This window comes from Pyrus communis, chromosome 8 (assembly GCF_963583255.1).
Source record: "Pyrus communis chromosome 8, drPyrComm1.1, whole genome shotgun sequence".
NCBI classification, from domain to species: Eukaryota; Viridiplantae; Streptophyta; class Magnoliopsida; order Rosales; family Rosaceae; genus Pyrus; species Pyrus communis.
Window position 1 is genome coordinate 13333333 of NC_084810.1, and position 72089 is coordinate 13405421.

Sequence of the window (72089 nt, forward strand, 5' to 3'; positions counted from 1 at the left end):
ATATTTAAATCTTTGTTCGCAACTATTTTCTTCCCTCTTTTTAGTATCATTTTGTTTAGGGTAATGCTCAGGAGAATGAATTTTTAAATCAAATTTTGTAAACCAAATGATGTGGTTGTTAATGATTAGAATATTACTTAAATGTTGATTAACGTGTTTATTTCTTGTTAGTGATACATTATTTAATTTGCAAATGTGGTTTAAAAATTTGATCTCTTTAACATTATCTTTTGTTTATTTGTATGATTTTGACGAGGTTCCATTAAGTAATTGTCCTTTTATAAATCAAATATGTGTGACATAAAATAAAGCTATTCTCCAAGATATTCAGTTGCTGCTGGTTCCTCCTGCTTCCCAGTCCGAGAATCAGGAAGGACAAAGATTCCGTAATCAGTGGAGATCCCTCCCTCCTATGTAAGCCGCCATCAGACCCCTAAATTCAATGTTGGACTCCTCAAATTCTCACTTATGTCGCTTTTACCTTCACACAATCATCATTTTGTCAAAAGAAAATTGAAACATTGATCTCTAAATTTTAGTTGATTTGGAGCCTTGATTTCATTGGAGCTTTGATTTCAAACTACAAAATCGTAAGAGAGTATATTTAAATGAGATGTCAAAAAATTCACATCAGTAATAACGGTAAAAAAAATCATCACTAGTGTTTTTCAACTGAAGTGTCAATTTCTATGTGACATGATATGAAAAGGCAGCAGAGGAAGCTGCTAATGTGGACTTTTCATAAGTAATTCTGTTAGAATTTTCATCTCTTTTATTTTCAATTTTTTTGTAAGAAAAATTATAACAGTATTATTATCTAAATGTGATTGCTCTGCAATGTAACAAATTCATAAACAAATATTACAATTTTTTAAGTGCGCGATTGAACTTTAAGTTAAATCAAATTAAGTGACCAATATTAAATTTCTCTTTTAATAAAATTATTAATTAATATACATCAATTAAAAAGGAGATCTTTCTCTTTTTCACTCGCTGCGGACAACCGACACTTGGATGATGATTTGTCACTATCAGCCTCACTTGCCACCCTCATATAGGCCTGGCAAACGGGTCGTGTCTGTCGTGTTCGTGTCGTTTTTGTGTAATAACTGTTATCTTAATGGGTCGTGTCGTGTCACACCCGTTATCTTAACAGGTCCTTAACAGGTCGGGTCACTCTATCCAACGGGTAAAGTGACCCGACCCGTTATGACCCGCTATGACCTGTTAAGAAAAATGTATTTTTTTTCCTTAAATTTTCACATACCACACATTGCCACATAAATATTACTTCAAAACATTAAAATACATTTGTCGTTTAAGTACTACATCTACACTTGAAAATAAGAGTCTAATAAACAAACATCCATACACTACTAGTCTATTACAAAATATTAAATGTGCAAGGATACGCAAAATGAAAGAGTTTTTGTTTTCAAGGTTGTGAAGCCTTTCTTATAAGTTTAAACCTTGCGAATAAAACTCAAAACTTGCATATTATTCTTTTTACAAAATACTCAATTTTCATCAATCATCATGACATAAGATTTTATAGTATCCACTAGTGTAAATATTTTAAATTGAAGATCGAATTCATTCATTTTATTCATATAGGGTCAAGGAGTGAACTTGTAAAAAATCATCAAAATCGGAGTTAAAATAACTGTTAAATCGTGATTTTTTGTTGATAACCGTTGAAAAGTTTTGTCTCGTTACTTGATCTCTGAATGTTTGTTTTTTACGATTTTTGGTGTATGCGATCTTGAAGCATATACAAACAAGTTTGATGGTTGGATCGTTGAAATTATTTTCGTAGAATGCGTATCTCATCAAAATGATAGATTCACGAACACTTAGAGTGTATTTATACTTTCATTAAGTATAACATAATATTTTGTGGTATCCACAAGGGTAAATATTTTAAATTGAAGATCAAATTCATTCATTGTATTCATATAGGGTCAAGGAGTGTAGCTGTAAAAAATCATCAAAATTAGAGTTAAAATAACCGTTAATTCGTGATTTTTTGTTGATAATCGTCGAAAAGATTTGTCTCATTACTTGATCTCTGAATGTTTGTTTTTTGCAATTTTTGGCGTATGCGATCTTGAAGTATATACAAACATGTTTGACGATTGGATCGTTGAAACTAGTTTCGTAGAATGTGTATCTCATCAAAACAATAGATTCACTAACACTTTAGAATTTATTCATACTTTCATTAAGTATAACATAAGATTTTACGGTACCAACTAGTGTAAATATTTTAATTGAAGATCGAGTTCATTCACTGTATTCATATAGGGTCAAGGAGTGTAGCCGTAAAAAATCATCAAAATCGGAGTTAAAATAACCGTAAAATCGTGATTTTTCATTGATAACCATCAAAAAGTTTTGTCCCTTTACTTGACCTCTAAATGTTTGTTTTTTGTGATTTTTAGTGTATGCGATCTCGAAGCATATACAAACAATTTTGACGGTTAGATCGTTGAAATTAATTTCTTAGGATGCGTATCCCATTAAAACGATAGATTCACTAACACTTAAGAGTTTATTCATACTTTTATTAAGTATAACATAAGATTTTGTAGTATCCACTAGTGTAAATATTTTAAATTGAAGATCGAGTTCATTCATTGTATTCACATAGGGTCAAGGAGTGTGGTTGTAAAAAATCATCAAAATCGGAGTTAAAATAACGTTTAAATCATGATTTTTCAATGATAACTGTCGAAAACTTTTCTCCCGTTACTTGATTTTTGAATGTTTGTTTTTTGTAATTTTTGGTGATTCGATCTCGAAGTATATACAAACATATTTGATGGTTGGATCATTGAAATTAATTTCGTAGAATATGTATCCCATCAAAACGATAGATTCACTAACACTAAGAGTTTATTTATACTTTCATTAATTAAAACATAAGATTTTGTAGTATCCACTAGTGTAAATATTTTAAATTGAAGATCAAGTTCATTCATTGTATTCACATAGGGTGAAGGAGTGTACCTGTAAAAAATCATCAAAATCGGAGTTCAAATAATCGTTAAATCGTGATTTTTTGTTGATAACTGTCGAAAAGTTTTCTCTCGTTACTTGATCTCAGAATGTTTGTTTTTTGCAATTTTGGCGTATGCGATCTCGAAGTATATACAAACCTGTTTGACGGTTGGATCGTTGAAATTAGTTTCGTAAAATGCGTATCCCATCAAAATAATAGATTCACTAACACTTAAGAGTTTACTCATACTTTCATTAAGTATAACATAAGATTTTGTGGTATCCACTAGTGTAAATATTTTAAATTGAAGATCGAGTTGATTCAATGTATTCGTATAGGGTTAAGGAGTGTAGCTGTAAAAAATCATCAAAATCGGAGTTAAAACAACCGTTAAATTGTGATTTTTCATTGATAACTGTCGAAAAATTTTGTCCCGTTACTTGATCTCTGAATGTTTGTTTATTGCAATTTTTAGCATATGAGATCTCAAAGTATATACAAACATGTTTAATAGCTGGATCGTTGAAACTAGTTTCGTAGAATGTATATCCCATAAAAACAATTGATTCACTAACACTTAAGAGTTTGTTTATACTTTCATTAAGTATAACATAAGATTTTGTGGTATCCACTAGTGTAAATATGTTAAATTGAAGATTGAATTCATTCATTGTATTCATATAGGGTCAATGAGTGTAGCTGTAAAAAATCATCAAAATCGGAGTTAAAATAAACGTTAAATTGTGATTTTTCTTTTTATAACCGTCGAAAAGTTTTGTCCTGTTACTCGATCTCAGAATGTTTGTTTTTTGCAATTAGTTTCGAAGTATATACAAACATGTTTGACGGTTAGATCATTGAAACTAGTTTCGTAGAATGCGTACCCCCATCAAGTTCAATGGTGTGTGTGTATATATATTTATTAAGTAGATTTAAATCTGTTTATTTTGTATGTATAATTGACCGGTACACGGAGTAGTACATCACTTGTCATTATAAAAATAGTGGGATATGTGTGATAAAAAGTTAATAACTTAAAAAAATAAAAATTCTCACCACTTCTATTAAAACACATGGTGTACTATTTGTGTTCCTATTACAATGAAAAATTTCTCAAGAAAAAAAGGAGAGAGAGAGAGGTAAATGACGTACACGTGTCAGGAACATAACTGTCGGATCTTATCCTAACAATAACAAGTGTACACTTGATAGACCACGGTGGAAAAACCCACGCTACTAGTAGCAAGCAAAATTGAAAATACCACTAGGTCCCATCTTTCCCTCTGTTTTTTGTTTCCTTTTCAGCTCTTCTTATAATTTTCATTTTTCCCTCCCTTTTTCTTCAAAGGGCAGCATGATGCATATTAATTATTACAGTTTTTAGGGGTATAAAATTTAATTTAAAATTTTAATATATATATATATATATATAATTATAGTCAATATTTGGGGGGTATAATTATTATAGTATATATAATTATTATAATTATTATAGTTAATTTAATATATATATATATATATATATATTTATTATAGTTTTTAGGAGTATAAAATTGTTAAATTAATATATATAATTATTATAGTATTTTTGTAGGGTTATAAAATTATTAAATTAATATTCTGCTTGTCGTGTATCGTGTTATCCACGTGTATACCTGAACTAACCCGTTATCTTAACAGGTGCTCATCAGGTTACCCGATAACGACCTGATTCGTTATTGTGTCGACCCGAACACCTGTTAATTTTGTGTCGTGTCGTGTCGGGTTATCGGGTCGTATCAGGAATTGCTAGGCCTACCCTCATATGAGGCAAAACAATCAGTTCATTGCTTTCAATTCAATTCTCCAATTCAAGTATGGAAATTGAAAATTAAATTACTGACCAAAACCGAGAAGAAAAGACGAGAGGCAGTCATGGTGCTTGTGGTGTGAAGTATACGGTTTTTAAAAATAAAAAAAATAAAAAAATATGGGATTTTTTTTTTTTTTTCTCCAAAGGTAAGAAATTTATTAAATTCGAATAGAGATGTTTACATCAGAAGTAAATGTATTAAACAACTGTTCAGGCTCAAGACCATTCCAACTATAAAAGTCCCATTCCCTTACCACAAACGAAACTACTATACTACCTTGTTACAAGCCCAATGAGCGAAGATAAATTTACTAACCTCAATTGTTGCTTCAAAAGCTAAATCCTGAATATCAAAGAGGACAACATGAGGTTGCATTTTCCCATTAAGCATGTCCACGAGACATTTGGAATCTAACTCAACCTGAACGACCTCAAAGCCCTTCTCAATTCAAGCCATCACCGTTCCTCATATCACTTCTGTCTCCGCCATTAAGCTAGACTCATATAACAAGCCACCTCCGCAACCCGCCCCTGAAAAATGCCTGCAAAATTTTGTGCCACCCATCCAAAATCACCTCGTCATGACTCTTGATCCAAGCTCTATCCAAGTTAACTTTAATTGTACGAAAATGTGGCTGTACCCAACTGGTATGGGATAATAGCCTTTTCTTTTTCTCAACTCTGAATTCTCATCTGGGTGTTTTTTCCCAATTCCCACCCCACTCCCCCCAAAAAAAAATACCTCCCAATTCTTCTCCAATTTTTCTCGGCACCTCAGAATCTGGGTTTTGGCTTTTACAGTCTGTTTTGGAGAATTCTGTAAAATTCCAGTTGGATTTTTGGGCTTTTGTTGTTTTGTTGTTGTAGTGACTGATTGGTTATGGAGAAAAGCTGGATGAGGAGGAGGATATGCATTTTTCTAATTTTGTGTGTTTCCATTGCGACTTATGGAGCAACTTTCCCAGGTGATCTGAAAATTCTGAATGATTTCAGAAAAGGGTTGGAGAATTCAGAGCTTTTGGAATGGCCAGACAATGGAAACGACCCTTGCGGCCCTCCATGGCCTCATATGTACTGCAATGGGGACAGAGTCACATAGATTAAGGTTCAGAAAATGGGACTAAAAGGTCCTTTGCCCTAGAACTTCAACCAGCTATCTAAGCTCAACAACCTTGGCTTCCAAAGGAACAACTTTAATGGGAAATTGCCTACCTTTAGTGGCTTATTAGAACTCGAATTTGCTTACTTGGATAACAATGATTTCGATACAATCCTTTTAGATTTCTTTGATGGTCTTATCAGTCTAAGGGTTATGGCATTGGATCACATTCCGTTGAATGCGTCTACCGGATGGTCTTTGCCTAATGAGTTGGCAAAATCTGTTCAATTGCAAAATCCGTCCTTGATTGAATGTAATTTGGCAGGACCGTTGCCGGAGTTTTTAGGCGCATTGCCGTCCCTCACTGTCCTGCAACTTTTGTTTAATAGATTAACAAGTGTGATTCCGGCTAGTTTTGCAGAGTTTTTGGTGCAGACGTTGTGGTTGAATAATCAAGATGGTAGACTGATTGGTCCTATTGATGTAATTGCATCAATGTCGTCGTTAACACAGGTTTGGCTGCATGGAAACCAGTTCACCAGAACAATTCTGGCAAACATTGATGATCTTTCTTCTCTCAGGGAACTCAACCTTAATGGCAACCAACTTGTTGGTCTGATTCCGCAGTCACTGGCAGACATAAAGCTTGACAAATTGGACCTGGGAAATAACCGACTAATGGGTGCAATACCGAAGTTCAAGTTTGGTAATGTTTCTTATAACTCTAATCCATTTTGTCAAACTGATCCTGGGCTACAATGTGCCCCAGAAGTTACTGCACTTTTGGATTTCCTTAGTGCTTTGAATTATCCATTTAGTCTTGCATCCAAGTGGTCTGATAATAATCCATGTGAGACGTCGTGGTTGGGATTGAGTTGCAATCCACAAACTAAGGTTTCCGTCGTCAATTTGCCTAGACGCAAGCTAATTGCTAATTTGAGTCCTTCACTTGCAAAGTTAGATTCTGTGATTGATGTAAGGCTTCCAGGAAACAACATTAGTGGTAAAGTTCCTACTAACTTTACTGAGTCGAAATCCTTGAGATTATTGGATAATCGAGCCTCCTTTACCAAAATTCCGTGACACTGTGAAGGTTATCACCGAGGGAAATCCTCTTTTAGTTGCTAATCAAACAGTTACCCCTCCTCCATTATTAGAAGCCCGCCTCCACTTAACAAGTCACGACCTCCGTCGAACAGTCCATCAGATACCCCATCATATGGTGGTGGAAAAACACCACTATCCCATAGTCCACCTTCTCCAATTACACACTCAAGTCGTAATCCATCTGGTTCTTCTGTCCAAGTGGATGTTCAACCGCAAAGTTCTAAAAAAATCCAAACCAGTTATTATTGTGGCTGGAATTGTAGTTGTTTCTGTTGCGACCCTTCTGATGATTTGTCTGTCTATTTACTGCTGTAATAAAAAGGAAAAAAAATATCTCGGAGGCTCCTTCTTCAGTTGTGATTCACCCTAGAGACCCATCTGATCCAGAAAATATGTATAAGGTTTCAGTTTCTAGTAATACCACCGGAAGCTTGTCAACTAAAACTTGGACTACTGTCAGTAACTTCAGCAGTGGAACAGATAACTCTCATACGATTGAGGCTGGGAACCTTGTTCTTCGAAAGGTGACTAAAGGTTTTGCACCCGAAAATGAGCTAGACTGTGGCGGATTTGGAACTGTTTACAAGGGTGAACCAGACGATGGGACAAAAATAGCAGTTAAAAGAATGGAAGGTGGGGTAATCAGTAATAAAGCATTGGATGAATTTCAGTCAGAAATTGATGTTCTTTCCAAGGTTCGTCATCAACATCTGGTTTCTTTTTTGGGTTACTCCGTCGAAGGAAATGAAAGGCTTCTTGCCTATGAGTATATGTCTCAAGGCGCTCTTAGCAGGCATCTTTTCCATTGGAAGAGCTTCAATCTGACGCCATTATCTTGGACAAGGAGACTCATAATTCTGTTGGATGTTGCAAGAGTGATGGAATACCTACATAATTTAGCCCGCCAAACCTTCATACACCGAGATCTCAAATCTTCCAATATTCTTCTGGGTGATGACTTTGATGCAAAACATTCAGTTTTGGGGTTGGTGAAACTTACTCCAGATGGGGAGAAGTCTGTTGCAACTAAGCTTCCAGGGACATTTGGATACCTTGCACCTGAATATGCCGCTAAGATTTCTTTTAAATCCCCTATCAAATTTGCTTCTGGAATCGAATTATTTAAGTTCATTGCACAACTGCTGTAAAATCATATACATGTTACGATTATAAATTGATGTTGTCTTGTACTTGTAACACATGTCTACAACTGCTGTAAATTCAAAATTCCTTTTATTTTTTCACCTCGAAGAGAGATAAATCGCTTTTGAATAACACCAAGGTGATAAAATGACCTGCAAATCAAATTCTCGTACTATCTCTTTTGGTTTACCAAAGTATGTTCACTCAGAGATCAGAAAGCAATATGCTGATTAAACTAAACATTTATTTTGTGACTGAAACAAAGTGAAGATAACTAGTTCTATTGGCTGTCGATTTTTTCCATAGGGTTGCGACTTGGTGACTGCATCTTACTTTAGCTAAAAATGCCGGTAGTTTCCTTGAAATGGAGGGACTCTATGTGATATCCTGCAGATGATTGAATATTTTAGTTTTCAAATCGTTATGTACTTTTACATCTAATCTACATAACTTGTCTTACTAAATCATGATCATTGATTTCAGTGATGGGGAAAATCACAACAAAAGCATATGTGTTCAGCTTTGGAGTGGTGTTAATGGAACTTTTAACTGGATTGATGGCGCTTGATGAGAACCGGCCAGATGAAAGCAGGTGCTTGGCCGAGTGGTTTTGGTGAATAAAGTCAAGCAAGGAGAAGCTTGTGGCTGCAATTGACCTAACTCTTGAAGTAAATGAAGAAACTTTTGAGAGCATTTCGATAATAGCTGAACTAGCTGGTCATTGCACAGCGAGGGAACCAAGCCATCGGCCTATATCAACGCTCCCCCGGGAGCTCCCTTCCTGTTGCAACAATTTTCCAGAAAAGTTGATCGTGAAATTCACATGCGTCGGAGATCATATTTTTACCACGTAATTTCAAACCAGTCAATAGATGCAATTTTAAGCATGGACCAAAATCAATTAGTTTTTGTGATTGAAGGCTGAAGCAGTCAAAGACATGAACTAATGCAAACAGACTTGTTATTTGTAATTTTTCGCTTCACTGGTTCTGCTTAGGCTGCAATCTCTATTTTGCTCTTTGGGTACATACTACATGAGTTCTGGATTTGAAGTAGAATGTTGTGTTTTATTGTGTTCGTGTCGTGTCGGCGTCACGTGAAGTTACTCTAAACTCAAAGCCGATTCATTAACTTATCATATCCAAACACATAACCCTGCCATTTGTAGATTTTGATGTGTCGGATTTGAACAACTTTTTGTAATGATTATTTATGATGAAAGATTTACAAAATAAACAGTTCGGATCTTGAATGCAATGCTGACTGAGCTACAAAACGACAAATGTATTTAGAAAAATAAAAGATTTATAATAAAGATAATGTATAGCTGTGGTATAAAAACGTGTGTTTTAAGTGAACACTAACCCTACTAGTTAATACCGGTGTCAACCTATTATGTACGGACTTGACTCACTCTTTAAGACTGACTGAACTCTTAAATTTTCTGCGAAGAAACACATGTTGTCTATTTATTTCGAAAAAAACACGTCAAAGTTGTTTTTTAGGAAGCACTTGTATATTTATTAAAAATTTCAATGTGATGTTAATAGAATTTCTTTTCCTGAAATTACTTCTGACCATAAGTACTTTAAAAAAAAAAAAAATTGGTGAGAATTGACCATAATTATTTTTGGTGAGAATCGAACCTAAAACCTCTCATTTACAAAAAAAAAAATCACTAAATAGTAATACTAAGTGGCAATTGTTTTTAAAATAAAGTTTAGAAAGTGCACAGGTCGCTTTGCAGCACAAAAATCGGCGGTTGTGAAGTTGGTCCCAAATCACAAGAACCTGCTGATTTTATTTAAACAAACATAATTTGAGGGAAAGATTTTCTACAGTGGTCAGGAGCATCAGGTATTCTGAATTTTTTTACTCGTTGTAGTTTTAATTAAAAATATTAAAATTAAGATTTAACGGATAAAAAATTCAGAATATTTTATACTTCATAAAACCTATCCACTTTGAGAAGGAGAGGATTGACATAAAATGCCTCTTGAGTGTTTTGCTAATTAATGCTATTATTCATAAATTTCTCTGTCATAGTTGTATGGTTATCACAACTTATGGACTTAATATTTTCAATAGTTAGGGTCAACAACCAATATTTCTTAACAATTTGTCTATTTCGTTATATAATTCTCCAAATAAAAAAAAATGAAGTACATACGGGATAGTTTTACACTTTTAAAAAGTCCAACTTAATCTCACATGTGTATGTCACATGCTCATTTTATCAGCAAAAATGTCAAAGTTAACCTTGAATTGGAGCAAGTAGTAAACTAGGGTGTTACTTTTTAATTTTTCTTTAATAGTCTGGAGTACTCAGTATTACATGAAATAAACGGTCATGATTGAATTGATGAAATACTATTTTTACTTACTTGTCAATCTAATAGATATAAAGCCGCTTGAAGACTTACCCATTACCTTTCCAAAAACTTCCCTAAGTTTTTAAGTACTAACAATGTGCTGGTTACATATAGTGTTTTAACATTTTTGTATCGTATCATTTTTTTGGGGGTGTGATATCCACACACCCTTTTTTACTTCTCCCACACCTTTTAAGTTTCCGGCCGTCAGATTGAATGAATTGAAGAAGATCAACGGACATAAATTAATAAAGATGTGTGAGAAGTAAAAAAGGGTGTGTGGATAGCACACCCCTTTTTTTGTCATGTAACATTATTCTCAAGACAACATACATGTTAACTTTTCACGCCTAAATGTATTAACTCAAATTAATTTGTAAATTTTATGTGTAGAATTGTGTTTCAACCATACACTAATTTCTCTATATTTCTGACAAGAATCACCACGACATGAGACATTTCAAATAATATCAAGTTGACAAGTTGAACATAAAGCAAGCACCTTATAATATCATGAAACCTAATTATGTGAAACACATTACAAAAAAATGACCAAGTTATTATGCTAAATGATTTTTCAGAAATAAAAGATATATAACAAGTCTATCGTATTTTGCGAATGAACATTAGCCAGCCCCGTTAACTAACGTATTGTTATTGTGTAAACCCACTTTACAGGCCTAACTATATAAGTTTTATGTTTATTCGTGTCATGTTTTTGCGTCGTATATTATTTTTCAAGGTCTGATTAAAATTATAATTTAGACAAGATAACATTTTAGATCTTGCCACATCCCTTGTTTATTAGAGTGAGGCTCTTTAGAATAGCGGTATTTTAAACAATGAGTCTTCCCGCGTACACAGCAACCCCAATCCAACTCCCTCAACTTCCCAAACAACCACCGCCGTTTCTCCCACTTCCAAACCCTTCCCAGTCCACCTCCCCTAATCCGAACCAGTACCGGAAGCACTCCTTCTCGCTTGAAAGGACCAAAACCCCTATAGACCCCACTGTTTCATGGACCTCATCAATATCCCACCGCTGCCGAAATGGTCATTTAGCTGAAGCTCTTGCTCACTTCATCCAAATGAGACGAGCTGGCGTCGAACCCAACCACGTCACATTTGTTACACTTCTCTCTGGCTGCGCCCATTTTCCGGCCAAGGGCGTTCTGTTCGGGCCTTCGCTTCATGCCTATGCCCGGAAGCTCGGATTGGATACAAATAATGTGATGGTGGGCACGGCGGTGATTGATATGTATGCCAAGTGTGGCGGTGTGGATTTTGCTAGGTTGGTTTTTGATGGGCTGGATGTGAAGAATTCAATGTCTTGGAATACTATGATTGATGGGTATATGAAAAATGGGAAGGTTAGGGATGCGGTTGAGCTGTTTGAAAAAATGCCTAAGAGAGATGCGGTTTCTTGGACCGTGTTGATTGGTGGGTTTGTCAAGAAAGGTCAGTTCGAGCAAGCGTTGGAGTGGTTTAGAGAGATGCAGCTCGCGGGAGTTGAACCAGACTATGTGACCATAATTGCTGTAATCGCTGCGTGTGCAGATCTGGGAACGCTTGGTCTAGGTTTGTGGCTAAACTGTTTTGTTATGAAGCGAGACTTTAAAGACAATGTTAGGATAAGTAACTCGTTGGTTGATATGTATTCTCGATGTGGTTGTATTGGTTTTGCTCGTCAAGTCTTCGAGAACATGCCGGAAAGGACATTGGTATCATGGAACTCGATGATTGTGGGATTTGCAGTTAATGGGCACGCAGAGGAAGCTCTTGAGTTCTTCAACCTGATGCAGAAGAAAGGGCTCAAGCCAGACGGGGTCAGCTTCACTGGAGCACTCACCGCCTGCAGCCATGCTGGTTTAGTCGATGAGGGGCTCCATTACTTTGATAACATGAAGGGAGTTCACAGAATAACACCCAGAATCGAGCATTATGGATGCATAGTCGATCTCTATAGCCGTGCAGGGAGGTTGGAAGATGCCTTGGGTGTAATAGAAAACATGCCGATGAAACCAAATGAAGTTGTGTTGGGTTCTTTGTTGGCCGCTTGTAGAACCATTGGGAACATCAGTTTAGCTGAAAGATTGATGAAGTACCTCTCTGAGGTTGATCCTGGTGTTGATTCCAACTATGTGCTCCTAGCGAATATATATGCAGCTGCTGGACGGTGGGATGGTGCAAACAAGGTTAGGAAGAAGATGAAAGACCTCAGAGTACAGAAGACACCGGGATGTAGTTCCGTTGAGGTTGACTGTAACATTCATGAATTCGTGGCCGGTGATAAATCCCATGTTGACACAGACTGTATATATTCAACCCTAGAGCTTCTCTCCTTTGAGCTCACATTATGTGGGTATGTTCCAGAAAACATTGTGAGAGAACCGTACAAGTTTGATTGACACTGTAGTTGTAGATTATTCAAGAATACAATATATTTCTGCGACTGCTTGTGAAGCTCCGAAACCAGTCTTGTCAATATAATTCAAGAAGTGATTTCGTACACCCTCCCACCCCACCCCCCCAAAAAAAAAAAAAAAAAAAAAAGAATTCCCTATGTTTATTCAATCTAACACAAGGGGAAAAAAACAAAAAAATGTGCAAAACGAGAAAATGGGTGTGCGGAAATTATTTTGCTATATAATTCGTTTGTGAGATGTGAACTAAAACTATGACATGGTACTGAAAAAACCAGTACAAACAAGTTAAAAAAAAAAACTTTATGATATTAGCATCGGTGAAATGAGAAGAGAAGAAACACCAAACCAACAACAGAGAACTTCATCGACCCGAAAAGTGATGAATGAAGGTTCTTTCTTCCTTGGGTTGTTTACAGCCTCTAGCAGTTATATCCATTGCCATCAAAATATGTTCTCCCACAAAGTCAAGTTCCATAGCAATGGAAGAGAAAGCATTCCAGTCCGTGCATAGTCTGTTGCATCTGTTCCCACCACAAATTCGAAAGCCACATGTAGAACTCTCAGTAACTAGAAGGCAACCTTCAGATTGAGAAGTATATATAGGCTTTATGAACAAATTTCAATCCCAAAGGCAACCTGAGAAGGGAATTTTTCCCCAAAAGCATCATGAGCAAAGAACTGGTGTAGTTTTGCAAGTACTTCATTGTTAAATGCCTCAAATAGATGCTACACTAGGTCGCCTTCCGCAAAGCATCTCTTCCACTCTCTCAGCCACCTCTACCTTCCCGTGAATCCTACAAGCCCCCAACAATGCACCCCATAATGCCTCATCCGGCTCCACCGCCATCCCCAAAACCAATTCCTCTGCTTCATCCACCCGTCCCACCCTACCCAACAAATCCACCATACAGGTATAATGCTCCAACCCGGGCATCACCCCAAACCTCTGCTTCATCATTTCAAAATACTCCTTTCCCTTCTCCGTCAGCCCTCCATGACTACACGCTGTCAACACCGTAGTGAAAGTCACCCCGTCCGGCCTCTCTCCTGCCTCCACCATCCTATCAAACAACTCAAACACCTCATCAAACACTCCATGCATCCCATAACCCGCCATAATTGCCGACCAAGAAATCTCATTCCTCATTAGCATTCCGTCAAACACTTTATGGGCACCCGCCAAATCACCACACTTGGCATACATACTAATCAACGCATTCGAATTCGCCAAGTCAAAGCCAAACCCATTGACCAAAACAGCTCCATGAACTTGTTTGCCGAGCCTCAACACCGATAACCCGGCACAAGATTTGAGAACCGCAGGCAAGGTATGGCGGTCGAAGGGTTTATTGGCGGCGAGCATTCGGAGAAAAATGGACAGAGACTGAGAGAAGAGGCCTTGGGAAGAGTGGGCTCTGATGAGGGTGTTGAATATGAAGGTTGGTCGGCTAGTGCAGAAGGAGAAGAGAAGGTTGGATTGCTTCAGTTGGGAGGAGGCGGCGTAGGAGCAGAGGAGCTTCGTTCGAATGAAGTCGTGGCGGGAAATGCCGAGTTTTATGGTTTTAGCATGGAGCTGCGTGAGGGTTCGGAGGTTCTTGGACGAACTGCAGCCGTCGAGTAGAGTGGCGTAGAATGGTATGAGGCCGCGAGGTGGAGGAACAGCCATTGCTGCCTGTATAGGGAGCAATTGTTCCTGAAAGCACAATCGTGAAACCCTAACGCGATATCAAATTCGACCGTTCCATTCAAACAAATCATTACTTTACAAAAACGTTCTTTGGAAAAAATCTCAGGGTGGAATACTTTTTTAGGTAACAAAAAAATTTAGGAAGGCCACCTAGTTTTACAATTAGTGGTATTCCTGTTTATTTATAAATGATGTTTTAGGTTCGATTCTTGTCAAATAAAAATTTGAATTACATTATTACTAACCCATTGTAAGTTTAAGGCCACCATCTCCCCCTTAATGTAAACACTGTTGTTCGTTAAAAAAAAAAAAAAAAAAAAAGTTTAGCAAGGGTATGGCAGACTTACTTGAACCTAGACCTTGGTCTAAGCGAAAATAACGATCCTTACAAACTCAACCGATCTTCGTAGGCACAAACGTGTCATAATTTCATTCTCTACTAATTCACGACTACACAAGTTCATTCTCTGCTAAATTAATAATAAGCTCAATTTATAAGATAAGAGCATTTCCAAATGAAATGTCACATTTTAAACATCAAAATGATACGTGATGGTTTATGTGGCAATTTAACATTTTGTACAATTTTTTACTCCACACTATATGTTAAATAATATTATCATTCTATAATTCTTTTTATCTCTTTGTGGGGTTCAATTAGTGAGACAACAAATCAAATACTTGATATACAATAACATTTATTATATATTGCATCACATCTATTAAAAAATCATTTAACAAACTTTACAGTTGCTGTCAAATTTGACAGCAAAAAACTTTGCCTTCAATTGATTCAGCGCCATGTAAGAAACTAAAGGCTCGGTCGGAAAGAGTTTGCTGCCATTTTTTACTGTTGTATGTTTACGTAGGAGTTTTCACATAACCTTTGGAGATGCTCTAATACCTAATAAAAAATTCATTTAAGTCTCAAGTAAGGGATAGGATCAAGGGACAAATATTTTTACAAACATTTTTACACTTCTTTGTAGCATTTAGATTTTATAACATCCAAGGGTTCTTATTTATTCATTAAGTGACTTGGATCCTTATGTGGATTTACAAACTTTTTTTTTTTTTTTTTTTTTTAGATTTTATGTTTTTATTTTTATTTTTAATATTAGTTAAAATCCACATAAGTATCCAAGTCACTTAATGAATAAATAAGAACCCTTGGATGTTATAAAATCTAAAGGCTATAAAGAAGTGTAAAAATATTTGTCCTTTGATCCTATCCCCTCAAGTAATATATAAATTAATAATTTCCTATTACTAAGGGTTCTTTGGAAGTGCTTTTAAAATGGATGAAAGTGCTTTTTGTGAAAATATTTTTAGAACCAATCTTTAGTAAAAATGCAAGTGAATCCTGAAAAAATAAAAATAAAAAAAAATAAAAAACACTTAAAGTGCTTCGTGCAAGAAATACCAGTTATGTGTTTCTTATAGGAAGCACTTTAAGTGCTTTTGGAACCCGGAAATATTTTCTCTAAAAGCGTTTTCAATCATTTTAAAAGCACTTTCAAACGAGCTCTAAGACATTTTTTGTTTAAATAGAGTTTTGGCTTGCAATAGTGTTCCACTTCTGTACTACGTAACATTAAATGCTAAGAGCATTGGAGAAAATGCAAAATACCTTAAAAAATTAATAAGCTATTAATTAAACAATAAATTAATAAATAAATGATTAATTTATCAATTATTTAATATTCCACTAAATTAATAGATTTTCTTGGTCCTAAGACTAATAATTTATGTTTGTTTGGAAGTGTTTTTAATATAGGTAAAAATAGTTTTAGACCACCAAAAGCACTTCTGACATTGTCTAACAAAAAAAGTTAAAAACGATTCTAGGTTGGAAAAAAAAAAAAAAACATTTGAGGTATTTTCTGAAAGAAACACCTATTGTATGCTTCCTTCAACACTCTATGCCAATAAAGTAAGGCCCCTTGCACAACCCCATGTTAACCCTATCAAATCTCCTCTATATCTGGCCTTGGATCTAGAAATGTCCACAGCTTGGAAATTGAATCTCCATCTATGGAAATTCTTTATGCAACAATTAATTTTGGAAGATTCATAATTCGTTTTATGTTTGATTGTTGAAGTCAAACAGTCTTCAGCAACAACAACAACAACAACAAGCCAATGGCTAGTTCTCAAGCCAAGTCCTAAAAAACAAATGGAGGGTTGAGATTAAAACTAGGTTGTATGGTTAAGGTTAGAATGGTACAATGTTTGGTAGAGTTAGTCTTCTTTCTCAATAGAGATAAGATTGATGACTATAATTGGGACCAAAACCCTACTACTATGATATATATATATGATTCCAAGCTGCAATGTTTAGCAGTTGTCACCCTCTTACATTCTCATTCTCTCTGCTCTGAGTTCTAACTGATATTGAAATTCCTTTTTATTCGAACACCCAAAATACAAAATATTAACATGGCCTCATAGCCTAGGTTCGATTAAATCAACAGGGTATTGTGGAAGCTATCTTTTTGGCAAGATTTCGAACATTTGAAACCCCATAAAGTGGTTTAAAAACTGAGAGATGTCTGGATCAAGCAGCAGTGAGCTTAGAGCTCCCATTTTCAATAACGAGAACTATGATTTCTAGAGGATTAGGATGACCACCATTTTCAAGTCACAAGATCTTTGAAAATTGGTTTGAGAAGAGTATGAAATTCCAGATTTAGATGATGAGTCCAAGGATCATGAGGAGCCCTTTATGATTCGGAAAACAATATTGAGGGACAATGTGATGAGAGATAGATGCTAAGGCACTAGGAAAATATAAGGGGCAATTTCAGATGCCATCATTCCTAGAATATCAAATGAATAAACATCCAAAGCCGTATGGGAGATCCTATAAATAGAATATAGAGGTGACAAGAAGGTAACCAAAGTAAAACTTCAATCTCTTAGACATGATTTTGAGTATACACGCATGAGAGAGGTTGAACATCTTAAAGATTATTTTACTAGGTTGTTTGATGTTGTGAACCAAATGGAAACCCTTGGGGAAAGAACTACCTAAGTAGAAACTTGTACATAAATTATTAATTAGTTTGACAAGACCCTATGATTCTATAATGAATATTATAGAGGAAACCAAGGACACTGGCACACTGGATGCACAAGAAATATGGCTTCTTTGAAAGCCTTTGAGCCAAGGTTAGAGAGACATGTTAATGCAGACACAAAGAGGGCTTTTAAGTCACTTAGTGTTAATCCTAGATATGGGAGTTCAATTGGTCAATACAACAATTTCAAGCAACAAAATAAAAAATGGAAAAAGGGAAAATTAAGAGATGGGAAAGAAACCCAAGCTTGCATGTGAGAAATAATAGTGTAGAAGGCAAATAACCACTTCATAAAACCTGTGATAAGGCACACCTTGGTGTTTCTTGGTTAAAGGGGAAAATCAAATGTCACAAGTGTAATAAATTTGGTGTCTGTCAAGTCACTGGTTCTGGTTAGTACTTTTGTTAATTCCCACTAAGTTCAACTTGACACACCCCGACGGAAGTCAAGGTGTGCTGGCCATCATGTGAGGATGACGTAGCCATGTGCACAGTGCGGAAGCAAAAGATAATAATAAAAGTACGAATAAATAAAAACCAAACTACAAAACAAAGTAGTTAACATACAAGTGCAAGTGTGAGGGTGAAAAACAATATTCAAAGCATAGAAAGCCTAGTGCAGTCCAGAGGAATAACGCTAACTAAACACACCTAGAAGTGGTCCTACACTGGTGACAATCTGTCAGATATGCCGTGGATTCCTCGTAAGCCACCAAAAAGCAACCCAAACTAGAACCTGGAGGGGCGTAAAATAGAAAGTGTGAGTGGGCAAAAACAAAGCTTTTCAAAATGATTTCATTATCAAAAGTTTTAACCCCTCGCCGTAAAACCTGTATAGTTTCCTAGAAAATAGAATATACACATATATCAAAAACATGCTCAGAAATATGCCATGCCGAATGGCTCCACATAAAATGTAAGTAACCCAGGCAATGTCAATCAATGCAAGTAACATGTCAGCTGGAGTCACCTAACATGACCTGTACGGCTGAATCTAGAGCTTAAATCCCCAACTCACTAACTATACCTGCACACAAGTCGGAACCACCTAAAGTGGTCTATACGACAGGACTGGGTGTAAATAAATACTCTCAAGTGCTATGATCACGTGAAGACTGGGCGAATAATCGCGGGTCACCTACGAGTCGGAACCACCTAAAGTGGTCTGTACGACAGGACTGTGCACCTAACTTGGATCTAAGATGAGCGTGTGGTGCAGGAGGTGAACATCACGTGAAGGACTGTGCCCTACTCTGGACGGGAGCACTAACACCGGGGGTGCAGGTTATGAGCTCTCTATGCATCTTACATAACCACTAATTCACAATCTTAGACCATAACTTACCTGGCACTTACCTATGCATCCGCAGCACCAATCATAAATATATGCAACTACTAATGCATAATTAAAATAGGCAAAGACTATGCATGGCATTTTAAAACATATAAACATTCCATATCATTTTCTGGGAAAAACCACAAGTATATAGGTATTTACAGAAAACCAAAAGCCCACTCACTGGTATGTGGAAGGGTCGTAACCCCCTTGCCTCGAGTGACTGCACTTGTCCTCAGGATAGGTCTCACCTATATGCGAAACAACTATAAAAACGTCAATTTAAAGCACATAACCAAAACTAGGTAATAACTTCTCATACAATGCTCAAATAGGGTGTGTGAATACACCAACGTGATCTACTTAACCTCACGAACAACCCCATATTTTTAAAATAATTTTCTGACGTCACACGTGCCCTCACGCGCTGGCCAAGGCACAGCTAGACGTGCCGACGACGCGCAGGCACGTGCCTGGCACACGGACGGAATCTCTAACGGCAATAGGGAATATTCTGTCCAAAAGCAAGCATATTCCGTTAAAACTAAGTTGACACCGTTGAGAATATTCCATTAACTTAACGGAATATTCCCTTGTCTTCTCCGGTGAGTTTCGCCGGCCGCCGTCTGCGTTGTTGGAAACTGGAAAATTTTTCAAAACTTCATATCTTCTTCATTTCTCAACCAAATTCCATGAAATTGGTACCAAATTGAAGTTTACAACGAGTAGAACAAAACCTTACCACTTTGACAACCTAAAACCAACGGAATCTCGTCGGAAAAACCCACGATATTCCGGCCAAACCTGCAACTCACGATCTCGACATCCAATTCCTTCCAACTTTCTTCCCCGAGCTTCATGAGGACCTCCTAAACCTCCCTGTGATCTTAAAAACTCCTAAGAACTTCACGATCACGTGTGCATGAACAGTGCATGAAAACTGGGGTTAGGATTCTCGAGGTTTTCAAAGGTTTCAAGTCTCACAAATGGTATGGATGAACTCAGGAGCTTGCAAGGAGTTTGAATCTTACCTTCTAGACGTCGATCCGTGCGTGGAAGATTGGTTTTGAAGTTCGTCCGTACATTTGCAAAGGAAATGGGATGAAGTCCCAGAGAAGAATAAAAAGAGAGAGTCACAGGAGTGTGTGTGTGTCATGTAGAGTTAACCACCAAAAACAACAAAACAACACCCCACAACACCAATTAACGTCCAAGGGCATTTTAGTCTTTTTGCACCTACGATACAAATTATTCCGGACGGGTTGTCACACAACTCCTCTCATCTCAACCGTACAATAGTTCTCAATGCTTTAGATCTTTTTCACAGTATCCTAGGTGTTTACCCCTGTTAACCTTTCTAGGTTTAAATGTACCTTCATCCTCTATTCGAATCCTCTCTCACAGTTTCGATTTCGTGCCACCATGTTGACTCATCAAGCTCTACCCTATAGCTCTAATTCTCCATCTCTAGTTCTTCGCGGAAGGATGCGATCTCAATCCTTGAAATTTGAATTGTCGCTTTCAAAGTACATTCTCAACCCTCATTTCATCCTCAACCCTTTAAGGCAACAAAATCCTCATCTTCCTTTGTTTCCTACCTCCCACTCTGTTTTTCCAGTCTCGTGTGCATATTCTAGAACATTAGTATGATGGTGATTCTTTGCGTTCGATTTCGTCTGACAACTTTAACGGTGGCGTTGAAGAAATTTATGTTTCTGGCTCTTCCTTCCGCTCTGATGCCGCCACTTAGTCTGTAGACTTCTAAAGTTAGTGTCTAGGAAAGTACTAATTATGGGGGGAGTTCAAATTTTTATTAGGAAAACTTGGACCTATTTTGTTTTGTTTGTAATCTAAATTAGTCTTCATCTGTATCAAGGTCTTCCATTTCAGCATATGCACCCCCGACATTTTAAAGATCATCATCAGTACCTATAGAGTTGTTGATGCCTTGCCCCTACTTTGCTAAAAGAGCTTTCACTTGTGATACTAGAATATCATTCTTCTTTTTCAAATCTTTTTTTCTTTTTCCAATTCTTTTGCAACTCTTTATTCTCCTTTTCCAAGTTGACGAAACTAGTTGATAGAAGCTTTATTTGCTCTCACAGTCACACTAATGGATGCATACTTCGTCAAACCCTCCCACAATGGCTAAATGCATACAAGAATTTCTCACTTTGAATTTGACGATAAAATTGAGAATCAAGTACCTTTGTGACAAAGATGTAGTAAAAATGAATTATTTTTTATGCCAGCATTTACCCATGAAAAAAAAAAATGAATTGTGTATATTGAGATCCTTTTTGCCTATAAAATCATGAGTATTCATAATATGAGGTAGAACATAGCATTTAACTCTTTAAGCTTGGTGCTTCTTTATGCTTGAGAGCATTTCTCTTCATTGTATATTAAAAACATATTCTCTGTTTATAGACTCAGTTAACACTCGAGCCCTAACTACTTGTGGCTACAAAAAATTATAATTAGGAAAGATGCTTTGATAAAATGAAATATAATTCAAGTACAAATTGTTGAGATGAAAGTATAAAAGTCGTTGGTATCTTTCCTCACAACCTCCAAAGCCTCACAACTTTTGATATCACTGATTCATGTTTTTGATGATATCACTGATTCATGTTTTTGATAAAAAAAAAAGCCTATCCGAAAATGATGTAAGAATCAAAATTAGCATTACATTTCAACACTTTGGGAATTAATTCAACTAATTTGCCAAAACGAAATGCAATTATCATTTCAATTGAATTGGATTTTCGGGTTATAAGTTTGGAAATTTCCGTAGTTCATTCACTCAAAAGTTTATGTGCATAACCTAAAACAAAATTAAGATGAAATAAGACCTTACTCGACTGCAACCACCAAGTACCTGAAGATGCAAGTATCTGGGTGTTGAGGGAGAGAGTGAGTCAGGGAAGTGAGACAAATCAGAGTGCAATAGGGAAAAAAGTGCATAAAAAAAATTAAGAGTGGGCAAGAGAGGGAGACAAAGAGGAGGTGGTGGTCGCCAATGATGGAAACCATTGGATTCTGCACAGCAGAGGGAGATGAAGGGAGCGAGGTGAAAAGTGCAGATAGACGAAGGGGGGCTTCGTGAAAGTGAGCTTTTTCTTTATGGAAGATGAAAGAAAGTTTCATTTATTTGATTTTTAATTTTTGTCTTTTATGAATAGTTTTTTTATACAATTACTGAAGCATCTTTAGCCTCACGTGTAAGCATCTCACATTACTTTAAAATTCTGTGACGCGTTATTCGTTACCAATAAACTTTGATTTGGGTGGTAAAAATTCCTACCCATTTATGTGTAACAAATGTGAAGGTTATATGTGACGCATATAATCTAAAAAATATTCTAGGTCCCGTGAAAGTTTTTATGTGATGCTTTCTAAAATCTCTTCACTGATTTTCGTAATATATGACGATTTTTTGGGTGCCACCACTAATTCCGCCACATATTCCTTATTTTCTTGTAGTGAAAGGGGGAGATTGTGTTTGGTTTTTCTTGTCAAAAATGTAATATGTACCACACATGCTGAAATTAGTTTAGGACATACTTTGCACAAGGGGTTGTTATTGTTGGAAATATTTACTCAAGGGTTTAGGCCATCATTTCAAAGGATTATTCATGCATATGCATTTCGCATTTAAAATTTCTACTGCCTTTTGATAATTGATGTTGTCTGGTCAAAACTACTTGCTACTTTCTAGCTAGCTGAGCATGCAAATTAAGACTACCCATATGGGCTGACTGACACATTTTTGTAGAAGGACTGCTTTTAGCCCTTGATCTATTCAGATCATTTTCTGGATTGACAAGTATTTCTTATACTTGCTAGCTGAAAACAAACAATCCTTTTGCTTAAAAATAATTGCTAGGGCTTATTTGTTCTTAGGTTTTCTAGTTAAATTTTAAAGAGATAGAGTGCATTCAAAGCTCTTGAGCTTGCCTCTCTTTTATTTATGGAACCCTAGCTGCCAAAATGTTTTTCATGCATTAAACTACTAATCATTGAGAATAGGTTTGCATTGTTTTCATGGTCTAGCTTTAAGTTTCAAGTCTTCATTTAGACCTATTTTTGGGTTCATGTTGGATTCTTCCTTTAACTATTTGACTAGAGAAACTAACTAGTCTTTTGAATCCAGATTTCACATTATCATCACCATCATATCATTTGCATTGAGAGTGTTGGTCTCGGTGCCGCAAGGAGAAGAGTTCAAGGTTGGAGACGCCTTCTAATGAAGATTGAAGACATCTTCATCTTGTGCAAAGTAAGGTTGCACAAAGGTAAAGCTACTTCATAGATTAGATTTAGGAATTGAAGTTGATGTATTAATTTATATGGTATTTGCACTAGTGGATGGTACTCCGTGCAGTCCTTGATTTTTAAATCAAAGGTGGATTTTTTCGATCAAAACCTTTTGTATTTCTTCATGCTTAAACTTATTTACTATCTAGATATGTATATGGTATGTTGTATGAACTACTTAGTTCATGAACTGATATGTAAAGGTGCTTAACTATATGTTGCTGCATTGTGAGATTTAATTGCCTTGTTGTTGACTAGGCTAACATACTGGTCTACTAAGTTTGTTTCTAGAATCTGGGTTTTTGGTTCTGATGATTGTACTTGTTGACTAGTTCCTATGTTTAGTCCACATTGATTATTTTAGATGTTAATATGTGTATTGAACTGGAGTAATATTGATTAGGAAAACTTACAATAAGCAAAGTTTGATTTATTGATTTGTGTTTGATTACTTGACAAATTTGAACTTAGTTGACTGGTGATTTTGACTAGTCAGTCTAGGATACTTTATTTTTTAACTAAAGAATATCGTGCTTGTTACCCAATTCATGTATCATCATTATCATCCTTCTGTGGTCCTAGAAAGTTGCAAATATTTATATATTGTATGAATTGGACTACTTTCCAACCCTTTCCCCCTCGTCTTTGGATCATCAAGGTGGAATACTTGTTTCGTCATACTTCCGAGGATGTGGGGATCATCCTCAAACCATCGAATGTTTGTGTTGATGAATAACAAGAAATTATCTTCAATAACACTTTCTGAGTTATTTGGGTTTGTATCATACCAATGACATGTGGACATCTTAACCTCCAACTTAACCTCCTTACAGTTTGCGTATAACAATTGAACCATACTTATAATTTTGCCGAAGAAAAAACTGTTTGCATTTTTCCCAGGACAAATATTCCACTGTTTTAGTGTACAACTTATCGCATTATTCCACTGTCATGAATCACGTTTCGGCTATTATGGGACCACATGCCAATTCCAGTAGTTCTTCGTTGAACAAAGGCGATTTATCTTCTCTCAACTGTCTCATCTAATTTAATCAAATACCACTATATATGTAAGTTTTCTTCAACAAACAAAAACAAATTAATTTAAAATTAAAAAGACTTACATGTTTGGCAAACTAACTCGGAAACAATTGTCTATCCATTTCAACCCATGATTGGAAGGATATTGGGTCTTCATCAATGCTTGATGTTGTTGTGGAATAACTAGACATTATTGCAATTGTTTAATATGACCTAATGAGCCACCTTCAAGTCGATGTCTTTAAATGGTTCAGACAAAGGTTCTTCGCTGAATGGTCGTCTAGGTTGAGCAAAGACAAATAGTTTTTCGGTTCGCTTATCCCATCAACATTGCTCAGGCGCTTATTAAAGGAAGTTTCAACATTTAGAAGATACATCGTACAAAACCTAAGTGATTTTTATAAAATGACCGCCTCCGCTATGGATTTTTCGGGTTGTGCCCTGTTGCGGACGAACTGCTTGTACTAGATGAGTAGGTAAAAAAAACAACATTATGAGAAATTTTATTTCAATTTCTGGATAAAGAATATTAACAAACATACTAACAAGATTACCTCTCAATTGGATACATCTAACGATTATGCACCGACCAAACAAGCTTTGCCTCATCTGGTAGATGTATTAGAAGGTGAACCATACTCATGCAAAAATGTCCATAGATACATTTGCTCTAGTTGGCATAGGACATATATAATATCCTTGCTCAAGTCATCTACGTTTGACTTTCGCAACGTTTCAGCACATAATTGCTAGAAGAACTAAGACAAATATATTATCGTCTCAGCAACCTTATTGTCCAAGTAAGGTCGAATACCAATGGAAAAGAGCCGTTGTAGTAACACATGACAATCACAACTCTTCAAACCCAACAGCATGCCACTGTCCATTTTAACATGTCTTGATATATTGTCAGCGTGCCTATCTGGAAATTTCACACTTTGCAATCACTTAAGGAACCTTTCTTGCGTTCTGGTTTGAAAGTATAATTGACGGTTTCTTCTTATATTTACCATTGACACATTCCTCTCACAAGTTGAGCCTTATCCCCACTTCTTTCATGCCAATACAATTCTTCATGGTGTCCTTCAATTTTCCCTCGATAGATGGAGTCGTTCCCACCACATTTTCACAAAGGTTCTTCTCAATATACATGGGAACTGCAATGTGTTTGATTTTCAACTTCGGCCAGTATAATTCAAAAAATACTATTTCTCGTCCAATTTAGCAGTTCCACTAGCCTTGGTCTTTTCCCTGAATTGGAGACTATTCAACTTGGACAATATCTCATCTTCGGACCATTCCCTTGATCTAAGCCAAAACTTTGTTTTCCCATTAAATGCTTTAGACTCCCTACGCCAGTCATGATTGAAGAGGAGCCATCTTCGATGGCCCAAGTAGCATGAGTGCCAAAATGACAAGGTGTAATCACTAATATAAGGTATGCTATATAACCTTTGATGCTCCAGCCCGACAACATACCATAAGCTAGGAAATCATGAATTGTCCACATAACTGTTGTTCATATAGTAAACATTTTCTCAGTGAACTTGTCGTATGTTCATACACCATTTTTCCATAAATCTATCAACCCACCAGTCAACAACCCTATATAAACATCAATGGAATCACTGGGTGACTTGGGGCCGAGTATTAAAAAAACTCATGATCTTTGATTTTTTTGAAGCATCACTAGAGGGCAAGTTATAAGGAATCTCCATGACAACCATCAGCCAAGTGTTGTGCTCATTTGAAAAATGTCCAAACAGTTTAAAGTTGTGGATAAGAAGTCTTAATCTGACATTTCTTCGCTGCGCCGTAAAATCAAGATACATTTTATCAAATTATGTCGGATGTCGTAGTACATCATCATCAAAATCTTCGTCCTTATGCCACCTCATATTACGTGCAATGTGGGTCGACATGTTATTCTTGTAATCTTGGCTTCAGTGGAAAATGATGCAACACCTAGTTAGGAATTTAGTTTTTCCGATATTACAACTCATTGCACTTAGGGCAATTGTCTAGCTTCTTAAATTCACCATAAAACAATATACAAGTATTTTTGCATGCATGGATCTTTCGATATTCCAACCCAAGATCGTTCAACATCTTCTTTGATGTAGAATGATTTACAGGCAATGCATTAGGTTTCAGAATAATATGTTTAATAATCTCCGTCATCATATCATGATTCTGATTGGTCATAGTACACTCTACTTTCATGTACATCAATTGCACAATGGCTGTTAGGATCGAGAAATCTTGACAACTGTAATACAATTCTCCCTGAGCTTCTTTCAACAATCTATTGTATTTCTCAGGGTCTATGGAGGCTCATCGTCCATCTTGAGCTAAGCGTTAGGGTAAGTATCATTCGATATGTCTATCACTTAGTCATCATCAACACGGCCAGATTAAGGGGGTTAATGCCGTTGTCAGAAGTTGTTGACGCTTTAATCGGCGATTCTCATTAATAAGTCAAATTCGAGTAAGTGTTTTCTGTTCCATTCTCGTTCAAATGATATCAAACTTTGTCAAATGTCATCCAAACACAGTTGTTACATTTCACGCATGGACACCTGATACAATTATGAGCACCAACATAGTTGCTTGAAAATCCAATAAATGTGTCGATCCCATCCAATATTCGTCATAACTTCTGTCGTGACTTTATCCACCCTTTTGTCCATTGTGCCTGTTTCTAAAGAATTTAGTGATCATGAAAAGTTGATATACGATCATTCATCCCCTTCTGCCTCCGGTGATGATCCCATCGCATTCAAAAGTGCACTTTGTGTGTTGCGGTTTGCGATTCAAGCAACTATTTTCAACGTAAAAAATTCGATAGCATCTCCCTAGAGTTCCCCAAATGTGCGACATAGATATTATAAACAAATATCTAGTATGCACTTGAAGAACATTAGGGGATACAACTGAATTTTTCCCAATCAAAACTTAGCCACATTTATCACAAACCTTAAACACATATTATTGCACTCCCAAACTATCCTAACTGGACAGTTCAAGAATCAGTTAGATCGTAGAGGTGTGTACTACATCTATGCACACTCTAACATACTCTCAAACGAGTATAAGGTTTTACGATTTTATTATACGAAGTTAGTCAACATAATTAACCTCATATAAAGGTTATGAAATTTCAATAAATTTCACACTGTGATTTCTTAGGCTAATGTTGTACAAATTTAATACACCTAAGCTACATATGTTTCAATAAAACACAAACTCAAAATTTCACACAACCCACAATCACAACATTCATTTATATCACTATTAAATAAATTAAAATTTCATAAAAAAATTAAATTAAAAGATACATACCTTTCCTTTAATTATCTTCCAATTCAATCACAAACTTGCAAGAAAGAAAATTAATAAATTATACAATTTAACTAAAAAATATTTAACAATATGAGATGAAAAACAAACCTTAACTTAATATGGGGAGGGAGAGTGAGAGATGGGTGATGAGGTGGGATGAGATAGGTATGAGATGGGTATGAGTGAAGAAAGAGAGCATAGTTTTTGGTAGAAAGGACCAGCAATGTATGGAAGGAAGAAGAAAGAAAGGAGAAGGACAAAGAAGTCGCACAACTTGTTTTAATGAATTGGGGTTAGGTCGACAAACGGGTTCATTGGCCAAAGTTAAGAAGGGCGTTAAGCAAAAAAGGTGTCCGTGGGGTTTTTGATAGGTCATCCTTGATCTTTGCCTGACGCATTATACGCTTTGCCCAACAAAATGGTTCGTCGGACAAACTCACCTATGCTGACGAATTGCTTTTCATTGGGAAAAAGTTGGCATAATATGCATCATTTTTTTCCCTTGGCGCGAAAAACTTGCCTGATGAAAATTCTTTACCCAACGTAACTTTTTTCGTCGCCTAAAGCCTCTAAAGACCCCAAAACGTTGACTGCTTTTATCCAACCAAATTTTTTATTTTGTCGGGCAAAGTAACTTTAGCTGACAAAATTTTGTTTATCGAGCAAAATTTTGACAAGCAAATAGTAATTTCTAGTAGTGTTTGATTGATTTTCTAGCATGTAAATTGATGATAATTGCTTAGCAAATAGCAATGCCAAAACGAAACAGATAACTTTTATGACACGAGTACTTAGTTGTGATGTTTCATATAGTAATATATAGGGGTGGTATTGGTACGATTACCGTACCAATTACCATACACTTTTGGTATGACAAAATCTATTACCATTACTATGCCAAACTTTCGGTATATCGAATTTCGGCATACCAAATAGTTTGGTTGGCATGGTATGGTAATGGTAATTACCACTTTGTTTTGGGCCAAATTTTGTTTTTTTTTTTCAACCCAATTTGTCACATCCCCGCCCGAGCTCCACCACATCCCGAGCTCGACTTCACCGTAGGACGATATTGTCCGTTTTGGGCCCCGACCACACCCTCACAGTTTTGTTTCTGGGAAATCACATAAGAACTTCCTAGTGAGTCACCCATCCTAGGATTGCTCTCGCCCGAACTCGCTTAACTTCGGAGTTGAGTTCCCAGAAACAAAACCATGAGAGTATGTTCAGGGCCTAAAGCAGACAATATCGTGCTACGGCGAAGTCGAGCTCAGAATGTGGTGGAGCCCAAGCCGGGATGTGACAATTTGGTATCAGAGCCAATCCCTGGCTAGAAGTGTGCCGACAAAGACGTTAGGCCCCTAAGGGGGGGGTGGATTGTTACATCACACATCGCCCAGGGGAGTGGATTATGTAAGCCTTATATGTATATTCTCATCTATACCTAGCATGAGGCTTTTTAGTAGTTCACTGGCTTCGGGTTCCATTGGAACTCCGAAGTTAAGTGAGTTTGCGCAAGAGCAATCACAGGATGGGTGACCCACTGGGAAGTTCTCGTGTGATTTCCCAGAAACAAAACAATGAGGGCATGGTCGGGGCCCAAAACGGACAATGTCGTGTTACGGTGGAGTCGAGCCATGAATGTGGTGGGGGCCCGGGTCGAGATGTGACAATTCAAGACCCAAACGTGTTTTGGCCACTTTCGTTGGGTTTCTAAAACTTTTTTATTTAATTATGAGATTTTATAGAGATTCATTTAAGAAACAAGAAGTAAATAGATGGAAAAATGGCTGAAAGAATCCAACATCCCTAAAAAAAATAGTACAAAGATTCCTAAATTCCATCTCTACATTATTTAAAATTGTACAAAAATTAACTTGATAGACAAAGCCAGGGAGAAAGACATCCCAATTTGATGAAGGAGAAGATGAGATGGACTGCGAAGAGAGAGAGAGAGTTGCCGGAACGGGAGCAACATAGATGAAGTCGATGGCTAGATGAGTGAAAAGATGAAGAGTCACAACACAATAAAGCTTAAGTTTTTTTATTGGGAAAGTAGAGGTTAGAGGATGAGATGATTGGATAAATGACTAGGAAAAAAATATAAAGTGCATACATAATGATAATAATACCTAAGTATATATATAAAGGAAAACTAATGAAAAATGCTTTAAAACTTTGAGTTTTAACGATAAGGACAAAATAAAGGGTAAAGTGAATAGTACCAAGATTGATTTTTTAGTGTAAAAATGTGGTTTTTCATTAAGTGAACAGTACCGTGGGCTTTTCGTTAAAACTCCCTATTTATAAATGAATAACTAAATGATATAATATTAATAGTAGTGATACGGTATGGTATACCACTAGTAATGGTTTTGAATACCTTTACTATACCAAACATTTCCAATGGTACAAACTTTTTAATACAACTTTAGTATGGTACAGTTGGTAATTTAGTTGGTATGGTAATTTGACAAAAAATTTCACCCCTAGTAATAAAATATCATGTACTAATTTTTTACTACGTATTATTGACACAGAACCACTATATGTGTGTATACATTTCTATTGAAACCCTTCTCCAAAATAAGATACGGGATTATATGTCACCATCCCAAGATTCTATTCCAATCCGGTAAATACGCCTTGAGAACATATAGTCAATTTTGACAGTGACAGTTACCGTAACTTTTCAATTCATCAGGGGTCAACTCCAGGAGAAGCCCAAAACGGGCGAAAATGTGACATGCGCTACACCATCTGATGTCACAAAATGATTCTTCTGGGTAAAAGTATTGTACATAAGAGATTTTTTACAATGTTTTGGAGTATTCAGATTTTTTTTTCAACTGTTTTATGTCTGATTAGAAAAATAAAAATGAAGATGGAGCAACTAAAATGTTAAAAGTATTGTATACTTTAGAGCATCATAAAATTTTATGAAATCAGCACAAAATCAAGCGTAATAATGCTTTAAAATTCATACAGCTGATCTACTTATTAGGAAAAGACTTTGTTTTGTTGTAGTAGTGAACATGTTAATTTGAATTTTTGACACAAAACTATAATTTGTTGTATGATTAACCAAACAAATCATAAGGACCTATAGAGAAACAGAGAGTAACAAGAAGTTGAGCATAAAATGTGACTAAAGGCTAAATATATATTACCAAAATATGCAGAGCATTGATATATATATGTTCCATACAATAAAACATATTTTACATAGTGATATATGCCCTGCCCTCCATTTCCTGAACACAAAAAGTCACCGTTGGTTGGTAGCTAGTGCATGAAGTAACCAAGCTAAGAGCTTGTACATAGACGTAACTAACTAGCTCTTGCTCGACCGCTCGATGGGAAAACCCTAACTTTTAAGGATCAGTGCGAGGCTTTTTGGGGGCATTTCCATTGTGGTGCAGTGGGTCAGGACCAGAAGGAACCTTCCTTAACTCAGACCCAACCTCCAACTTGTTCTTGCCATTCATAATATCATCATCGCCGTCAGCTTCTTCATCCTGCAGCAGCTTCCCACTCGTACCAACATCAACCTCATTATTTTTTCCTTCGATCCCAGCAACCAGCATCTGTTCATGTATATGCGTCAACAAACGAAGCATGATCAGATGAAATTAACTTAATTTATAATTTAAATCTATAAATATTATAGAAGAGATCTTATTTGTAATTGTTTGGGAAAAAATCGAAATAGTAAAAAATGTGCATGTACCTTTCTGTTTTGATTTCCCCGGAAACCAGCTTCCTCACCACCAAGGCACCCATGGCCAGTGCGCCTGCATTCTGTTTAACAGGGAAAGAACAAAAAAAAAAAACTCCATTTTATCTACAGCAGTTCGCTTAATTTATAGAAAATCAGATACATATTATATAGGAAACTATTATGCATAAGGAAATGGTATTGCGTCTGAGACAGTGAGAGAGAAAAACCAGTGCTAGCAGCTTCCTCTATCCGCATCAAGCACGAAGCCACAAGAAAAATCAAGCAAAAAGCCACTGATGATCTTGATGCCATATTTTGGATTTCCTAGCTAAGAATAAACCCTAATGTGCAGCAGAATAGCGAGAGGAAATTGGAAATATTAATTGTGAAGTTTTGGAGAGGGGGGATTACTCAATTTATAAGGGCTTGTAAAATCTGAATCCGCGTGCTCATGCAGCCATTTCTCTAGAAATTAATGATTAACTAGCTATAGTAGCCAGCTAATAAGATCTTCTTCCTGTGACGTAGGACAGCGCCGTCTTCAATCGTATCATCACAGCCACGTACGTCACTCCACAATTCAGATTTTGCAAATATTTAATGTAGATGCTAGTAACTTTCTCACATGAAACTTCTCATTTTACTTTCTCGGCTCTTCTTTTTAATTTTGAATGTTATTTCTGATTAGAATTGAGAATTTTCGTCACCTGCATATTTAGGGTTAAGTCACATAAAAACATTTTCAAGAAAACAAGATTATTGTAGTATAAATGACTCAAATAAGGTCAATGTCTCCATACACTGCTATGAATAACTAATGCTTAAAACAATTTTTAATTAATTATTTAATACAAGATTTAGAAAATTGAAAATTTTAATTAAATCACAAGTGCAAATAACCGAAAGTATTAAAATCAACAATATTGAAATCAAAAGAACAATTATACTAAACAGTTTAAGAGAATCAAGACTCTAAAGCACTAAGGTTTAGTTGTCACCATTAACCAACCTAAGTATTTCTACCAATTACTTATGAGTTAATACATACAAGCTTTGAATGTTAGGTTTTGATTATGCATATTCTACTTGTGATATTCAAGCTAGAACATATATTTAACATGCAATCCGTCTATGACATTCAGATAAAATATAAACTGCAAGATTCATTAAGTTTTGTAAAAATCCTTTGAAAAACCATTTAACTTAAAAAGTGATATTCGCCTTAAGTGAACGTACAATTTCCAACCACAAGAAGCATTAACCAATTTCAAGATGATATTCCAACAGAAATTGCATCCAATTACCAATCTAAACATCCTAATGGTGATCAAACATCAAGATATATGGGTAGCTTAAAATTTGTGATTGAAATTCAAAGCAAGCATGTATAACATCTTAAGTAAATTGGAGAAAAACTACATATTCATGCTAAGGCTCGCAACCTCATCGTAGCAAAGAGAATTAGTTACGCATAATAATAATTGAATATCAAAATATTATTAAAAAAAAAAAACACCCTTGTAGTACTAAATGACAATTGCTAACGCTCTCTAAGTCAAGTTCTCCAAGCCAAAAACGTCTACCCCTTCTAGGGCTTCAAACTCGACATATAGATAGACCTAATTTGAATCCTACCTAAAATAGGTTCCTCCAACAAATCTGGATAACCAAATAAAATAATATAACTTAAAATATACATTCCTGTTCTTATTTTAGTAAATTGGGCAGTCAGAAAGTCAACCCGTTATATGACCAAATCTACACAGAATTAGGTATACAAGGTGGCGTTGGAAAGATAAAACATCCCCTTCAACGAAGGAAAGTTCCTCAAAAATGTCATCTTCAATTACTAATGGTCCAAAAGAGACCAAAATGTCAATTTTTAAGCACAGTGTATCTGCCTTCATCTAATCGCCATGATCAACAGATAGAATTAAAGGAAGATATTTTGACCCAATCAACTTGAATGACTTGGGAATTTATTCTATTTGGAATCATTCCAAAATTCCATCGTTTCATCACGTTTTAAGCAAAGCTGTGACATCCCACATCCCACATCGCACAGGGGAGTGATCCTTAAATGCATATTCCCATCCCTACCTAGCACGAGGCCTTTTGGGAGTTCACTGGCTTCGGGTTCCATTGGAACTCCGAAGTTAAGCGAGAAGGGGGCTAGAACAATCCCATGATGGGTGATCCACTGGGAAGTTGCTCGTGAGTTCCCAAAAACAAAACCGTGAGGGAATGGTAAGCTCAAAACGGACAATATCGTGCTACGGTGGAATCGGGCCCGGGAAGTGATCCACCCCAGGTCGGGATGTGACAATTTGGTATCAGAACCTAACCCTGGTCGCGTGTGTGCCGACGAGGACGTCGGGCCCCTAAGGGGGGTGGATTGTAACATCCCACATCGCCCAGAGGAGTGATCCTTATATGTATATTCCCATCTTTACCTAGCACGATGCCTTTTGGGAGCTCACTGGCTTCGGGTTCCGTAGGAACTCCGAAGTTAAGCGAGAAGGGGGCTAGAGCAATCCCACGATGGGTGACCCACTGGGAAGTTGCTCGTGAGTTCCCAAAAACAAAACCGTGAGGGAATGGTTAGCCCAAAGCGGACAATATCGTGCTACGGTGGTGGAGCGGGCCTGGGAAGTGATCCGCCCGGGCGGGGATGTAACAAATTGGTATCAGAGCCTAACCCTGGCTGCGTGTGTGCCGACGAGGACGTCGGGCCCCTAAGGGGGGTGGATTGTGACATCCCACATCCCACATCGCCCAGGGGAGTGATCCTTAAATGTATATTCCCATCCCTACCTAGCACGAGGCCTTTTGGGAGTTCATTGGCTTCAGGTTCCATCGGAACTCCGAAGTTAAGCGAGAAGGGGGCTAGAGCAATCCCATGATGGGTGATCCACTGGGAAGTTGCTCGTGAGTTCCCAAAAACAAAACCGTGAGGGAATGGTAAGCCCAAAACGGACAATATCGTGCTACGGTGGAGTCGGGCCCGGGAAGTGATCCACCCCGGGTCGGGATGTGACAATTTGGTATCAGAGCCTAACCCTGGTCGCGTGTGTGTCGACGAGGACGTCGGGCCCCTAAGGGGGGTGGATTGTAACATCCCACATCGCCCAGAGGAGTGATCCTTATATGTATATTCCCATCCCTACTTAGCACGAGGCCTTTTGGGAGCTCACTGGCTTCGGGTTCCGTAGGAACTCCGAAGTTAAGCGAGAAGGGGGCTAGAGCAATCCCATGATGGGTGACCCACTGGGAAGTTGCTCGTGAGTTCCCAAAAACAAAACCGTGAGGGAATGGTAAGCCCAAAGCGGACAATATCGTGCTACGGTGGTAGAGCGGGCCCGGGAAGTGATCCGCCCTGGGCCGGGATGTGACAAAAGCAGATTCCGTTTGTCCTATTAAAAAAACATAAAAGAAAGTAGCAAAATTCTCTCAAAAACTTACATAAAATATAACTAAAAATGGGATAAAATATAATATAATAATGACTCATCAAGAACCATCTAATTTCTATATCACCATTTAAAGATCAATTTTGCAAATATCAACCAAATTCTTTTTTTTTTTTTAGTCAAACAATAGATTTTGTTAAATTAGTTATGGACTGAATTTAAACACACGTCATCATGTAAGAACTAAACTAATTTTCACCATGTAGTAAATAGCTACTTGCCATTCATTTTAATTAAATAAAGAATAATGTCCCACAATCCTGTCCTTATTATTACCCTGCATGCACCAGCAAAATAGGTATCTTCTTGAGGAAGATGATGTCATAACAAGTGCCAACAATGTTGTGAAATGCCAACCGTACGATCATGCAATATATGCTTTCCGTTAGTGGTGATGATCATGATGGTCATGTACAATTATATCTGGGAGAAGCAAAGATTTTGCATGATTGAATCATGGAAAGTGGAAACTAACAAGGACTAGTGAATGATTGATATTTTTTATAGGGTTTTTTCAGCTAAAGGTTCCCTAACTGTTAGTGGCTCTGCTTTACTTAATTAATTAAAATATTATTTCATGTATATGTTAACGCGTAAGATGCTGTTGCAATAAGTAAGAACTTTTTTGAAACCGACTGACTGACATCGAGCAATTAGACACCAGATTTGGCAGCTGGCTTCATAAATCTTGCCCCATATCTACTACATGCAGTAGGGCTAGGATATAAACGATATCAAGTATCTAGGGTTTCGCCTGCTGCATCCTCAATTTAAGAGAAAATGGTAGAAATAGGCGCTCAATTTTAGCACAATTAAGCAATAGTCCTTCTACTAAAATTTTATGATCATTAGTTTTTTAACTCGTCCAAACTTGCAATTATCATCCTTTTAGTCAACTATGTCAAAATTTCATCAAAATGAGTTATGTTGAAAAGATCATTGTTACAATTGGGCTAAAGTTGAAGAATCATTACTATAATTTTTTTCATTTAGTTTTTCATATTTGCCCCTTAATTCAGCCTGAAGTGCGCGGTACGTCACTCATTTTAACAGAAGTTCAAACGGAGTTGTTGATAGGAGCATATTTATGCGATTTTGTTAGCCTATTGCCTTGCATTTACTCAATTAGTTTCTGTTTATTATAGTGTTTTAAGGTATTTTCGTGTGTTTGTAGGTTCAAATAGCAAAAATGGCAAGAAAAGGCAATTTGAAGCATTTTAGGGCAGTTTTGGGCTTGGAATGGATGGCACATGCATGGAGCAAGGTGGATGGACGTTTTTGAAGATCCAAAGAGGCTAGGAATGTGCCTAACATCTGGAATAATTAATTCAAGACTTGGAAGATAAGGAATCAGCTATAAAGAAGGAAACATTATCCAAACAACCTTATCTTATCTTATCCTATCCGAATCTTTTCCTACCTTAATTCCAGCTGCAAGGGGGACTCCTTTCCACATTAAAACACCTAAATATCTGGTTCTAGAAGCCCTATTCTCTGCCCTAAGGTTGTGCTGCATATCATAGCCTTTTTCTTCTAGAAACCAGTCACAATATTCTTTCTAGAAGCCCAGTTTCTGCCGCACCTTACCCTAGTCCTTTTCCTTTTGGACTTGTGCCGTGTCCTATCCTTATCCTCCAAGGATTTGTGCCGTGAAACCCTAGCTATATATACATGTTTTATGCCGCAGAAAAAAGGGGAGTTTTTAGAGAGACAAGTCCAGAGAAATTAAACACTTTGTGTCGCAACAAGGAAGAAAGGGGGAGAGCTTAGAGCCGTGCCTGCCATCCAAAGCCTTTGGGATTGTTGGAGCATTTCTAGGTATATTTTATCCTTAGTTTTAGTCCAATGTTTGTTTTAATTTGGTTTTCAGTTATGATGAACAATTGGAACTAATTTTGTTTTAGCTAGAGGTGAATTCAAAGCCATGAACATATGTGTGATATGGTGATATGAATTGATTACATCCAGTTATTTTTTCATTAATCGTGAATGCAATTTACTTAACTGTTTGATTGATAACTTATTCTTGTGTGTTGATTAAGGAGGCCTACTTAGTTTGCATGCATGAATTTGATGCTAAAATATAAGGGAGTTTCACCGAATAGTTATGAACTTATATTTACAAGTAGTGGAGATTGCTAGTCATGATTGTGTTAAGTAAATTCCTGATAGAAATATCATGCAGTTCATAGTTACAAATGTCAGTTCATGTAGGGAAATTGATAAGAATAATTTGGTTGCATCGCTGAGTCCAATTCAATGAATTTAGGAAAATCTGAGAGTTAATTTGTGCAGTTCACAGTTAACTTGGGGCATTGTCATTCATGGTTTATAGGAATAATAATTGGAAATTGATTTGTGTTGCATATGTGTCATGTGTGGAAAAGGACCCTCTAGCTAGCCTTTCACCCTTTAATTCACCCAAAATCGTGCAACCTTTAGTTTGTTTCTGCAATTTACTTATTTTTAGTTAAATTCGTCAAAACAACCCCCATTTGTTATTTTGAGTCTTTTTAGTTTAAATTTCGTCCAAACTTCTCTTTAGTTCATTTTTTTAGTCAATTTAGTTAGATTTTCGTCCAAATCACCCCTTAGTGCTTGTTTTGAGTTATTTGAGTCAATTTAGTTTGTTTTGAGTCAGTTTAGCTTAGTTTTATGTTTTTGAGTCTAATTAGTGTAGATTAGCATCCTTCCTAATCCCTGGCCTAGAACGATCCCTACTTACGCATACTACAATTGTCTAAAATAGGGTTAATTTGTGTGTTAGTTTCTATCACATCAAATTTTGGCGCCGTTGCAGGGGATTAGCAAACTTGCTAATCTCCCTTTTGTTTCTGTTTTTGCTTTTCTTGTGTTTTTGATTTAGTTTAGTTTTGTTTACTTTGTTTTAGGTACTAGTTTATGACTCGACATTCTCAACTTGCTCATGTACATATATTGGAGTTTGACGATAATTTTGAACGAACTTTGAGAAGGAAGAGGAAGCAACCAGAACCCAATCCACCTAGTTCTAGCTCTGAATCCAAAATTGAAGAAGAAGAAGAGAAAGAGGAAGAACAAGACATGGCTATGGACAATCGAACAATCAAGGAACTTTCAGCCTCGGGATTGGACAATGTCGTGCCCTTATGCATTCAATATCCTAAGGCGGCTCATGGAAAGACCAATGAGTTCGAATTGAAGTCTAGCTTACTGCATCACATCCCCAAATACCATGGGCTGTCCATGGAAGATCTGACAAGCATTTGAAGGAATTTGAAGTGGTATATTCGATCATGACACCAATCAACGTGGATGGGAATATTTTGAAGATGAAAGCCTTTCCATTCTCTCTTATGGACAAGGCTAAAGATTGGCTCTATGAACTAGCACCTGGAACCGTCACTTCTTGGGAAAGCATGAAGAGAGCATTCTTAGAGAAATTCTTCCCAACTTCAAGAGTCATTCTTTTGAGGAAAATGATTAGTGGAATTCAACAAAGTTAAGGAAAATCCTTTCCAGCATATTATGAGCATTTCAAGACTTTAGTTGCATTATGCCCACAACATCAAATGAAGGAAGAGCTTCTAATTCAATATTTCTACGAATGACTTCTCCCAATTGAAAGACAAATGCTAGATGCTTCGGTAGGTGGTGCTTTGGTTGACAAAACTCCAGTTGCTGCAAAGATCTTAATTGCAAATTGAGCCTTGAATGCACAGCAATACGAAGGAGTTGGACAAAGAGACCCCCCATGGCAAACCCAAATGAATGAGGTAAGTGCAATTTCCGAAATTCAATCTCAATTGGCCAATCTCACTGTTCTTGTATCACAGGTTGTTGATGGATCCAAAGTGCAAGGAACAAGTGTTTATGGTGTGTGCACTATGCAAGGACATTCCAATGACCAATGTCTTAAATTGATAGAGAATGGAGGATGGGAAAGTGCTAATGTCTTAGGATATCAACGCCAAAATCAACCAAGGCATGATCCATACGCCAACACTTACAATCCGGGCTGGAGAGATCACCTAAACATGAAGTGAAGGGAGCCTCAACAAACTCAACAACAAGGAGGATTCGACAGCCAACCCCCAGGATATTTCAAAGGCCATTCACACCAATGCAACCTCAACCACATTCAGCCCAACCAAATTCAGGTATGTCTTTGGATAACGATAAAGTTATTCAATTACTCACCTCATTGACAAAGGGAATACAAAATCAAACCAAAGAGATGTAAAATCAAGCTAAAGAGGTGGACGAATTGAAAAAGCAAATGGGGCAAGTAGCGGAGTTCATGTGACAGTTTAGAGAACAAGGCAAACTGCCTAGTTCAACCATTGTGAATCCAAGGGGAGGATTTGAAACCGCCAAGGCCATCACATTGAGAAATGGCAAGGAGGTTGGAACCACCCCACAAACATCCAAATCAAGTCAAAATGAGGACAAAAAGTTGCTGCTCAAGGAAGAGGAGGATGCCAAAGCCACGACAAGGGTAGAATAACCCTTGCCGCAGCCCCCTAAGCACCCTATGTCGTCCAACTTAACTAAGGTAGGTCCAAATTCAATTCCTTCTAACGTTATTCCACCAAATGTGCCTTTCCATAACAAGTTTATGCAATCTAGGAACGAAGAGAATGAAAAAGACATTTTAGAGACATTTAGGAAAGTGCAAGTCAATATCCCGCTTCTTGATGCAATAAAGCAAATTCCGAAGTATGCTAAGTTTTTGAAGAAGCTTTGTACAACAAAGAAACGAATTTGGGAGAAAGAGGTGGTACATGTAAGTGAAAATGTCTCTGCAATGTTGCAAAGGAAGCTACCACCTAAATGCAAAGATCCAGGTAGTTTCACTATCCCTTGTGTTATTGGTTAATACAAGGTTTGAACATGCTATGTTAGATTTAGGTGCTTCCATTAATGTCATGCCATATCCTGTTTATGCATCTATAAATCTAGGAAAGCTTAAAAATGATGGAGTTATTATCCAATTAGTTGATCGTTCTAATGCATATCCGAAAGGAGTTTTGGAAAATGTTTTGGTGCAGGTTAACCATTTGATCTTTCCAGCCGATTTCTATGTGCTTGAGATGGAAGATTCAGCCCACTCTCCACCATTGCCAATCTTACTTGGACGACCTTTCATGAAAACAGCCCAAACCAAGATTGATGTGGCTAAGGGAGCATTAACAATGAAGTTTGGTGTCAATATGATTAAATTCAATGTTTCTGAATCTGTTAAGCTTGTTCGTTCTTGTTTTGCCATAGATGTGATTAAAAATTTAGGGCAAGAACGTTCAACAACACCAATCGAGAAAGATGTATCTAGAACCACCATCGACGAAGGAATTGGAGTGGAGCACAAGGAACACGCCACTCCCCTCAAAATACCCAATCTAGCCGAGAGCATCCCTAGTGAATTTGTTGACAGTGCTGCTACTTTAGAGCCTTCGTCGCAGTATATTGGTAAGCCACCTATTCCAATTCCAATTCTCATTTCAACTAATAGGTTGTTACCTTCTTTGGTGCAGGCACCCAATCGAATCCAAGGTGGTAGGAGAGTTTACATTGACTTTAGGAAGCTTAACGCCACAATCAAGAAGGATCATTATCCCCTTCCGTTCATAGATCCTTATTATGAGTATTTTGAGGAGCATGTACCCCTCCATGCCGTTAGCCTTAGTGAAGCTTGAATGGAGGTATCGTTTGGCTGGAAGACATTAAAGTAAGTGCTTCTTGGGAGGCAAACCATGCGTTTAAATAAAGAAGACTTAGGAATCTCTAGCTCCAAAACCAGATTTACGTTCCTTAACCCTACTCTTTATTGCTTTTACTTTGCCATAATTATCATGTTTGTTAGTTACGTTGTTTGATTGTTTGCGTGTGAGTTTATGTTTGAAACATTGAGGACAATGTTGGGTTTAAGTGGGGGGGGGGATAAATAGATGCTTTTCATGACTTATTTTTGAATTTTATCACCTATCACTTCTAAAAGTTGTTACTCACTATTTTTAAGTGTTTTTATTGTATTTTGAAGTGTTTTAATGTGTCCTATAATAGAAAATCCGAAAATTTTGAAAAAAAAAAATCGAAAAAAAGTTTTGAAAAACCCAAAAAGAGTCGTTTTTGTGTGTTTGTGTTTAGGGTACCTTCCAACACAATGATGAGGATTTGTTTTTTAATTGCATGACTATTATAGAAAGTTACAAACATGGATGAAAGTTTGATATGCTCTTTGGTTTATGCTTAGTTGTAGTTGTCATTTACGAATTCACATGTAATCACAAAAAGAAAAAAACCAGTTTTTGTAACATGCTTGAAGGAAAGAACTCAAACTAACGCTACAACCCTGTGAGATATGAGCCTATTCTTTGTTTGGAGAGTTATTAATCTGTGATGTTTTTGTTTTCTAAATTTGTTGCATGATCTCATTATTTCTTTGCTTGGTTGCTACTTAGAATGCGTTTTCATAATTTTAGATCCAAATACTAGAACTCATGCCCGTTTCATTCAAAGCGTAAAATTGATTGCATAACAAATAACAAGATGAAGTTGTTTAGTTAAACTAGAGCCAAAAAGCCTTACCTTTTGCATATGTATTGTAGGTTAAACCCCTTTGAGCCTTATTTAGCCTAATTTTCTTTGTTAGCCCACATTATCCTTACCTAGCCTAGAATAGGACTATCCATACCCTTATTCTTAAAGAATGAGCATGACTTAGAGGGAATTCCTTTTGATCTACAATTTGCAGAAAAACAAGTGTGGGGGAAGGTTTTTCATTGGAAATCTATAAGGATGTACGTTTTGTGTGCCAAAGAAAGAAAAGGGCACGAAAGAAAAAAAAAAAAAAAAAAAAAAAGAGTTGAGAAATAAGTGAGAATGAACGAACTCACAAGTATTGGTTGTTAAAGAAAGGGTCCAAAAGTTTGAATCTAGCCCTAAGTGTTGCGTGAAGCTTCCCTTCGTGTTTAAAGTTGATTTCTGCATTCAAAAGTGAATTCTAAGTGTTTATTTTATTACTTTGCTTACTATCGCTTTAAGAACTTTTGCTTATCCTTACCTTTCTTTGTTAGCCAATACCTTAGTCCCGTTACAACCCTTAGACTTCTATCTTGATTGTTATGTGTTTCAATATGTGGAGTTTGAAATTGGTAGGAGCATATGGTATCCCTGGTTCTCGTTTCTAAGTAGTGGCATTCCATTCATGAGATCATATACATGTTAATAATTCCAGAAAGTGCCTTCTTTGTTATAACATATGTGAGTGTTAGTCTACATGTTTACATCAATCTTCTCACATATACCTAGTGTAGGGAGTGCAGTTAGAAAATTTGTGTGAAAATAGAGAGTATATCTAGTGAGGAATTGAGTGAATTCTCTAAGGCATGTTACTACATTCAAAATGTTGTTTTAATTGATTAAATGCAAGCTAATGAGTGGTTACTGAGTGTTTTAATTGATTAAATGCATGCTAATGCAAGCTAATGAGTGATTAAATGCAAGCTAATGAGTGATTTTTAACATGTCATGTTTCATTGGAAATCCCTGAGGCAATTGTTGGAAGGTTTAGATTGTGTTTTGTCTTCTTTGTATTGCTCGAGGACTAGCAAAAGCGAAGTGTGGGAGAATTTGATAGGAGCATATATATGCAACTTTGTTAGCCTATTTCCTTGCATTTACTCAGTAAGTTTCTGTTTACTATAGTGTTTTAAGCTATTTTCGTGTGTTTGTAGGTTCAAATGGCAAAAGTGGCAAGAAAAGGCAATTTGGAGCATTTTAGAGCAGTTTTGGGCTTGGAATGGATGGCACATGCATGGAGCAAGGTGGATGGACATTTTTGAAGATCCAAAAAGGCTAGGAATGTGCCTAACATCTAGAAGAATTAATTCAAGACTTGGAAGATAAGGAATCAGCTATCAAGAAGGAAACATTATCCAAACAACCTTATCTTATCCAAATCTTATCTTATCTTATCCGATCCTAATCTTTTTCTACCTTAATTCCAGCTGCAAGGGGGACTCCTTTCCACATTAAAACACCTAAATATCTGGTTCTAGAAGCCATGTTCTCTACCCTAAGTTTATGCCGCATATCTTAGCCTTTTTCTTCTAGAAACCTATCACAATATTCTTTCTAGAAGCCTAGTTTTTGTCACCCCTTACCCTAGTCCTTTTCCTTTTGGACTTATGCCGTGTCCTATCCTTGTCCTCCAAGGATTTGTGCCGTGAAACCCTAGCTATATATACATGTTTTATGCCGCAGAAAAAGGGGAGTTTTTAGAGAGACATATCCAGAGAAATTAAACACTTTGTGCAGCGGCAAGGAAGAAAGGGGGAGGGCTTGGAGCCATGTCTGCCATCCAAAGCCTTTGGGATTGCTGGAGCGTTTCTAGGTGTATTCTATCCTTAGTTTTAGACCAATGTTTGTTTTAATTTGGTTTTCAGTTATGATGAACATGTGGAACTGATTTCGTTTTAGCTAGAGGTGAATTCAAAGCCATGAACATATGTGTGATATGGTGATATGAATTGATTACATCCAGTTATTGTTTCATAAATCGTGAATGCAATTTACTTAACTGTTTGATTGATAACTTATTCTTGTGTGTTGATTAAGGAGGCCTACTTAGTTTGCATGCATGAATTTGATGCCAAAATATAAGGGAGTTTCACCTAATAGTTATGAACTTATATTTACAAGTAGTGGATGTTGTTAGTCACGATCGCATTAAGTAAATTCCTGGCAGGAGTATCATGCAGATCATAGTTACGAATGTTATGTCAATGCTTATGATTTTCACATAACTTAATGAACTGTAATATGTATCTCTATTATGTAGTTCATGTAGGGAAATTGATAAGAATAATTTGGTTGCGTCGCTGAGTCCAATTCAATGAATTTAGGAAAATCTGAGAGTTAATTTGTGCAGTTCACAGTTAACTTGGGGCATTGTCATTCATGGTTTATAGGAATAATAACTGGAAATTGATTTGTGTTGCATATGTGTCATGTGTGGAGAATGACCCTTTAACTAGCCTTTCACCCTTTAATTCACCCAAATTCGTGCAACCTTTAGTTTGTTTCTGCAATTTACTTATTTTTAGTTAAATTCGTCAAAACAACCCCCATTTGTTATTTTGAGTCTTTTTAGTTTAAATTTCATCCAAACTTCTCTTTAGTTCATGTTTTGAATCAATTTAGTTAGATTTTCATCCAAATCACCCCTTAGTGCTTGTTTTGAGTTATTTGAGTCAGTTTGGTTTGTTTTGAGTCAGTTTAGCTTAGTTTTATGTTTTTTCGTCTAATTAGTGTAGATTAGCATCCCTCCTAATCTCCGGCCTAGAACAATCCCTACTTATGCATACTACAATCAATGTTTTAAAAAATGGCCTAGGCGCTATGCAGTGGTGACCCAAGGCGTTTTCTTACAAATCGGTTGGAAAAATTGGTTGGGGTCTAGGTGCTAGGCGGTCAAGGTGGCCCTAGGCGGCTCTAGGAGATCGAGGCGGCCCTAGGCGGCTCTAGGCGGTGCTAGGAGGTTAGGAGGGTTTTTTTTTTTTTTTAAATTAAAAAAAAAAAAAAAATCCTATCTACATTACTATATTTCCTTATTTTCCTCCTATTTTGCATTTTGTGTGGTTTAAAATTGGGAACTTATTGTACATGTGTCATCCTACAATACTCCGTACTATGATTCTATGACATATATGCTTAATGTGTTTTTAAATTTTGGACTTGTTGGATACTCTTTTTGCATTTTATTATTTTTTTTATTATCTTATCCATGGATTTCATACAAGTTTAGTTTTTTTGTAAGTGTCAATATGCACTTATTTACAAGATATACAAGAAATTTACCTAAATCTGCCTAGGCCACCTAGGCGCCCGCCTAAACCCTACCTAGCCGCCTAGGCGCTAAGCGTCAGCCCGCCGCCTGACCAGCGCCTAGCGTTTTTTAAAACCTTGACTACAATTGTCTAAAAGATGATTTAATTTGTGTATTAGTTTATATCATATCAGTTGTCGAAAAGGATAATATATGCACGTTTTAATGAGTCAATGACCAATTGTCATGAATTTTTATATTAGAAACCATTACTCTACTTGAGTTACTGTTGAGGACCATTACTACAATTTCTCTTAGTTTAAATAATACTAGCATATGGGCACACACAACGTGTGTGAGAAAATTTTTTATTTTTGTGTTGAAATAAGAGAGAGGAAGAGAGTGATAGAGAATGTGGGAGTGGGAAGTTTTTTTTTTTATTTTTTTTTATTTTTTTTTTAAATTAGAGATATATTATGATTACATGTAGGTGAGGCTTTGAAGAAAAAAAAAGTAAAATTTGGTTGTGTAAAATTACATTTCTATCTCATATTTCTTATTCATGTTCTGTTTTAATTAGAGGGTTAAACTGATAATTTCATAGAATTTTGGTTGACAATGAGTGTCGTTGATGCACAAAATCGGTGAGAACTTTGGTACAACAGAAAGTGTCAAGTTTGTGACCTTCGCTAGGTTGCTCTAGTCATTAGTGTGGATAAGTATGTAAATGAATAGAGACAGGGAAGCAAATAACACAAGATGTACGTGGTTCACCCAGACTGGCTACGTCCACAGAGTAGAGGAGTTCTCATTAGTTGTGAAAGGTTTACACAAATACATAGGTTCAAGCTCTCTTTTAGTGAGTTCTAGTGAATAGTTTAGTACAAATGACATTAGAGATTATTGTGGGAGAATGATCCCCTTTTATAGAAGAGAGTTTCTAGCTTTGTTCTGACATTGACACGTGTCGTGTTGTGATTAGCCTCTGATATCGACACGTGTCGCGCTGTGATTGACTTCTGATACCGACATGTGTCATGTTGTGATTGGCCTCCTGGTTGGAGGAAAAGTCTTGTGGGTCCTTGACGGTATGCTGTTGACCGGTGCTTAGTAGTTTCGGGATTGGTCAAGTATGGTACAAACAAATGTTTTATTAATTAGTAAAGATTATATTATAAGGTGTGCGGGATGTGGGATTGACCTGAGTTTCCATAAAATAAAATAAAAAAAATAAGGATATATGGTTGTAATATTCTTCAGTTGAATCGACTCCTGACATAAAATCATTATTCCAAGCGCTGCATATGTAATTAAGATCATGTTTACTAGATGAAAAATGCTAAAGGGATAGGTAAATACTAAGGACTGAAAAGACGGGTACAAAATCTCAACCCAAAGAAAAAGTTGTTGCGAGGGAAACATGAAAAGAAAACATTAGTGATACATGCTGCTACGGGAGAGAATTATTCAAGTTGTGTGGTTAAAAGAGTTTCCAATCTGTTAGTTTAACTGAATTATCAAAAGCTTGATATGTAGATGAGAAGGAATAGATATGACCATTTGAGAACAAATGAAGACTGAAAATGAATGGTTGCAGAATAAACATCTCTCTTCTATAGTTATATTATATCTTTACTATTACTTTTTAGGTATGTCATACTTAAATCAATAAGATTTGCCTACTTTTTCATTCATTTGATCGTTAGTACATACATGATAGTACAATTTGTTAGAAAGTAAACATGCCTTTAATCTTACCAGACTTGTCAAAAGCCAGCTTGTAGGTTACTCGGTACACTGATAGCCTTGAACTATTTAGTTTAGTGCATGTAGAAGCAACCATAAGGGATATGGCTACTCATATATGAGCTCATTCGAGGGCGTTGGTGTCTGATACGCTAGTCTCTCTCTAAAGCAAAGCATCAAAGCGTATTGCAAATGCGGTTGGTTAAAAAGACCAAAAGAGACATCAAATATATACACAAGACACGTTTGACGCTAGAATTTCTAAATGTGCTAATAGTAATATATCCGACCCTAAATGGTCGGACGCCACCCCCTCATCACGTACCACTTATCCCACCCAAGTTGAAGACAAGTAAAGGGGAAACTATTTGCACCTTTAGGGTCATTTGATAACTATTTCGATTATAATTTTTATTTTTATTTTTATTTTTCTATTTTTTTTTAAACTGAAAACTGATATCTTGTTTGCTATGTACTTTCAGTTTCCATTTAAGAGAAGAAATAAAAACTGAAAACTATTATTTGAGTTTTCGAAATTTGATATAGAGTTTTCACCTTTTTGTTTTTTAGTTTCAAAATTTGATATTGAATTTTCACTTTTTTGTTTTTTTATTTTTATTTTTCAAAACTAAAGATTAAAAATAATTACCAAACAAAATTTTAGTTTTCAATTTAAAAAAAAAAGAAGAAGTTAATTGAATATAAATGGGTTATCAAACACTCTTATGTAAACACAAGAAGAGACCCAATTACAAGATAAACATACAACAAAGAAATGGACTTTAAAGAAAATAAAAGAGGCCAAAAACAAACCCTAGCTGCCTGCATCCACTGCCGCCTCGACCAACCACCGGCCACCCCTTACGCCAGAATGACGCATACCAAGCCCCCAACAACCGCCTGAAATGAAGCCAAGCAAGTCCGTAGAAGTGGATGAAAAGAAGACTCGAGCATCCTCCAACGAGCACCATTAAGATTGCCACCAACGGAAAGAAGCAATCCACAAGCAACAGTTCCAACGAAGGCAAACACATGGAAGGAGGTGGTGTGAACACTCCAGCCGGAGTTCTACGCATGCGAAATTTCTCATAGAAGATTAGTGGTTGTAAATCCATATGGAGGGATCGATGAAGGATGAAGCCAATTTGAAGGGGAATAGAGTGGATTGAGGAGAATCATGGAGGTGGATGGACGACAGACAGTGAATGGACAGAGAAATCAGAGAGGAGGGTTGAGCACGCATTTTAAATGAAAATCGATTGGAATAAAAATCATAATTTTCAATTCAATTTCAGCACGCATTTGACATAAACGCGTACAACTTTATCTTGTCTAGTATGATTTTATATCACACGTCGATACAAATATAGCAAAAATATTAAATGGTGGTATATGTCGTATCAGAAGAAATGTCATCTCCAAAATCATGTAGTCCTATTGAAAGAAAATGAAAATCTTGTAGTTCTCTACGGGAGCTTAAAATCCAAGGAAAAAAAAAGAAAAAGACACAAAAATAAAAAGGAGAGTCCCAAAAAGAAAAATTGCATAAAAACAATAATATTAATAATTAAAATAATTAAATTTGTCAAAATTGGTAGATAATTTAATGATTTGATTGACATACGAGATTTAATTTGGAGCATTAGTGGAAAAGGAAGAGAGAAGCTTAAAACACAATTTATACTTGAGTGTAAAATAAGTCCACATGGCAACCATTGAGTGGGAAGGGCAAGTAGAGAAAGGCTAGTGGGAAAGGTCGCTAGCATTTCTCAAATAATAAACTGAAAAAGAAATAATTATCAAACCGCTCATTAGGAATTAACAATATGTGTAAAACTTAGTATTTAAAGTAAATGCTCCTATAAATTAGCAATTAAAACCTATGAGAGAAAATGATATTTAAGACTTCAAGTGGTCTCATCCCATCCAATGTACCAAAATAATACAAACATTGAAAGCACGAAAATGCACATCAACAATTATGGCACGTCGTTTTATCTCACCGATCAGGGCCATGTTTCTGAGACAGTATCAAATCCCAAGTGCGGCGAATTGCAACCGATATCCCTAGCCTCGCTGTACCACTTATCTTCCTTTTCAGGCAGCTCACGGCCTAGTATCCCAAGCAACAGCAGCAGTATGTGAAAACATTCATCCATCAGTCCTCTCTGCTTCTCCTCGTTTTCTTCTTCATTTTGTCTTGCGCCCGATACCTCTCCCGTCGTTCTTCTCTCTGGCGCTTTTTAGACAATTGCTCTTCTTTGGCTTTCTGCGCTTCATTTTCTTTCCTCTTTTTATCATCTTTTAGCTTGCGCTTCTTTATCTGCAAAAGCAAAATCGAACAGGAAAAACTCCAATTTCAATTGGGAATTCCTAAACAACTGCATACATGACTCTTCAAAACAACAAAAAATAAATTCCTCTTTATTTCTACCCAAAAAGTGAACTAAAAGCTAAAAACAAAATGGTTAGCAAACAGTCGATAGCTTTAAAACAAGTTCAGATACCGGGAAATATTAAACCGGTCACACTTCATGCATATTCTGGTTTGCTTCAAAGGTGTTTACGTAAGCTTCATGTGTCAAAAGTAAAAATTAATCCTCTCCTAAATGTAATTTTACCACGGTTAAACAAACACTTCCAAACAATAACTGATAGTCAAACAGATATATGTCTACCACTGTGAGCACCTCTAAGTTGTGACTCTATATTAGTGTCGCACCCCTAATTTTGCTTTCTAACAAATTTGACCATCAATTATGCCCTTGGGATGAGGGTTCAAACACAATATTGTCTTAAGGTGCATACCTTCTCGTTTCGTATTAATCCGAGATGTTGAACAAGAGTATGAACTTTACGTTCATGAGGCTCCATGACAACAGCTCTTCTATTTTCAAGAAGCGGCCTTTTCCTACTGGGTATATCCTTAGGTTTTGAAGAAAATGGCAGAGCGCTTTGCAGTGACTTGGGAATCACCAAGGGGTTGAACTTCTTCAGCTTCCTTTCAATTGGCTGTTGACAGAAAGAAAAGAAAAAAACAATTGAAAAAGAAAAGAGAACAGGAATAAATAAAACTAAAGAGAGAAGATGCAGTATGGCCACGGCATAATTTAGTGAGAAACCACGTGCTGCTGCAATAAGTAGCTTCACATCCTCATATATTACCTTGTAAAGTGAATCTTTATTGACAGGAATAGGAATATTATGTTCTCTCCTCAACTCAGCAGTAGTTTTCATCCCTTGCCAGGTCTTTTCGCGAGGTTGCAGGGATGTTGTCAATGGGTTGTAAAATTGGGGAACTTCAACTTGAGTCCAAGCACGCAAAAAAACAATGTCACTCATCTTAATTTTGTCCTCGAAGGTGCACCTAGCAATCCCTTCTTTTGGTTGTCCACCCATCTTTTTTGGTTGGTTACCAATTTCTTCTTTCGCAGCCTGTCAAGATTAAAATTAATAAAAGTCCATTATATTAGCATTATGGGCCACATGATGAAATGCGCCCCACGAATAAATAAGATACATGACTACAAGAACTCCATGAACCATACAAGTTGAATCCCATTTCATTTGGACTCTCTTCCTATTTCTTCCTTCTTCTCCACACCATCAGAAGGACTAGGTAGGAATAAACTGTTTTTATTTTCGAATTTGAAGAGATGAGAAGAGAGAGAAATCAAAATATTATCATAATAATTATCATTATTGCAGAGGTATATTTGTATAATTTCCTTTCTTATTTCAAATAGTTAATAGACCAATGCAATTCTAACCGTTAAAATGGGTTTGATCTAAGGGTTTAAATGTAGTGTAAAAGTATTTGTCAAAATCTTTGTCCCTTGATCCTATCCCTATGTGTCTATATATATATATGAGTGTGTGTGTGTGTGCGTGTGCATACTGCATATATATATATATATATATATATGCACATATTCATTCTCCGTGCCAGCTCAAGAATTACAAAACAAATAACATTCCCATTAGAAACACAGCCCAGTCCATACCTTTTTGACCTGCCCCCGGATTCCACTGACAGTTCGAACAGCAGCACCTTCAAATCGAGCTATTTCAAGATCCGAGGTGAACATATCCTTCACAAGGGCAGTGTTCTTGAAAATCTTGCAGGGGTGACCAACTAGTTTGAGTTTCTTCACTATTCGTGATGCATGGTTGAACTCAAGCACAACTGCAGTTGCTGTGATCCTAAACTGTGCCTGCCAAACCAAAAAGAGTTCCTTCAGAAAAAAGAACATGGTGTAGACTTTAAATTCGAAAAATTTAAATGATAAGGGAATCAATCAAAACAATAAATAATGGGACGCAATGGCTTATGATTGACTAGTTTATCATTTTTCCTCTTTTGTGTTTTATTTTTATTTCAGTGGGTAGAACTACAGGAGGGAGCTTATAATAGACTAACGACAAAAGATTTAGTAGACCCACTAAGCAAGAAAACCCACAGGATAGAGTTCACAAAAGGTAAGTAAACAAGTGATCGATCCATAATGTGGTAAAAGTGGTCTGGAGATCAGATTTGAACACCATTTACTTCCTTATCAACTTATGCTAGACCAAGACAGATTGGTGTGTCCTGTGCACTGAAATTTGAGTAATACTTCCAAACTCTTCATTACCAACAGATGTGGCAGAGTTGAAACCCTACCAATATATAATGGTGCCAATTCGAGCGAGAACCTGAATGGGAGAGGCGAAAACATATTGATTAAATTCTCCTCTGTTCCAAATAATGAGAACGACTTTCAAAAATTCTATTAACCCAATCATAGTTTTTTATTACTTATAAATAAGAGGACGATTGTTTCATTTGGCACCAACTGTTATTTGAACTTTTCAAATCCCGTCTAATGTGGCAACATTCATTTTCATATAAATGGACTCACTTTGAACCTTATTTATCTAAAATAATTAAGCAAATACCACGTTATGTGCCACATCACCTCATGCAATATGCGGTGCATGTAGTTAGTTTACAAGGAAAAATATTTAAAGTACCTTTGCGAGCAACAAATTTCTAAGAGATGAAAGAAACATAAAGAAAGACAAAACCAAAAAGAAAATAACCGAATCTTGTCAAACCTGATTGTTTGATAAATTCTGGAAAGCAACCACACCAGTATTAGGAGGGGCAAGAGGGCCCCAAAACATTGCAAGGCAATGCATGTGTTCAGGAGTGTATTTAAGCATGCGATGCCTTCCATTGCGATCCTCAATAGCATAAACTGGTATTGTTTGGTATCTCCTCCACCCAATAGAAACAATAATGGGATCGTTATTCTTAAGTACTTTCTTATGCCACCTATGCCGCTTTAACCTGACCTGAAAGAAATGGAAGACATCTGATGAGATAAATATTCTTCAAATACATAAGAACATTGAGCTCATAAGGGGCTCTGCAATGAAAGAGTAAGCAATCACTAAGAGTGACTGGCTATTAAGACCTTGACATGTTTTAACTTAGGGTAAGTGCAACAACGCCACCTGGTACCACTCAGAGTTTTAAACTAAAAATCTTGGTAATTTACCACCCAATGTACCACTTTAAGCTTCAATGTACCACCTCTGTCAAACTCTGCTAGAAATTCCATCAAAATTCATCATGTGTTGCGTGTGTGAGCACTTTTTCATGCGTATTTGACCACCCCTAGACGACTTGGGGTAAGAATTTCGTTGACTACAGCTTGTCTTCGAGGAAGCAAAGATATGTTCCACAAGCTTTAATCAACTAAAATTCTACCCTAAGTCATCCAGTTGTCTTCAAGTGGTAATAACCTTGAAAAATAGCTCGCATGTGTTGCTGATAATACGTTTTGACAAATTTTTAAAGAAAATAATGGAAGTACATTCGCACTAAAACATGAGTCTAGGAGGTGACAAGATTTAGGTTGAGCGGACTTTGTGAATACCACTGATGGTTCAGGTTGTGCTTGTGCAATTTTCCCTTTTTAACTTCTTACAGTCTCTTAGCAATTCATGTTAAAGCAAATGATGCAAAAAATTATAATACGACTCTTTCTCTGTGTAAATCACTTTTTGGTGCCTCTTTCTATGTGTAATCTCTTGGCACCTAAATTGTCTAAAACCACCAACAAATAACATAATAGTTTTATTAAAATACAACCACACGCTGATTCTTCAAGAGCATGAAATAGGGAAAGCTATCTTACACATGAGTAGGAAGGGCTAGTATAAAATGAAAAAAAAAAGCAGTAAAATTACTTTGCACTAACCTGCATATATCCGACATTTTCTTCACCAAGACCAATTCCTCCAACCAAAATAGGATGGCAGGGATCAAAATATTCAACCATCTCATAAGGAACATCATGAACCTCCAGCCGTAGGTATGTCCCTGTCCGAAAACCCTCAACTTCTAGTCGGGTGGCCTCATCCAGTTCATCGAGTTCAGCTATATTCTTTTGCTTCCGAAGTTCAATCTCATCCTTCAACTGGAAGAACCAGGTGTGAGCTCCCACTACCTTGTGTTGTGCAAACAATCTTAAATATATGCAGGAAAGTTTACCTTGTCAAAGTAGTCACTTTCTTTGGGTTGATCTTGACCAAACTTGCCTTCAGGTTTATCATCAAGCTCCTCTTCAGATGGCTCAGCTCCATCAAACGTTGGTTAAATTAAGGGCACAAAAGTAATTTCAGAACTTCTATACAAATATAAAACAAAATATGACCAAACACAAAATAGTAACGTTCAAACACTGAAATTGCTAATAGAACATCATATCACCATAACAAAAATGTTCCTTAGTCTTTGGTGGTGGAAGAGAAACATGTAATTCTTTGCAAAATACATTAAGAAGATATTTCAAGTGAAAAGGATATTGAGCATCAAACTTTGCACGAAGAGCTAGCTTTTTCAGCCTCCTCTCCTCTTTGGCCGAATCATCTTCCTTGTGGTTTGCACCAACGCTTGCGTCATCTGTATGGTTCCCACCATGCTTCTCACCTGTTTCTAAATCTTCAAAGTCACCATAGAGAGCATCATCATCTTCATCTTTAGCTACAGTGGGTTGATTTCTTTGAGAAGCTTTCGACCAATCACCAGTGACAAAACGATCACGAATACCCTCTCTAAGCTTTTCCTCTTTCCAGTCTTTGATATTTGAATAATTTGTGAATTTGGAACAGTCCTCGACATCCCAGTTTCCACCTTCTATTCCTCCATGTTTCTGCATAAACAAAGCAAAAACAATAATATGACAGTGCTCTCTTCAGTTACAAAGGTTATCCCAATAAATTACCTCAGAGTGGAAAGGTATATTATTCCATCTTTTGTAAAAAGCATGCAGCAGTTACTGTGAGATATGAACTAGTAGTTCAAGAACAAACCTTGTTTCCTTCTCCTTTTGGCACAAAAAAGTCATCATCTTCATCACTTTCATCATCTGCACTACTACTATTGTGATCTTCGTTGCTAGAAGTTGTTGGCATTGACGTAGATTTCCCATATACAAGGTGCATAAGGTTAATAGTTTGTCTTGATGAAGCCCTTTGCACCAAAGATTCTTTCCACTTTGCAATGTTTCCCGTCTCATCTAGTATGAGGCAAAAAAAGGGGTAGAAAGAATTAGAGAACAGAATACATTGGGAAACCTAACAAATGGACATTATAATATGTAGGAAATTGATGCCATTTTCAATTGTATACCAGTTTGTTATATATTTTTAACTTCTATCAACATACATAATATAGGGTTTGGCATCACAATCCCTACAACCAAAAATGTTGTATACTTGTATCTAATAAAGAAAATACGAGCATAGTACTTCTTGCATGGAAAATAAGAATATCACAACATACAACAATTTTGCAAATTAGGAGTAAATTTACCACCTGTTTCATGATCATCTTCCTCTTCCGCTGAAGAATCTGAACCAGAAGATTCCTGATTATCAGTATCATTGTTGTTGTCATTATCACAATCATCTTCTTCTTCAGTCTCTTCAGCTGAATCCTATAATGGAATAATGCGGAGAACATGAGCATAAGATTTCTGGTTTCATGCATATACAGATTTCTTTCCACTACTTATATTCTTGATTCTTCACATCCATAATCAGAAAAGTTGTTCTTTAGAAGAACTTACTTCTATCATACATATATATCAAATGCTCAATCCAGAATTTACGTGATGGTAAAGTTCACCAGAAGAAAATTTTAGTGCTTTAGTTTCGGAGAACTATGACCAAGCAACCTATGAGGATTAGACATTAATAAAGTAAACGGAGTAGACAAAATATTAGATTATTTATATTCAATAATAACGGAAGTTATCTAACAACTCTAGCAAACTAAAAAGCCCAGTGAGCAATAACAAAAACATGCAAACACCAAAGTAGCAAATAAAAATCAAAGCATCTGAATGTCTAGGAGCCTCCACAAGTGAACTTTAAGTTTCTGCGTGTAACCACACACACACACACACACACAACATCATATTTTTTCTTCTCCTATGATGATTTCTATTCAACAGGCATGATAATTTTAACTTTGTTCACCTCCATATTGTTATGATCAAGGTCATTTCTAAAGATAACTTTTCTCCTTGACCTTCCATCATGAATCTCAACATGTTCCTTCAAGTGATCTTTAAGAGTAGCATCTTGATCTGATGCATCTTTATGAGCTGCTTCATTCTTATCTAAAGATTCTGATTCAGAACCATCAGAATCGTCTGCATTGCTTTCTTCAGCGGAACCATCACCTTTGATAGCTTCCCCAGAGTGATATTCCTCTGAAGGCTCTATCATACGATTCTGTTCTCTAGATTCAACAGTATCTATTCCATCACTTTGAGCATTCGATAACAAATTAGGCTTCCGGCTAAATAGATTAATGAAGCTCTCTTCTAACTTTTCATCAACTGAATATTTTGTGTTCTGAAGAGATTTTACCAAAGCCACACCCACATCTTGGGGCTTTCCTGTTACACGAGAACACGAGTATCACAGGAGGAAATTGATGGGAGCAAAAGGAGAAAATGAAACTTGACTTTTGCTTTAAAAATAAAAATCAAAGTTGTCATCGGGAAAATGAGATTCTCTTCTTCAAAAAATACACAAGGGAGAGATTGTGAAAGATACATATAATGGAATAAAACTAAATATATGCATCTTTGAATTGCTCCACTACAAACACTAATATGCATACAAAAATAATTAAAAAAACATATAAAAACCTTGTTTTGTTGCTTCACCCTTTTCATCAGCATTTGAAAACTGGACAAAGTGGTCATTTATGTTTATATAGACAGCATCTTTATCATACAGGAGATCCCCAAGTCCAGACATGGGTGCATAAAACAGCTTTTCCTTATCACGCAGTCCCTTCTTTTTGGCAGCTGAGGGTAAAGGACAAGGATCAGCTAATCCTGTCATACCAGCTAAACTGTAATCCCCAACACCTGCAACATGTATCTGATACACAATGTACATCAGACAACTATATATAAATAAAAATAAACAGCGTAAGAGTCATATATTCTTAGTTTGCTGTCCTTTGACTCTTTCCTGTGAGACTGACTCCAATTTCTATTAATTCTGAGCAAAAATAACAAAAACAAAATGCAATGTTCCTAGAATTTTGAAACACGGATAGACAATGCACAGTTCATATTTACTTATATCCAAAGCGTAAAAAATTATGCTAGATATTACAGTTTGTATAAAAAATAATCCCGTAATTTTTGGGATTTAAACTAGGAGAAAGGAAACCTTAAAGAAACCAACAAGAAAAAAAGAAGGTATCAAGTTACACAATCGTAGCGTCAGTATTTAGTTACTAGTGTGTACTACAGATGTTGTATATCATCCCAAAAAGTTGAACCTTTAAGATACAATTTTAATGGGTAAGATTATCCACTTAATACTTGCCCCAGCTGACCTGACCTGATTCAACCAAGCGGTCAAGCCCTGCTGTTGTTTAAGTTTGTTTACAATGCTATAAGCCGATAACTTAACCCAAATGAGTGCTAATTCAGTGGCATTCCAGCAATCAATCCTAAGTTACCCAAATACTCATATAGTCTAATGTATTCTCTCATATATTTTTGGCGGAGATGGGCCTGTTACAGGAGCCACCAACTAACCAACCCAAATATGTGTACTGGCAGAAAATCATCTAGACTGCTATGTTTGAACAAAACAAGGAGCTTTTCATTTAGAAGTTGTCCCCACTTAAATGAATTCCTGGCTCCATGCCTTCGTTTGGAATTCAAGGAGAGCATTGAAGAACCTCTCTTAACCTAATTATAGGGTCCTTTTTCCCCATTCAAACTCTAAATTAATCTACACAAATCTGTAAAGGTAGTAATACAAGCTTTATAAGTCAAACACGTACCTTTGTTCCTTTTTTCATGTTACATCCCCGCAAATAACCATACAGTGTGACATTTCTATCGCATTTATTATTCAAACGCACTTTTTCAGGTGGAGTGACATCTTCAAAACGATCTACCAAAACATAAGGATGAGCGGTTCTCCAAGATAAAGGATGAAACTTCATAACGGATATGAAACGTGCCAGATTGTGAATTTCACGTTTGACATACCTGTTTTAAAGCAGTGGGAAGATAAGTATAAAAAATGAATTGAATTCATAATAATTGTCAAATTTCCCACATGACTGGATCATCAGGAGCAGAGAGTGACTACTTACTTTCCATGAATGAGACCAGATAAATAAAACAATTTAGCTCCATCATATATTTCAGTCCAGAAACGATGTTTGAGGTGCTGCTTTGTTTTCTTCAATTTCTTTACATCTTTAAACTTGTCAAGGTGAGTAAGAACTCCCATAACCTTTGGGAAACCATGAACTTGTAATATATTCAGGAATTCAAATGTTTCCTGCAAAGTAAATAAAGCCGATAAAATATTACAATACAAATATCTTCATAGCATATTGATGGATAATGTGACCAGCTTAATGAATCCCCGAGTAACAAAAGAGAGGTGTCAAGAAACCAAGAATTCGACCAAATCAATATCGAAGTAGAGTCATGTCCTATACATATGACAACTATGAGTGTGTGTGTGTGTGTGTACGCATGCACGAGACGAGTTGAATTCATAAATATTCTAACAAAAGTCTCACCATTTCAAAACCGTAGCTTCCGTCTATAAGAAGTAATGCTAAATCTGCAAACTTTGCGGCATCAATCATACCATTGATATCATTTGGGCACTCCACAAACTGTACCCGCCTTTGCTTCCCTAACACAATCAATCAATCAAGCATTTAAACAACAGTCCTCAATCCAACATCAAATTAAATAATAAAAAACATTGCAATATCAGAAGTAAAGGACGAAACACGGCACCTGAAACAATGGTAATCGGGCCTCGAACCTCCGGTAAATTATGCTTGGTATAATGCTTCACAAGCGACTTAATCAACAAAGACTTCCCAACCTACAAATCAACAATAAGAAATTCGACAAAAAAGTTACAATTCGAACAAATTAACAGCAGTTCGAGTGAGAATTACACAATGCAGGAAATATATTGCAGTGATTATAGATACCTTGGGAGGTCCATGAACCAGAACGACATACGGAGCCGGCTCACCGTACGAACGATCGATGGTGGGGACGTGAAGGCGGCGCTGCTGCTTCTCGACGTCGCGAGAGTGAAGACGCTGGGCCTTCCCGGCTGATTGGTAAGCGAAAGCCTTAGGGTTTCGCTTATTGCCGTTTTGGGAGGCGTCCGGCTTCTTCTTCTTCTCGGCTTTGGCGCCGGACTGCCGGGACCTGTGCTCCTTGTGCGGCTGCTCCTTGGTTCCGCTGTCTATCGCCATGGCGACCTGATTGAGAAACTCTAACGGCGGACCAGAGGTAGGGTGGTTGTGTGCTTCGAGCTGCGGCAATGGCTTCCGCAGTGGTATGGCGGCTGATAGTTATCGTTGCTCTCTGGTTTCTAGTGCTGTGAACCGACCTTATTGAAGGCTTTTCTTTCCCCCTAGAGAGAGAGTATGGGGTTTTGGGAAAGTGATATGAGCCGTAGGATTGGATGGGCTGCTGAGATTTAACCGGGGTTTTAATACCCCGAAGAGAGAAACCTTTGACCAAAAAAAAAAAGAGAGAGAACTAAACCCATGCAAGTGCCAAGTGGCGGTGTTTATGGTGAAACGAGGACTGTGGTAGCGGCGGTGGTGGGACGGTGGAGGTGGCCCTAATGCCGGGGTGATGCTGGGGGAGGATGTGGTGGTGGTGTCAAAAATGGTGGTGGTAACAATGGTGAGCCCGTGGAGGTAGTGGTGGCCATTGTGTGTGTGATGGTGGTGGAGAATGTTGTGTTGTTGGCGATTGTGACGGTGGTAGTAGCATACATAATTATATTTTACTTTTGTAAAACTTCAATTTTGTTTTATAATGTATCTTGTTGTAAATAGAGATGTGAATGCTCATTTTAATAAGCAACTAAATATGATCGTAACCTTACAATGTTGTTACAAAAATGTCTTGGTAAGTTTGTAAGGTTGAAAAACATGGCTAACCAAATATGACCAAGTTTGTTAGGCATCGTACTTTTGGTCACTAGGTCAAATGGTATGTCAAACCAAAGTCAATAGCTCAAATGAATGTATCCGTAAGCGTTCAAACTCAAGTTAAATTTTTCAAACTTTTGCTCGCTTTCCACTAAATTAACTACTTGTACCGTACAACTTAACACGGCACACAAAGTCATTTGGACCCAACCCACACCTAGTCTCATATTCCAAACCACCATCTATTATATAGAACTACCATAAAAGATTGTTCACAAAAAAGTTTGGTATCAGAAATGGAGTAGGCGTCTAATTGTCATGGACTGAATAGAAAAACTAGGTAATTCTAACAAAACCAAAATGAAAAGTCTAAGAAGAATATTGTGGCAAATCTCACTGAAGTTTTAATATGGAAATTGGCGTTCTTATATTTGATGAGTCTCCCGTTTGGATTAGACCAACCCTCGTCAATGGATGCTGCTGAAGCCCCTCGGGCTCATTTTGCTGTTGTTTTGTAGTTTTCTCTTTGGATTGTACTCCCCCGATCTTCACCAAAAATAAATAAATGAAAATTCTAAAAATGATTTGTTCGGATCATGAGATTATAAAACGTTACACATCTTTATAGTTTTAGACTAAATATGAATAGGAAGAACAATAAGTCTACCGGTCATGAAAGCATGTGGACGATGCGTTCCAATCATGCAGGTGAAACGCCTATCTGCATACACACATACACACATATATATACACACATACAACACACACCAAACCAAATTAATCTTCCAAAATGTAAGGTTCGAGGCCCAGCTGCTTCCTCGTCTTCCCCACGAAAAGATCTTTAGATTTGATCAGTCCCGCAATGCGGCCGCCAATGGTCGTGATGGGGAACTGTGCAACCCCATGCTTCCTCCCAAGTGTAACAATTGCCATTATCGCATGAGGTTCGTAAGCTTCCATTTTACTCTCTCTTCCGCCTGCGAGAGATAGCTTTATGTTCTTTGCGGCCACCAACGCCTGTTTTTGCGCCAGATACCCTTGTTTGATTTCCTGTTACATGCATTTTCACACAGAAAATGCATTACTATTGATCCCCAAGCATAAACATTCCAAAGGCCAGCATAATGCTTCTCTAATCAAACATGTTCATATATCTATCGTCTATATATATACTTGTCCATTTTCATTTCTGTTTTCTCCCATTGCGTTTTAGTGCAAGCGGTACCTCAGAATACAAGATATCTAACTATATGCATAAGGAATCGTTAAGCAGTTCCAGGATCGAGATTGAACATTATCGAAATATTCCTCACTCTTCAAATTATGCAGACTGAATATGGCAAAATAGACTACTCGAAAGGATGGAATGAAACCAGAAATACATGATGTTTACAGTAAGATCGCACCTAAACGAAGCAGAACAGCACGATATGGAAAACACTTTTTGGAACTCATGTCAACAAGAATTAATTACTTATATGTTGTAACCGGAAAAAAAAGTCAAGTCTTAACACGTCTTAATTTCTGAACTCGATTAAATTAAATGTAACCCAGTCAACAAGTAAATTACTAGTAATTAAGAAAATGGTAAGTTGGCATCGTTTCGTCGACAAAAATCTCCAGTCTAAATTCGGGTCAGAATCAGATAGTGACTCATAGAATTAATACACCAAAAACTGACTGAGTTCTTTTATGCATGATATATAGAATCAAACTATCCAAGCAAATAAAAATGTTAATATAACAATGTTGCAGCTAGCACTTACCGCAATATTAGTAATGTCTCCAACGGCAAAGGTGTTCTTTCGACCTTTGACTCTAAGATTCGCATCTACCATCAACCTCCCGTTAACATCCAAGCAATTCTTCAAAACTGTTTCTTTGAGCCATGCTGAACCCACACGCTTGCCCGTGCATAGAAAATGACAGTCTGCTGTCAATGTTTCTCCCTCTGAAGTTTTATATGTTTTGCATCCATCTGAGATATTATCTAAATCGACTGATCGCTCCAATATCACTTCAACTTTCCTGGATTTAAGCCACTTCAGAGCCTTGTCTGCAGCTTTTGGTCCCACGAATTCCAACAACCTTGTGCCAGTGTGCACCAGAGTCACTTTCTTATCCGGGAAATCAACAGCAATTTCTCCAGCGAGTTCTACACCAGTAGGGCCCCCTCCAACAATCAAAATGGAATTAGCTGACCTTATCTTTTGATTCTCTGCCATTGAAAGATTAATGTTAACTCAAGCACATTTAACAAAAGTACAAGAAAAAGGCATGCTTATGATTAAACATGGCTAATCTAGATCTAAACAAATCAAAGGAAACAAAAGCACATGTTCAAAGTTCAATTCATTGTGTTTGACAATTGACATTACTTATCTTATGATTCTTTTTTATTACAAGCGATATTACTTATCTCAGCATTCTGTTTGACAATTGATAAAAAAAAATAAAAAATAAAAAAATAAAACCAGTAAACAGATCTCCATGTAGTTTTACCTTCTTGGAATTGATTAAGCCTCGCAGTCTTAGTTTTGGGAACACGATCTGAGTGACCAGTGGCAATGACAAGATAATCGTAGGGAATTAGACGGCCCTCTGCTGTCAGCACTTCAGTGTCTGTGACATTGATTGCTCTGGATGAAATAAGTTGGCCATTGGTGAGATAATCTCTATGGTTGATAATCGATCTCTCCCCAAATGTTGGCTCAACCATGGTCCTTAAGCTTGTCCATGGAATCTCAAAATATTCCTTCCTGATTTCAGATTTTTTTTTTCACTTAGGATCAGAGACAGTTCTATAGAAGTAAAGTTGTATGAGAAGTCATATTAATTATTGAACAACTCCAACAAGAAGCACTTCAGTTCAGTTCAGTTCAGAGGGATTGAAAGAGGGAGAGAGCGAGATCAATCAAGAAATGGCAACTACCGGATATCATGCTTATGTTTCTTGCAATCTTCTATGACCAAAAGACAATACATGCATTTAAATGTCAAGCGAGAAACTTATATTACAGGTCCTACGAGCATGGGTCCGTTTACAGTAACCAATCGGGGAAACATTCCAATTAACTGGATTGAGTAGATTATACATAAATACACTTAAAGCAAACAGCATTCCAATTAACTCTTGTAATGATAACTATATCACATGATAAAAAAATAGCAGAAGGGTAAGAATTATGACCAGATTAGCTGATTCGCTACATCAAGAAAGTACATTTGCATCATCGAGTAACCTTACCCCCTGCCCAACACACGCCTGCAAGCGGATACACAGACACACGCTCACACATACATTCAGAGGATATCACAGAGGTTGCTTAGGCTTTCACTCTACCTTAGCATTCCCTCTCAATGTCTTCATCTGTATACTTACTGTGGAATACAGACAAGTAGAAATTGAATGCAGAGTGCACAAAATTGCCTTCACTACCCCAACCAAATTCAATACCTCCAACGTGTTCTTACGGGTTCTATTGGAAATGGTTACTCGAAAACAAGAAAGAAGGATCAGCGGATGGTACTCCACAGTTGGCACTCCTTTGAAATTGTAAATACCAGATTGACTGGAATCTGGCTGAGTCTATATTGTTAGCTTTCAATTCCCATGCGGCTATACTCGCACACCAGAACACATAAAAAAGGTATTTCTGTCCACAAGTCAATCATACAATCGCAATTAATTGCATTTTGCTACTAGTCCTAGAAAATGAAGAGATTCAAGGACCAACAAGAACGATGCGCGGATGCAAATTCCAGAATGATTCTCCTAATTATAAACTAATAATCTTATAATTTTCCAAATAACATAATAGTTCATAAACCAGGAAATATCTATAGTCAAAGCAGTTATTTCCTAAACTACCACTGGAAGAGGCTGCAGTTAGATTTCAACAGCAATTCATGAATCTATGATGTACCAAGCTTCGGGTTTCTGTACTTTAGCTGGAAAATAAATAAACAAACCAGAAAGAAAACACAAAAAACTTGGGAAATCGGGCGAAGCGATGAATTTACAAATCCCAATTGCTGAACTGATCAAAGTCAAATACTTTCCCCAATTGGGATTTGTAACCTTCATCACTTAATTTCAGCCAATTTCCCAAAACTTTAAGCATGAGATTATAAATAACTTGATGAAACCAACTCCAAATATTATTCAACAAAAGGATATTCAGCTATCAGTGAAAGATACAAATATATATATATATATATATCTGAGAGAGAGAGAGAGAGAGAAAGAGAGAGAGAGGCATACTCATCAATGAGAGTGAAATCAGCAACGAACTGGAGAGATTTAGCAAGAAGGGAGCCAGCAACACCACCGCCCACCACTACCACCTTCTTTCTCTCTCTTCCCATTCCCAGTGAAAGCTCCATCTCTCTTCTTTTCTTATCAAATTCAATCAGATGCTCCAAAACTCCAAATATGATGAGGAATTCAATAGGCAGCAAGCAAGCAAGGAATTTGAAGGGTCAATGGAATTGAAAAACAATTGCAAATGGCCAGCTTGTCCTCCTCAGGTTTACAAAGGAAAGGAAATAATCTTGAAAATAAGAGAAAAAGAGGAGAAATAAAGAACAAGTCTTGAGATTTTGTACCACAACTTGGCAGACCAATCAAACTTCTGAATGAATCGTGTAGTTCCCAGCTTCCTAATATCCCACCCAAAATAATAAAATTAATAAAATATAAAAACCCTTTGGAATTTTGGATCCAACAAACTCAGACATGGAAGAGTCAACATATCTGGTACTGTTTTCTTTCCCTTTTCCCATTGTCCAACTCGTCGTCTAAAGATCATTTCCACGGAGATGCAAGGTCTTTTGAGACCAGCTTTTTATATTTTTTGTTGATTGGGAATTTCCTTAACATTATGTTTGGATGAAGAAATTTAAGATTACTAAGGAATTTAAAAATGACGAAAATTGAAATGACGAAATTTTATTTTCTAGAATTTGTAAATTTTCTTGTTTGGTTAACCTAAAATAACAATGGAATTGAATACGGAATTTGTTATTTTTAAACTCTCAATCATAGAAATTGAGAAAGGACACCTATTTACATGGAATTTGAACTTGGGATTTGGTGGTCTCAAATTCCAAGTTTTTTTTCCACGCGGAAATTCTAAATTTCTATGTTTATGAATCAAAACAAGAGAATTGGTGCCTGTCAATTTATAAATTCCAACTTTTACCAAAATTCCATGTTTATTTCCCTCATCCAAACATAGTGTAAAAGAAGAGAAAATCTAAAATATTTATTTTCGTCGAAAAGTGTAAAAATATTTGTAAATATACATTATACATACATTTTGTCTTATATCTTTTAAAAGGTGGCCTTCACGAGTGACAGAAAGAAAAATTAATCCATTAGAGATGTTTTAAGATTTGCATTTTTCACTGGAGATGCTCTAAAGGCATGTTAGATAATAATTTTGTTTTTAACTTTTTGGGTAAATTACACTTTCATGTCTCAGGTTTATGGTCTATTTCAATTCTTTACAACATTTTTAAAACATTTCACTTTCATATCTTAAGTACTATTTTATTTCAAAATAACTCCCTTACATTTTCCATTTATTGATTTGTTAAATGCTGACGTGGCTGCCACATATATGCTACATGTGTTTGCCACGTGGCAAATAAAATTATTTTTTAATTTTCTTTTAAAAACCTAAATTTTCTGAAAATAAAATAAAATAAAATTGAAACCAGTGTCTTCCCCCGCCCCCTAGCGATCCTAACCTAGAACCCAAAAACCTGCAAGAAGAAGAAGAAGAAGAAGAAGAAGGAGAAAGAAATTAATTTAAAATAAAAAAAAAATAAAAAAAGCCCCAATTCGTCCCACCTGAGCCACCCCTTTCTCCCATCCCCCATCATCCTTCCAAAAATCCCCCATCACCCACAAAAATTCCACCCGAGATTAGGTGGATCTACCACAAAACCAGTCCAAAAATCATCTCAAACTCAAAGTATTTTCAAAACTCACCCATACTGAAAATCACTAGATCTTGACCCCAGGGGGTGGGGAAAGGGGGAAGGTCGTGTGGCGCCTTTTGGGGGGGGGGGGGGGGGGTGTGGGACGCCGCGGGGGGCGGATGAACTGGGTTTGGGGTTTTTTTTTTCCTTCTTCTTCTTCCGCGAACGAGCTCTTGTTGAACGGGAAAGGAAAGCGAGGCAGGCAAAATAACCATTCCGGTGGTTAATGCAGGTTTTTTTTTTTTTTCTTCTTCTTCTTCTTCTTCTTGCTGCTGCAATAGGTTTTTGGGTTTTGAGTTAGGGATAGGGATGTGGGTCGCTGGGGGGGGAGGGGAGGGATAGTGGGTTTCATTTTTTTCTTTTTTTCTTTTTTTTGAGAAAATTCAGGTTTTAAAAAAAAAAAATTTAAAAATATTTTATTTGCCACGTGGCAGACATTTGGTAGCCACATCAGCATTTAACAGATCAATGGATGGAAAATGTAACAAAGGTATTATTTTGAAATAAAATAGTACTTAAGGTATGAAAGTGAAATGTTTTGAAGATGTTGTAAGGAATTGAAATAGACCCCAAACCTGAGGTATGAAAGTATAATTTACCCTAACTTTTAACCTACATTTTTTTCTAAGGTGATGGGAGAAGAGGAAAGAAATAAAAGAAGCATGAATGAATACAAAGTTTTGAAGTGAAAATAAAAGAAGTTCTGTACATTTCAAAGAAAACTAATTTAAAGAAAATTCCTTCTAATAGGAAATATTCTTCATTAACTTCAATGATAAGATTACAAAGGTGTATATATATATATATATAAAGCCTTGTCAACACCATGTGTGACTCACTCAGTCTAACAAACTTAAACTACCAAAACAAAATACAGAAAAATATCGCAACAAATAACAAACTGTCGGAGGCATAATTTACTGAACAATTATGGAGGCCAGAAAGAGAGGGTGCGGCATAGAGAGAGAAGGAGAGAGATGTGTAATTGTGGGTGTGTGTTATTCCACCCCTTTATACCTTTATTTATAATAGTAGAGAAGGTTAATTCCTTACCTTTTAGGATTACAACATTTAATAGGTAATCTACTCCTAATAGGAATATAAGATATATTCTCATATCTACTAGGATTTACACAATCAAATTCTTATTTCAATTGGACTGCAACACTCCCCATTGAGTATGTAAATACTCAAATAGATGGCGCATCAGGTCTTCAGTGTTGAAGTAAGTACAGTTGATGAAGTCGTCGACACAATGAGCGAATGTGAGTCTCCAATCAATGGAAGAATGCATAAAAAGGTAAAACTCACAAAACCTTGCTATGGTAAAACCCAAGATAGGGAAAAACCTATAGTCTAAGGAGAAAAGTGAGAAATTGCATTAAGTCAAAATTATACGTCTTTTGGACGCAAGTAGAAAAGCTCATAAGGGTATGATCAGCCCAAGATTTGTGCCTCGTCAAAACCTAGTTAGGTAGCAAAAACCCAGTGGGAAAAATGCTCCTAATCGTAGGGAAAAATAGTACATTAAGATCAAGTGAGTATACTTTTGGACACTCCCCTTGAGTTTGACATAACTTCCAAATAAGAACGACAAGCATTGCATATGATAGTTAGGCATACCAATTCCTCAGACAAGTTTCTGGAAAGTTAACTTCGGCAATGACGTCATGTAGAGGTCGACAAGGTTGTCTGGGATCGACTTGCATGACTTCAATCTCCTGATGCTTTACTGATGTAGATGTAGACGCAATATATATTGGCGTTGACTTTGTTGATGTATCATGTCTTGGTCGGGTGGATACATGCAGCATCGTCTTCATGGATCGTTGTCGGGACTCAACGATGGATGAAAACACAGCAAGTACTTCGAATATGCTTAACAAGAACTTCTAACCATGTTTCACTTGTGGCGTAGTGAAGTGAGGTGAGTCTTGGAATGATTCGAAGATTTCGCAACTAAGGTCATATCGTAGACTTCTAAGATATTGTGATGTCCCTAATGGTAAAGACATAACCATTTGGGGATTTTGCCTTGTGCGAGTTTGATAAGTAACCAGTGTCAGCATAACAAACAAGGTAAGCATCATTTCGAGGATCAAGGGGGTTGGATCTGCTCGAGATGCATTGGGATTGCCCATGTAGTACCTTCAGGGTACGTCTTTAATACCAATTCAGTAGTTGCATGTAGTCGCGGTGCTGCATCTTTACCAAGATCAATAGCGAAGGAGATGTCCTGTCTAAATACAATAAGCTACGTACAACGAAGTGCAAAGTTGAACTTAGATATGGAATTTCGGATTCCATAACCTTTTCAAGAGTCTCATTTGCATATAATGTATGGACGATCAAATGTATACTCAAAAGTAACACATTCGAGGTGTAGTTCGACTGGTAGACCAAAATACTATCAGAATAATGCTTCAACTTCAGGCCAAGGAATAAACGAGTTTTCCAAGATCTTTCATCTCAAATTTCATCTTCAGGTGCGAGGCAGTTTTCTCAAACTCTTCCGGAGTCTTAGTGAGATTTGTGTCAACGACATAAACTGTAACTCTAGCAATTTGGAATAAGACTTCATAGTTTAACACACAAGGGCATAATTTATATCCCTGACTGATCAAATAATCACTTAGATGGGTATACCACATCCGTGGATTGTAAGCGAACGCCTCAAAATGAGTTAAGAGGGTGTTCCGTGGTTTTGGAACTATTTGAACCGATTCATGTAATTCTTCAGGAACTTACATGTAAATCTTCATATCCATATCCCCATGGAGAAAACACTAACCACATTTCATAATGCTGCTATCAATCACATGACGTTTTGAGAGAAACCTTGCGCCGTAAGGCTTGCCTCATATCGCATTATTTCATTCATCTCATAACATTTCCTTTCCCACTTGTAACACAACAGGGTTACCTTGGGCAGTGTAGGAACAGAACATCCAATACACACTTTGGTAAGAAATTTGACCTGGATTGTAATTTCAGTTGTCCAATCAGTTTTACGTTGCCACTTAATCAATGGAACACGATTCGATATCATCGTTTTTCATTTATGTCGGTAGCTACCATATAAGTGAAAACATCATCGATGATAATCTCATTTCAATTCCATTTAGCTCATCTAAACTAGTATACTAGACCAAGAATTTTAAGTCTCGGAAGAAATCCGGATTAATCTCATGAGATGGAAATGATTTGAGACAGCGATCGAGTTTAGATTCATTGTTGTGCCATGTCTTCCTCTTCCAGGGAAGTGAATCTTACGAACCGAATAATTTGTCATGCTCCAGGCCAAGATATATTGATTGGCTATCCGCTAGTGTACTGGACTGTCCAACAGGGGCGTCTAAACCGTCCAACAGGGGCGGCACACCCTCTAGGGATGTTGACTCGACGTCTGTTGAGTACGTCTATCCTTGTAGACATGTTTGCAGTTGGTATATGATCTCGTCATTTTAGCTAAATCAGAGGAATGCGTCTAGGGCAACATTCTGAAAACTAGAATTCATCGCACTTGCTTATCACACTTGTGCGGTATGGGGATTGAGATGAGACATAGTGGGTAATGTCCACGCAAATTCGCGCCGTTTTACAGGAACGTTGACGTTCTTATCTCCCCCTAACGGTGGGAAGACTGTCTCATTAAAGTGACAACCCGCAAATAAGCAGTAAAGATATTGCATACAAGGGCTCGAAGAGAACTAGTGTGAAGGAGAATAATGATCGACAAAATATACACATCCTTCTTTGAGGGCCCATGGTGGTACGTTGCGGCGGCGTAACTCGGCATATGGAATGCGCACCCAAATGCGTAAATACAAAAATCGTCAGGTTCATACCCAGTAACCAACTGTAACGTCATATAGGTTGGGTGGTAATGGGCCTTAAGGCGGACCAACATAACTGTGTACAAGGATTGCATAGCCCTAGGCAGAAACCGAAAACTTGGTACGTTTACCAAAATTCGGGTGATCATTTAAATTGCACTTTATGATCACTAGGCGAGGCTATTTGGGGTGAATCATGGGAATTCGATGTTCAATTATAAACCCAAAACGACCTGCAAAATCTTTATCGAAAACCATCGATATAAACTCTTTGCATTATCCAATGTCCCGGACTTTATGGGATAAATAGGGTGGTGAACCCTTAATCGGCATGAGGTTTAGCAGAAATGTGTGTGGACAAACATGTGACCAGTTTGTCGATTCATCAACCAAAAACCATAAGTATTTATATGGTCCACATTTTGGTTGGAACATATATTTCCTTGAATCCACTGTGAAAAGAGAGTCGTTTCGTATCTTTGCGAGAGATGATTTAGAAAATCAATTTCCTTAATGAGCAGGCTTGGCAAAGTGTGCTTGTAGGCACAAGATCCTTACTTCAAGTAAAGAGATGCGTCGTAGCATCATTGTTCGACCTAAGTGTCTTAAAAGGTCATGCCAAAACAAGTAAACTGCTCAATCACTAGGCTCCAGGCCGGCCACATGTGGTGTGTTCCAAGTTGGGAGACAACCTATTAGCCCCAAATCAAAGTTTCGGGCTCATTTTTGGAGGTAGTGCAAAGATATTTCATTCTATTTTCTTCAATGGTTCATTTATGATCATTGTTATCTCGAATATCCTTAAAAACTCAACGACATGGAGAATTTAAGGTCCCTTAAATGGTAATTCAGTACCATTCATACAACGAGGAGCGTGCCAATGCTCTTAATCAAGTTGGATAGACCTGAAGTCGTTGTTAGAGATGTGATTTAGGTGTAAAGTTAGTGTGCGTAGTACGCATTCATCCAGACAACTAACTTTCCCACATTCGTACCTAATCACATGTTTAATTGAATCGATCACATGTATTAAGAAACATGATTCAATTAACTCATATTCAAGGACAATATCAATAAGATTATCCATAAGTAAAACATACACCAAACTTGAATCCAAGAACATGGAAAAATGTTCACAAAGTAAATGGTTTACTAAAGGGATTCGGCCAACAAGGTCAAAATTCTGCTTTTCCAACAATGTTTGGTAGGGCAAAATTAGTCTCACATATTGACTACTAGAATGGTACTCCTCAACAACATTGGTAGGGGCACGAGCAACTGCATAACCAATGATATATTCCATCGAGACAGAAGTAGATTCTGCAGGGTTGAGGTTTGGGAATATTATCCTTTATTCTTGAAGTTTTAGGTCTTAGGTGCCAAGGATCACGCTTCGGGCATAAGGCCACACCTTGGCAAGCCCTGATTCTACCATATGTTGTAAAAACAAACTCGAAATTGGATTGTGAGAGAGTATGCCATTCGGTGTATTCCTGCCAAAGCAGTGTATCACCATTCGGTTAGGCTTTAACCAAACTGGGTCGAGCCATTCGATAAACTTCAGCCGAACTGAGTTTATACCGTTATCTCACATAATAATCAAATCCAAGAATTTAGTAAACTTCCGCTTTCTACACTACTGTTGCAGGGGTGAGTTAGAAACATGGAAGGACAAGAAAAGTATTCTCCAGTCAAAATTCGATCGGATTTATAAAATTCAGAATTGTACTTATTCATGGATGTAATCATTCGGATTTAGTAAACTTCCGTTTTCTACACTACTACTAACTATCTTGTCATACAGGCATAAAAGTTCTACTTAATACTTCTAATAAGATTCTAAGTTCACATTGTCATATAAACACACATCATACCAATCATACAAATCAAACCACCTTTCATAAACATTTCCAAGCTACAGTCAAATCACAATTAATAAACATAGATCGATGGCTAAAAATAAAAATAACAATTCAATAAAAATCACATTTAATAAACAAGTATAACTCAATATGGTGCCACTAATACATAAATCGAGACACACGTCATCATGATGAGCCCATTAAGCTCCATGCAATCTCAACAACACTCTAAGATAAATGACATGCCAGAAATTTGAGCTAGTTGACCAAAAAGTCAACTGTCAATCAAGGTCGAGGGTAGGGTCCATATCCCTAGCAATCTAATCCGGAAAATTCGCCTATCAGATTTCTAATCTGTAACCTCCCAATGGTCTTTTCAATACCTTGAAATTTCGAAACAATCCAACGGTCGAATCTCTCAATCGCTAAAATTACGTGGCGGCCGACGTTTAATTTTACAAACTAGGGAAACCAAGCTGTTAAGATTTGTACGTCATATTCCCGATCCGTTAGTTCCTAACATTCTCAAATATTATGTACCATTACGTATTTAAGTTTGGTGCCGATCCAACTGTCAGATCGTTAATTCATATAACGTCTAAGTGGCGGTCTCTATCAAAACTATAGTCATACAACGAGATTTCGTCAATCGAAGGTCACATATGGAATCAAGTTATCCAAATTAGTCTAGGAAGGGCAGGTGAGGTCTCGGCCCACGCGGCGACCGACCGACCCGACTCGCCGAAAAATTCAACTATTTCCAAAAATTACCAAATTTTACAACTAAGTAGATCTCAGTGAGGGAGCAATTTTCATACTTGAGTCGAAATCCAATTCGGCCAGAAAATGCCTAAAATCGCCCACAAACTGCTAGAACCCTAGAATTTCGATTCGACCTCCATACTCGTTCTGATGCCTCCACCACTGCTTGGGTTTTGTTCCTAAGGTTGAGGGGAGCCTATTGGTGGTTGTAATTAGCTGAGTTAGCTTCACGATTTGCAGATCATCGTCGTACACCCACACAAACCACCATCCGTTTTTCCCTAAAACTACCACCCCAAGCTCCTTCCAATTTTGGGTGGAAATGGAAGAGGGAAGGCTAGGGAGTTGTTTATGCGTAGTGGTTTTCCTTGATTTGCTGGAAAAATGAACGAATTTGGCCATGGTGCTCGGTTGGGTCGCTACGGGTCAAGGGGAAACCCGATTTTCCCCCTCATTTTCTCCTTCCCTCATTTCCCTTGTCTCTCATTTGTTCGTCTCTCCCATTCCTTTCCTAATTGGTCCATCCTTTTTTTTCTCTGATTGGGCAGCCAATGCCCTCCCCCTCCTATT

General features: G+C 36.9%; 5 protein-coding genes and 1 pseudogene across 5 annotated transcripts; 2 read left to right on the plus strand and 4 right to left on the minus strand.

The window, feature by feature from the left end:
- The first annotated feature begins 5733 nt into the window (after window positions 1-5733).
- LOC137742981 (receptor protein kinase TMK1-like) lies at window positions 5734-9056 on the plus strand (annotated as a pseudogene).
- Window positions 9057-11409: 2353 nt separating this feature from the next.
- Window positions 11410-13085, plus strand: LOC137743787 (pentatricopeptide repeat-containing protein At1g05750, chloroplastic). The gene has a single exon (XM_068483726.1). It carries the CDS (start codon window positions 11417-11419, stop codon window positions 12980-12982), a length of 1566 nt encoding a protein of 521 aa, XP_068339827.1. The 5' UTR covers window positions 11410-11416; the 3' UTR covers window positions 12983-13085.
- Window positions 13086-13207: 122 nt separating this feature from the next.
- LOC137741310 (pentatricopeptide repeat-containing protein At4g16470-like) lies at window positions 13208-14731 on the minus strand. Its single transcript, XM_068481030.1, has one exon. It carries the CDS (start codon window positions 14664-14666, stop codon window positions 13716-13718), a length of 951 nt encoding a protein of 316 aa, XP_068337131.1. The 5' UTR covers window positions 14667-14731; the 3' UTR covers window positions 13208-13715.
- Window positions 14732-31180: 16449 nt separating this feature from the next.
- On the minus strand, window positions 31181-31839 carry LOC137741681 (protein CLAVATA 3). Its single transcript, XM_068481380.1, has 3 exons — window positions 31755-31839; window positions 31537-31607; window positions 31181-31393 (listed from the first exon to the last, which is right to left on the minus strand). Exons 1-3 carry the CDS (start codon window positions 31837-31839, stop codon window positions 31181-31183), a joined length of 369 nt encoding a protein of 122 aa, XP_068337481.1.
- Window positions 31840-48235: 16396 nt separating this feature from the next.
- Window positions 48236-58545, minus strand: LOC137742597 (uncharacterized). Its single transcript, XM_068482507.1, has 17 exons — window positions 58109-58545; window positions 57906-57996; window positions 57680-57798; window positions 57242-57432; window positions 56924-57134; window positions 55764-56001; window positions 55084-55508; window positions 54419-54539; window positions 53914-54119; window positions 53407-53753; window positions 53093-53189; window positions 52800-53018; window positions 51649-51888; window positions 50556-50765; window positions 49717-49986; window positions 49360-49563; window positions 48236-48874 (listed from the first exon to the last, which is right to left on the minus strand). The coding sequence occupies exons 1-17, from the start codon at window positions 58379-58381 to the stop codon at window positions 48710-48712; spliced, it is 3627 nt and encodes a 1208-aa protein (XP_068338608.1). The 5' UTR covers window positions 58382-58545; the 3' UTR covers window positions 48236-48709.
- A 1098-nt stretch (window positions 58546-59643) lies between these two features.
- Window positions 59644-63878, minus strand: LOC137741895 (uncharacterized). The gene is made up of 4 exons (XM_068481594.1): window positions 63336-63878; window positions 61574-61830; window positions 60838-61289; window positions 59644-60121 (listed from the first exon to the last, which is right to left on the minus strand). The coding sequence occupies exons 1-4, from the start codon at window positions 63455-63457 to the stop codon at window positions 59849-59851; spliced, it is 1104 nt and encodes a 367-aa protein (XP_068337695.1). The 5' UTR covers window positions 63458-63878; the 3' UTR covers window positions 59644-59848.
- Window positions 63879-72089: the final 8211 nt, after the last annotated feature.

Bases quoted from the DNA above. Each gene is read 5' to 3' on its own strand.
- LOC137741681 (XM_068481380.1), bottom strand. From the start codon at position 31,839: ATGGCATCAAGATCATCAGTGGCTTTTTGCTTGATTTTTCTTGTGGCT. The intron at 31,608-31,754 runs GTTTTTCTCTCT...CCTGTTAAACAG, and splicing joins AGAGGAAGCTGCTAGCACTG to AATGCAGGCGCACTGGCCAT. The intron at 31,394-31,536 runs GTACATGCACAT...ATACATGAACAG, and splicing joins GGGGAAATCAAAACAGAAAG to ATGCTGGTTGCTGGGATCGA.
- LOC137743787 (XM_068483726.1), top strand. From the start codon at position 11,417: ATGAGTCTTCCCGCGTACACAGCAACCCCAATCCAACTCCCTCAACTT.
- LOC137742597 (XM_068482507.1), bottom strand. From the start codon at position 58,381: ATGGCGATAGACAGCGGAACCAAGGAGCAGCCGCACAAGGAGCACAGG. The intron at 57,433-57,679 runs GTGAGACTTTTG...TTTACTTTGCAG, and splicing joins GAAGCTACGGTTTTGAAATG to GAAACATTTGAATTCCTGAA. The intron at 54,120-54,418 runs GTGGTAAATTTA...GCCTCATACTAG, and splicing joins GGAAGATGATCATGAAACAG to ATGAGACGGGAAACATTGCA.
- LOC137741310 (XM_068481030.1), bottom strand. From the start codon at position 14,666: ATGGCTGTTCCTCCACCTCGCGGCCTCATACCATTCTACGCCACTCTA.
- LOC137741895 (XM_068481594.1), bottom strand. From the start codon at position 63,457: ATGGAGCTTTCACTGGGAATGGGAAGAGAGAGAAAGAAGGTGGTAGTG. The intron at 61,290-61,573 runs GTAAAACTACAT...TTTCAATGGCAG, and splicing joins GCTTAATCAATTCCAAGAAG to AGAATCAAAAGATAAGGTCA. The intron at 60,122-60,837 runs GTAAGTGCTAGC...TGCATGTAACAG, and splicing joins GAGACATTACTAATATTGCG to GAAATCAAACAAGGGTATCT.